At 36.9% G+C, this 72,089-nt stretch overlaps 1 protein-coding gene and 1 pseudogene across 1 annotated transcript; both read right to left on the bottom strand.

Annotated features, from left to right (window-relative positions):
• Positions 1–12,206: 12,206 nt before the first annotated feature.
• LOC120888645 (killer cell lectin-like receptor subfamily I member 1) lies at positions 12,207–29,848 on the bottom strand. Its single transcript, XM_078015863.1, has 7 exons — positions 29,632–29,848; positions 26,938–27,224; positions 23,516–23,608; positions 23,277–23,336; positions 14,604–14,755; positions 14,156–14,259; positions 12,207–12,336 (listed from the first exon to the last, which is right to left on the bottom strand). The coding sequence occupies exons 2-7, from the start codon at positions 27,149–27,151 to the stop codon at positions 12,207–12,209; spliced, it is 753 nt and encodes a 250-aa protein (XP_077871989.1). The 5' UTR covers positions 27,152–27,224; positions 29,632–29,848.
• Positions 29,849–43,268: 13,420 nt separating this feature from the next.
• LOC101978659 (DNA endonuclease RBBP8-like) lies at positions 43,269–46,928 on the bottom strand (annotated as a pseudogene).
• Between the last annotated feature and the right edge of the window lie 25,161 nt (positions 46,929–72,089).

Below are 72,089 nucleotides of genomic sequence, written 5' to 3'. Positions count from 1 at the left end.
GTGGGAGCACTTCCAAACTCATTCTATGAAGCCAATATCAACCTGATTCCAAAATCAGGTGAAGACACATAAAAGAAAGAAAACTTCAGACCAATATCTCTAATGAATATAGATGAAAAAATTCTCAATAGAATTCTGGCAAATTGAATAGAAAAACATATCAAAAAGATAATACACCACAATTAAGTGGGATTCATTCCAGGGATGCAAGTTTGGTTCAACATACAGAAATCAATAAATGTAATTCATCACATCAATAGACTTAAATATAGGAATCATATGCAATATGATAATATCAACAGATGCAGAAAAAGCAGTTGACAACATCCTTTTATGTTCAAAACACTAGAAAAACTAGGGATGACAGGACCATATATCAACATCATAAAGGCTATCTATGCTAAGCCCCAGGCCAACATCATTCTAAATGGAGAAAAATTGAAAGCATTCCCTCTAAAAACTGGAAAAAGACAGGGATGTTCTCTTTCACCACTTCTATTTAACACAGTTTTTGAAACACTGACCAGAGCAATTAGACAGACAAAAGAAATTAAAGCGATACAGATAGGAAAAGAAGAACTCAAATTGGCACTATTTGCTGAAGATGTGATTTAATACCTAGAAGTCCCAAAAAGTTCCACCAGAAAACTTCTAGAACTAGTAAGTGAATTAAGCAAAGTAGCAGGATACAAAATCAACACCCATAAATCAAAGATATTTCTGTATATCAGTGACAAATCCTATGAAAGGGAAATGAGGAAAATACCACATTTACAATAGCCTCAAAAAACCCCAAAAACTTGGGAATCAACTTAATGAAAGAAGTGAAAGACCTCTACAATAAAAACTGCAGAATACTAAAGAAAAAAATCAAAGAAGACCTTAGATAATGGAAAGATAGTTGTTCTTGGATAGGCAGAATTAATATATTCAAAATAACAATACTACCAAAAGCACTATTCAGATTTTATGCAATTTCAACCAAAATTCCAATGACATTATTCATAGAAATAGAAAAAGCAGTCATGAAATTCATCAGGAAAAGTAAGAGACTCAGAATAGCCAAAGCAATCCATAGCAAGAAGAGTGAAGCAGGTGGCATCACTATACCAGATCTTAAATTATACTACAGAGAAATAGTAACAAAAACAGAATGGTATTGGCACCAAAATTGACTAGTAGACCAATGTTATACAATACAGGACACAGAGACTAACCCACACAATTACAGTTATCTTATATTAGACAAAGGCACCAAAAACATGCATTGGAGAAAGATAACCTCTTCAACAAACGGTGCTGAGAAAACTGGAAATCCATATGCAAAAAAAAAAATGAAATTAAACCCCTATATCTCACCATGCACAAAACTCAACTCAAAGTGGATCAAGGACCTAGGAATTAAACCTAGGTCACAGACACTGCATCTATTAGAAGAAAAAGGAAGCCCATATTTTCATCATGTTGCATTAGGCTCCAACTTTCTTAATGAGACTACTTTGGCACAAGAATTAAAATCAAGAATTAATAAATGGGATGGGTTCAAACTAAAAAGCTTCTTCTCAGCAAAAGAAACAATCCATGAGGTGAATAGAAAGCCTACAATTTGGGAACAAATTTTTATCACATATCAGATAGAGCACAAATCTCTAGGATATATATAGAACTCAAAAAACTTAACACCAAAATTTGACTAACCAATGAATAACCAATCAATAAGTGGGCCAAGGACTGAACAGACATTTCTCAGATGATATACAATCAAACAACAAATATATGAAAAAATGTTCAACATCTCTAGCAATTAGAGAAATGCAAATCAAAACTTCTCTAAGATTTCATCTCACTGCAGTCAGAATGGCAGCTATTAAGAATGCAAACAGGAGGAAGAACAGAAAGAAAAGATTAACATTAAACAGAGACATGCGATGAGAGGGAAAGGGAGAGTAAGGGAAATTGCATGGAAATGAAGGGAGACCCTCATTGCTATACAAAATTACATAAAAGAGGTTGTGAGGGGAACGGGAAAATAAACAAGGAGAGAAATGAATTACAGTAGATGGGGTAGAGAGAGAAGATGGGAGGGGAGGGGAGGGGGGATAGTAGAAGATAGGAAAGGTATCAGAATACAACGGTTACTAATAGGGCATTATGTAAAATTGTGGATCTGTAACCGACGTGATTTTGCAATTTGCATTTGGGGTAAAATGGGAGTTCATAACCCACTTCAATCTAATGTATGAAATATGATATGTCAAGAGCTTTGTAATGTTGTGAACAACCAATAAAAAAAAAAGAATGCAAACAACAATAAGTGTTGGTGAGGATGTGGAAAAAAAGGCACACTCATACATTGCTGGAGGGACTGCAATTTAGTGTGGCCAATATGGAAAGCAGTATGGAGATTCCTTGAAAAACTTGGAATGAAAACACCATTTGACCCAGCTGTTGCACTCCTTGGTTTATACCCATAGGACTTAAAAACAGCATACTACAGGGACACAGCCACATCACAATTCATAAAACTAAACTGTGGAATCAACTTAACATGTCCTTCAATAGATGAATGGATAAAGAAAATGTGATATATATATATATATATATATATATACACACACACACACAATGGAATAATATTTAGCAGTAAAAGAGATTAAAATCATGGCATTTGCAGGTAAACAGATAGAGTTAGAGAATACAATGCTAAGTGAAGTTAGCTAATCCCAAAATAACAAATGTTGAATTTTTCCCCTGATTTAAGAATGCTGATTCATAATGTGGTTCAGGGGAGGATTATATGAATTCTAGATAGGGCAAAGAGAAGGGAGGGGAATGGAGGGGACACGATGATAGGAAAGTCGTCGGAATAAGATGTACATCATCACCCCAAGTACAAGTATGAAGACATGAATGATATGGCTCTACTTTGTGAACAACCAGAGATATATGAAAAATTGTGCTCTGTATGTTTATTATGAATTGTAATGCATTCTGCTCTCATATATAAAAAATAAAATAAAATAAGTTAATAGACTAACTGTATCGCAAATGTTTACAGGCATTTTTTTCCCAACAGAACCCTGCATTTTGTGTTCTGCATTTTTTATCCTTCAATCTTTGGAAGACATTGCTATTTCTCACAGAGGGATTTAACTTACAATTTGCACGTTAGCATATCTGTATGAGCTCTTACTTCAGGCATATGGGGAGAATTAATTGTAAAGCTATTCTTATCTTAGTGACGAGTCCCTTGAACTCTAAATGCAAAAACTGGTTGTGGAAACACTTTGAAATAATTATTCGAAAATACATGCCATAAAGGCTGCATACCTCATTTGCAGGTGACCACTTCTCTCTCTGCTGTAGTGAGGAAGGCCCTGTAAAGTCACCATATTGTTTATTCATCTCAGCCACCAAAATCATTAATAAAATAAACCTCATTTCTCTTAACATAACCCAGTGTCAGGTATTGGTTATAGAAACACAAAACGAATTAATGCACTTGTTTTTACAGATAAGATTGGAGGAAAGAAGAAAAATATATTAATGGAAGAACAGTTGTACCTAAACCTTGTCTTCCTCTGAGTGATGTTCACAGAAATTTACTTGGTAACACTTAGGAACTGAAAAGGATCCATTTCTAGATCAATCTATAATCCTGTATCTCTAGTTTGGTCATTAATATTTTCATGACATCATCTTGCACTGTTCTACCTGATTTTAGCAATTACTTGAATTAATAAGTTAACATAGAATTATTGACTGATGTCCAGACAGCTGGTCCAGAAAATGACCCCCCAAATTTGTTATATATATATAAACCCAAGTACCATGGGGAACTTATGGAGGGCAATGAGCTAGGCAACCCAGTATTTATGGAGTTCTCATTCTGTGTCACACATGATTCTATGCACTGGAATCACAGCAATTACTAAAAAGCACAAATTTGAGGTCATTGTAAACACTGTGATTTATGCATGAATATTGTGATAAACTGTTGAAGGGGGTTTTAGCAAGGGAATTAAAAGAGGTAGTTTCCTATTTAAAAGGTCACTCTGAATACTCCATTGACATTAGATTGTGTGTCAGTGGAGGTAGTTTAAATAGGGTTGCTGAGTCTGCCTAAGAGCTCTTTGAGACCGATTTAAGAGCTCTTAGGTACCTTCAGGCAAGAGATAATGGTGGCTTGATCAAGGTTGGTAGAGTTGGTGCTGGCAAAGTGTAGCCAGAATCTGGATATATTTTGAAAACATGTTAAAGAGAAGACAGAGATATTTCCAAAGTTTTGGGTCCAAACAGTTTTACAAAAATATTGTTGTCATTGACTGATATGGAATATCAGTATAGTTTAGTTTCAGATATGTTTTATAAGTTTGTCAAACATTTTTATGTCTATGGGAACAGCATCAACATTTTGATGTATGATTATGAAGTTCAGATGATGGTTTGAATCAAGTGTATTGATATTATTAAGCAATATTATGAGGTATGTGGCCATAGGAATATCTGAGTTCTCACCCTTTGAGCACCCAAATGTGTAAGGTATTGGGATGATGGCAATAAACACAAAAGGTTTCTGAGAAAATTATTAAAAAGATAGGAGGGAAACCATAAAAACACAGCTTAAGATGAGATGCCTCAAAAAGACTGTAATGAATGGTGATGGTTGGTGACTTCACCACTGCAATTTTTTGATGGTTGAAATTATTACTTCTTACTTGCTATCAGTTAAATTTATGTTCATTGGAAGGAAAATAAGAATCATGCAACATTTTCTATCACCTATTATAATTTGAGATCCATGATCTCCATTCTCAAAATGTTAACATTTTGTATCATGTGCAAAACATTAGGCTTAGAGAGAAAAAAGTAACTCATGTTGAAGATGCCAACCACCTCCTTCAATACTGGAGGTGAGACTAGTACTGAAGCCACATGCTCTTTGCACTTTAATGAGTTACAGGAAAACGAAGATATTTTTTATTTCTAGTTACAATGTGTCATATAATAGAGTTTCTGTGTTTAGTCACTTCCTGGGAGTTCCAGAAAACTCAGAAGAAAAAGAATCTAATCTTTATCCATATACCACTTTCAGTACCCTTTCTTCCTAACTTTACTTAATTATCAGCAATAATAAATTAGTTTTAGAAACAATTAATTCTTTTTATTTAATAGCTTATGCATATGTCACAAATTTTTTGTTCACTAAATGATTCCACACATATTTTTTAACTATGCTAATAAATATTTGCTTAAGGAATGACATTCAGCAATAAATACATTATATGATAAAGTGATTTTCAATGAACAACTACAACTGATATGAAAAGTGGATGTCTCAAGCCAACATATTTTAGTAATGCTATGTATTTCCATTACATTTGGAAAGAGATTTACCTGCCTTATTAACTCATACAATTATTAAAATCAAAGTCTTAAGTTTTCATTCTTTAATTACTATTAGAAAACTAACAACTTAGGGTGTTCACTCATCTCAATCAACCATGAATGATTTACAAAAGATTATTGTCTCTCAAAACATGCCTAAGCAAGGATAAAACAAGAAGTTTTCTATAAGTAAAGTCAAATAAATCCTGAAATTAATTTATTTTTTGAAATGTCAAGAATCAACAAATGAGAGTATAAAAAAATTCATCCGGATTGGGTGAAAGAGTTTACATTTATTTTTTCTTAATTATTCAATTAAATTTATTTGAATAGGTAAATAATACATTCACATTATTTACAATGTAAATAGAAATAAAATTATAAAATGTAAAACAATTCTTCATTCCCATTTCATGTCGAATTCATTTAATCACCTCTCTCAAAAGTGAAAAAAAAAATAACTAGATTCTTAAATTATTATTTCAAAGATAATCTTGGAAAGTGCAAACATGCATGCTATCTGTTAAACCAAATGCTACATGACTACACAATAGGACTGTCTGCTTATTTTTTATTTGAAAATATATCTTGTAGATAATTCCCTATTAGTACTTAACAAGCCACTTTTTGTAAGCAATTGCAAATGTTACACTACATGGATGTAACAAAATTTGATTAACCAGTTTTATTTCAAGAAACTTTTTTTTTTGGTTTATTCTGGACTTTTGCAATTATAACAAAATACTGCCATGAATACCACATTATATAATAGCATTTGGAGTAATAATATCTATCTTTGGTTCAGTGGTTAAGTGCCTGGGGTTTAATCCCCCGAACCCAAACAAACAAACAAAAAAACACCCCCCAAAAATTCTTTAATATTCAAGTGTGACATTTTCCTGCATATTTAATAGTTCTTATTTTTAGCTCACCATTAGGATTTCTCTTATGGTTTTATGGGGCCTCCTTTTTTTGTTTTTTGAGGTTTTATTGTTGTTTTGTTTTGTTTTGTTTTGTTTTGTGTACCAGGGATTAAACCCAGGGGTACTTAACCACTGAGCCACATCCTCAGTCCTTTTATTTTTTATTTTGAGGCAGGGTCTTGCTAAGTTCTTAGGGTCTCAGTAAGTTGCTGAGGCTGGCTTTGAACTTGTGATCCTCCTGCCTCAGCATCCCAGGTTGCTGGGATTACAGGTGTGTGCCACCTTGCCCAGCTTCTTTTTTTGTTTGTTTGTTTTTAAAGTTAGTTTCTATGGGAACTGTCATGTAAGGGCCATAGTATTAGTGGTGAAGTCATCTCCACCTGCTAGTTCACAGTTTTCACTTTAAGGTCTTTAAGAACCTCGCTTATTTGAAACCAACTCTGTACATTAGTCTCTAGCTAGGAAGTTTTGCTCTTGTGGCTGCTCTTAAGTTCTTATCAGAAATTGATGAAATAAAAGTTTCAGAGCTCTGAAGATGGTCTGGGTTTACACCAAATAGAGGTATGAAATATTCTCCTACACCACACAATCCAGCTTGTGTAAGATATGCAACAAACACAAAGGTAAGTTTATCTGCCTGACACAAGGAAGAGAAGGATAGTTAAACTCCCACCTAAGAGCAGGCAAATTAATTATGCACAACACCTAAAGCTCCACTCAGAGTGGGACACCACCCAGTCCTTTCCTAACCTACCAAGCACCTAGTGACAATGATCAGCATTCTATTGTGGCGGGTAAGATCACCAGCACCAAGAGAGCAGCCTCCTGGGAAGGTGGCATGGCTGGTAGACCACAGACACCATCTCCTGTGGCAGGCTGAAGGAGAATAAAAACAACTTCAATGCAACTGGAGAACTGTGTTTCTAAATAGCTTTAATTATAATGAATTTAAATTCAAACTTAAATGCCACAGGTGCTCCTAAATCCATTTACCTGGTTGCATTTTATTACTATTTAAATATGGGACAAACTTCAAGCATGTATACAAATTTAAAAGTTGACAATCTATTTAATTTTACAAATTATTCTCTTTTTTCCTAAGTTAGCCTAGCTAAAGGCTTATTAGTCATTTCATTTTTCTTTTTAAAAAGTTGGAGTTATGCTCTTTCTTTCTTTACCTGCTTCTTTCTTTATCATGCTAGGTATTCTCAGACCTTCCTAGATCTGTGGACTGATACATATATTTAATTTGGAAAACAGTCACTATTACCTCAGAAAACAGTTACTATTACCTCTTTGGTTCCTTTCCCTTCTCTTTCAGGAGTCCCCATTATGCACATATCTTTTGTAATTATGTCACAACTTTCAGATATTCTCTTTCAACTTTTTCATTCTTCTCTTCTTTCAACATTTTCTTTTCAGAAGTTTCTGTTTACCCTTATTCCTTCTCACATATTCTGTTCTCAGCCATTTTCAGTCTATTGGACTATTATAGGCATTCTTCTTTTTGGTACAATATTTTTTTATTTCCAGAATTTTTTTCTGATTCTTATGGTTTACATCCTCTGTTTACTTTGCCCAATAATTCTTGTATGTTGCCTCTTCTTCTTCTATTTACATAGGATCAGAATTCCTAATCTCATAATTCCAACATTTCTGCTATTTCTGGTTCCTGAAAGACCAGACAGGCTGAACTTTGATCTTACTCCTTCCCCAGGTTGGTTATGTGCTGTTAAAAACACACCATTAGATTTTGTAAAATAGTTTCTGTTGACAGCAGGACTTGTTACAAAAAAACAGAATGCTCTGAATGCTTCTCAAAATAGTGAATTTTCCCTCTGTGCCAGATGTACCACAAGGTTTATTCTCCAACCTTCACTGTAAGAACAGGAATCCTGGAGGTAAAATACATCAAAATGTGGGCAGCCATTGAGACTGGGTCCCCCTGAGTTTTCAGTCAAATGCTTGTCCACATTGAGTGTGTAACATTACATCAATAACTGTTTTCCTAACCCAGGGACAAAATGCTATAAACCAGGTAGTTCCTCAACAACCAAAATGTCTTTCTCACAGTTGTGAATGCTCTAAGTCTGAGATTATGATGCCATTTTCTGGCTGGCTACTTGCTAATAACGGGCCTCCTCTGGGCTGCAGAGCTGACTTCTTCTATCCTGACATAGCAGGAAAAGGGTCAGAGAGTTTTCTGGGATCTCTCTTACAAAGGGCATTAATTTCATTAATAAGGCTCCACCCTCATGACCTAATTAATTATTACACTGGGATTAGGATTTCAACCTGTGAATTTGAGGGGAACATAAACATTCAATCCTACCACTCAGTGATATTCTTCTAGACTTCTACTCCAATAAGATGTGATTTGCAATGTCCGTGTGTCTTTCTCTCTAATTGTGGTTAGCTCTGTGAGATCAGTTTTCTGGAGAAACTAAGGAAAGTTGTTGATTGACACTCCCTTCAGGTTTTTCTTCTCATCAGAATGGTAATGACAAATTCTAACTACCTTACAGGTTGTGCCACAGTCTGGCTAGGCACAATTCACAGCCACTTGTCAAGCAGGAACAAACTTTATTGTTAGTACGCAGGGCACTACTAACTTTATTGTTAGTACGCAGCTCTCCAGGAATTCCCCGAGAGCTCAACCACGCCACCACTGGCACTCCAGTGAGCACTCTCAACCGGAACCTTTAGGTCATTTTCAATTTTCCCACTCTTGAGGCAGATTGGCTGTGTCGCGTGGGCAATCATTGAAACATATATGGAAAATATGCATTTGGATAGAACTGATATAAGTTTGCCTTTATTATTTATTGTACTACCAACAAAAATATTTCTACAGGAGTATTTTGGCAAGAAGGTCAATTATCATAGATACATTTATCTTATTCTCCTAACACTATTCTTACTAGGTATCCTGAGGCTGTAGGACAATTAATACTCAAAGGAATAAAAGCAGCAAATGGAGTGTTTGGAATTTCTCCCAATAAAATTATTACTCCATATACTATGGATCAAATTGATGAGTTAGCTAAGTATTTAAGTTTGAGTTAAATACTTGGGCAATAGTCATGTGCAAATCTAATGTTTCATTTGATAACCACTTACCATCTAATTCTTTATTGTCTTTTTGGTCTTCGCATCCTGTAATTTTTCCAAAAATGACAAGAAAAACACCTATCATGAGTGCTCCAAATATATTCACTGATGGGTCAAATAATGGTACAGCAGCAGTAACCCTGATCAAACTTTTAGATTTTTAGTACCCAAACAATCAGCTCAAAAGGTAGAGCTTAATGCAGTATTACAAGCTTTTGTGATGTTTAAAGATTCTGTATTTAATTTATTTTATGATAGTCAGTATATAGTTAATGCTATAGTATCCCTTGAAGACACTGGTAGGATTTCTCCTTCCTCTACTGTTTTCTCTTTGATTACCACTATACAAAGTCTATTCTGGGACAGAAAAGATCCATTCTTTATAGGACATATCAGGGCACATACAGGATTGCCTGGAGCCCTTAGTTTGAGCAATGATATAGCAGATAAAACTACACATGACATACATATTTTCTCTACACTAGAAGAAGCTACAAATCTTCATAAATGGTTCCATGTCAATGCTAATACTTTACAAAAGTGTTTTAAAATAACTAAGGAACAAGCTAGACAAATAATAAAACAATGTCAAAATTCTGTGACCTTTTTACCACAATGTTAGAGTCTGTAAACAAGTCAAGATGGCACCTGGCATTTTCAGAGGGAGTGGTTTGTGAAGTAACGCCAGCAAGCCATTAAATGTGGAGATTCCTTATTGGTTGACTGCTGTATCTAGTTTATGTTAATTAAGATAAGCTGTGTGTAATGTATATATACCCCTCCGGTCCTACAGTAAACAGTTCCCACTCCTGCTGTATCAATCTACACAAGTTCCTCGTCACCCCTCGGTTATTCTAGTGCAACCGGACTGCGGCACCACAAGTTAATCTTGGAGTCAATCCTAGAGGACTGATACATAACCATATTTGGCAGATGGATGTCACACACTTGCCAGAATTTGGAAAATTAAAATATTTGCATGTTACAGTTGATACTTCTTCCAGATTTTAGATGGGCTCCTTTCATGCCGGAGAAAAAACTAAAGATATTATATCTCATTGTTTACAAAATTTTGCCACTGTGGGTGTTCCAAAACAGTTAAAAACAGATACTGCCCCTGGTTATACTTCTACCTCTTTTAAACAATTTTGCTCATCATTTGACATTACTCATATAACAGGAATCCCATACAATCCACAGGGACAAGGCATAGTTGAAAGAGCTCATCAAACTATTAAAATGTACTTATTAAAGCAAAAAGAGGGAATTGGGAAGGGGTATATATCCCCCAAAGATAAACTTAAAATAACTCTTTTTACTCTAAACTTTTTAAATTTGGATTCATCAGAGCTTGGTGCTGATAACACCAAGGTCAAGGGTTCGTTCTCCGTATGGGCCACCAAATGCTGCAGTCTGGCTGGGTACAATTCAGGAGCCACTTGTCAAGCAAGAATAAACTTTATTTTTAGCATGCATGCTGCACCAGCTTCCCCAAGAGCTCAACTGCCACTACGGGCACTTCCTGCAAGCACTCTCAACCAGAATCTTTAGGTCATTTTCAATTTTCCCGCTCTTGAGGCAGATTGGCTGGGTCACCGTTGGCGGAGCCAAAAGAGTCCCCCAATGAGCAGCTCCGTGGTCTGAAAGGGCAGGGAAACAGCCCAATGAGCGTCACCCCAGAGGAGCCAATCAGCTGGAAGTTTGCTGGGCTACTTCAGCTGCGGCTCTCAACAAGGTTGGACCAGAAATCAGAAGGCTTGGTAGGTTTTTGAGACTTTGTTTTTACCTTTAGAGATGTTCTAGTGCCTATCCATCTCCACTGTTTCTGATTTTTAAAAAAGTCAATTTCCTATATCATTATTTCATTGAATTTGATTTTTCTATGACAGTATTCAATATATTTTCTTCATTTTTAATTTTTATTACCTTGATGATGATGTCCCTAGTTGTGGTTTTCCATTTTTTAAGTTCCTGAGAATTGCCAAGCATCTTATGTTTCTATGTAAATTATATTCTTTGAACTGCAATTTGAAAAATTTAGCCTCTATTCATTTAAATATGTAAAATATTTAAAATTTTCATTTTATTTACTAATCTCTTAGTTCTAGCATTTTATTTTGGTTTCTCTCATGGTTTTATTTTCTCTGTAAGATTTACTATTTGCTTTTAAATTTTTGAAGTGATTTATAGTAGCTGCTCTTTAGCAATAGTAATAGCTTACCACTTCAGGTCGTTTGAGTTTATTGACTTCTTTAACCTTAAATTGTATTTTTTATTTCTTGTTTTTCAATTATACATGTTCTCAATGCTTTCAGTAGTACCTGATTAAATCTCTTGAACAATCTCAAAAGGTATCCATCTCATGTCAAAAACCTTAAGTTTAGCTGGGCATAGTGGTATGTGCCTATAGTTCTAGCTACTAGGGAAACTGAGCCAAGAGGATGGAATGACGAACATAAAAGACCTTGTCTCTTAAAATTAAAAAAAAAAAAACTAAAAGATACAAAAATATTTCTTCTCATCATATTCCTTGGATTTTCAAAGTTGATTAATGTACAGTTGCTATTTGATAATTAATTAGTATCAACATGAATTGTGATAGGATAATTAACACCAAGATGTTTAAATTCTCCTCAACCCCAGTACAATTTAAAAAGCTAAAAATTTAACTAAAATCTTCAGAGTGCATAAAATTTGTCAGCCATAATTTATTTTAAAAATTATAAAGTCAACAAGTAACCAATGTATTTTGTAAATATTTTATTAAGATTTAATAATATTGTATTAGTAAAGCAGATGTTGCTGTATATTAAACTCACATATGTAAATTTTCCTACATGAACAGTTTTCAGGATAAATATACTTTCCACTGATATAAGCACAATTCTTGTTCTTCTTTTTCATCAATTGAACTCTGTAGAAATAACAACAACAGCTTTTAAAAATCAAGTTGCACAACCACAAGAATGGGAAGTTGTACTCCATGTTTGTATGATTATGTCAAAATTCATTCCACAGTCATGTATAACTAAAAAGAACAAAGTAAAAGAAAAAAATATATACTTTTTTACACTGGGCATGGTGATGCAGTAGCTGATGTAATCTCAGCTACTCTGAAGGATGATCCCAAGTTCAAGGCCAACCTGGGAAATTTTAGTGAGATCCTGTCTCAAAATAAAAAGTAGAATAAGGACTGGGGATGTAGCTCAGTGTGGAAACACCTCTGAGTTTATTCCCCAGTACAAAGAAAGAAAGAAAGGAGGGTCTCCTTTAATTTCGGAAGAACCAATCACACAAACAGGAAGGCCTCAACTCAGGCCAATCCGAGTTGACTGGAGGCTTCAGCAGTCATCTCTTTGTGCCTTGCCTGCTCTGCACCGAGAACTCTGAGTGGGGAAAAGGTGGAACATGCTGAGAATATGGCAGTTTCCCTTGTCCATAGGAGATATTATGAGAAAGGCTGAGTAGACAATGAACAAATGGAACAAATGTGAGTCCAAGTTATCTGCTGCCTCCTTCAGGAACATTCCCAACTCTGGACCCAAAAGACTCTTTCTGTCCCCTGGGCTCCACTAGTGTCCACATACCTGAGACCAAGGCTCTTCACAGTTAGGTCCTTTCCCTAGTTACATTCCTGTTTTGTTGTTGTTGTTGTTGTTTTTGTTTTGTTTGTTTGTTTGTTTTTGGTAGCAAGGATTGATCCTAGGGGAACTTTACCACTGAGCCACATCCCCTGTCCTTTTTATGCTTTATTTTGAAACAGGGTCTTGCTAAGATGCTTAGGGCCTCACTAAATTGCTGAAGCTGGCTTTGAACTCAGGATCCTCCTGCCTCAGGCTCCCAAGTTGCTGGGATTATAGGCATGCAGCACCATGCCAAACTAATTATTTCAGAATAAAAATGTTTAAGAACATAAAAAGTATACATATTTATGAGGTACCATGTGATGTCTTTATACATGTATAACTTGTACACATCAAAACATATAGGATAAATAAATCGGTAAAAAAAATCAAGGTATGATGTATACAAATACTAATTTTATCTCAACAAACTTAGCAAAAATAATTACAAACCTAAAAGAATTTTAAAAAGCAAATAAAACAACAAATAAACTGATGTAAGAAAAAATAATATTAAATTTTAATAAAATGTGATACTGCTTCAAAAAAAAAAAAGAAATCTATTCCAATTGTTTGAGTAAGCTACCAGAATCTCAGTACCAAAGTCTATCAATATAACACTCAAAAATGGAAATAAATGAGTTTCATCCATGCATACCAAATCTTGAATACAATATTAAGCTGAATCCATATGACTAATAAAATAATAATATATCAAAAAAAGAAAAAAACACCCCGCTGATTAATAGTCTTCACAAGTCTTATATAACAGTAAGCCTCATGAAAAATATTAAGCACTATCTAATCCTATCCTGTTTATGTAATTAGAATTATGAATCAAAAACAAATAAAAGAACATGAGATAGGTTTATACATTTCTAAACTTATCTAAAACTATGAACAAATTTTCTAAATCTAGTAGGTTAAAAATGTTCCAAAATGTGACATTACTTAGAAAGGGCTAGCAAATTTTTCCCAATTATCTCCCATATGTTGCAGGTCATATGTAACACACACACACACACACACACACACACACACACAACACACACACACACACACACACACACTACTCTCAAACAGTCCAATTTATCCAAACACTATACTTACTGACTTTCATTCATTTTGGTACAATTTTCCATTAACGGGGACCAATCAGTTGCACACATTTTATGATCTATCCATCCCGACATTCCAAATGTTGATAAGATATCCTATTGGCAAAACATTCCATAATCCATAAAAGTTCATATATTACCATGTATCCCTTCCTAACTCAATGATTAATGGTAAAAGTTCTCCCAAAGGCTTGCACACATTCACATAGTATTAATAGGCCCCACCTCATGATAGTACTACTTGATTAGTTTGGTTTTCTTGCAGTGTTACATATTCTAGTGATAGAGTTTCTCTAATTTTTCCTTGAGAAAACAAATTTGAAATAAAATATAATGCATCCTTGAGAACATTCAATTTGCCAAATTATAGTGTTCATCACTAATGCTTCAAAACCAAATATGGTTTCAATGTGAAAGAAAAGTAAGATTGTCTTTCCTACCAGCAATTCTTGGGTCTGTATCTTCAGAAGATGAGAATTCAGTTCTACACAGGCAGTGTGACTTTCTGGCCAGGTTTTGGTTTCATTAGAAACATGATAGTAACTATTTCCAAACCCAATCCCATTGTGAGATCTAAGATCACAGGAACATTCTAGGAAATATAAACATATTAAATGGGAAATAAGTCTATGAGTAACTTATTATACAGCTATAAAGTTCATGTGTTTGTAATACAGATGAATATTAGACTGTGCTGGTATTGTAGTCAGCTTTTTTGCTGTAGTGACTAAAAGATCTGACCAGAACAATTTTAAAGGAGAGAAAGTTTATTTGAGGGCTCACAGTTCCAGAGGATCTCAGTCCATAAGTTTGGCTCTACCCAGTGGGACTCAAAGTGAGACTGAACATCATGGCAGGAGAGTGTGACAGAAAGCTTCATCTCACATCAAGATCCGGAAGAAGAGACAGAGAAACTACCCTTGCCAGATACAAATATATACCTGAAAGCCATGCCCAATTCCCACTTCCTCCACACCCTACCACTTCAGTTACCACTCAGTTAATCTCTATCAGGGATTTAACTCACTGATTGGATTAAGACTCTCACAACCCAATCATTTCTCCCCTGAACCTTCTTACATTGTCTCACATGTGAGCTTTTGGAAGACACCTCACATCCAAACCATAACAGGTAGAGATAGAACCCATGGCTCCATCATCAAGGCAAGTGCTCTACCAGGGAGCTGCATCCCCACTTTAAGCACTTTTGTACCATTTTTGAGCCATCTTTGCACAATCCATAGCTAACCATGATAAATAAATAAATAATTTTGCTTGTTTTGAAATTTCCATATGAAAATAATATAAGAAAACTACATTTCAAATAATATTATAAGCATATTTTACATGATTAAATATTTAAATGTCTAAACAATATATAATATAAGCTTAAAAACTAACTACTGAATGATTCCAATTCTGGTGGAAATTTTTTTATTAATAGTCATTTTGGATATACAAAAAAATGCTATAATTTTGAAACTAATGTTCCAATCATTTATAAATAAACCTTTTTGCATAGCTTCTTCATTTTGTAATTCTTATAACCATCAAAATACAGTTTAATGCTACTTTTGTCTTTTAGAAAGTTGATTGCATTTTCTTCTCTCTCTGAGGAGAGTTGTTGGTCGGTATTCATCTCATCAAGGTTATTTCAATAACAATAAATATATATATATATATATATATCAAGAGAGAGATACATAAATTGTATTATTTTATATTTTTGTTAATTTATTGAGTTAATACCAACATCTTCATATATATATTGTAGATAATATATATCAGGAAAAGTAGATAAAGTAAATCAACATTAATAAGATTATTATAAGAAAGCCACTGTTAACCATTATATAACGAAAACATTCATAATTGCCTATGAACTTAACATCTATCATATAATAATTTATATTTGTACTTTTTTCTTTTATGGTCCTTTCACTCATATCTTTTACCCATATCTTCTTCTGATGAGTTATTATTTTTCCTATTTCCTTTCTCTATCCCTTGGATTACTCAAATGTGCCAGGTACCCCTGCAGTCTTTCCCAGACTTTTTAGTGTGCTGAATAAAAACACTTGCTAAGCCATTGTTGTGACAGTTTGCTGCTATCGTAAGATAATTGGCACTAGTACATATTGCTTTATTACTGCTTTTTTCATGCTCCTCCTTCACTCCCCTCCTTGACTAGATATTTATCTCCCAACATAAAGCTTACTCATGGTATTTATTGCTTTAGGTTCAATTTCTTTCTTTCTTTCTTTCTTTCTTTCTTTCTTTCTTTTTTTTTTTTGTACCAGGAATTGAACCCAGGGATGCTTAACCACTGAGCCACAAACCCAGGCCTTTTAAATATTTTATTTAGAGACAGAGTCTCACTAAGTTGCTTAGGACCTCACTAGATTCCCAAGGTTGACTTTGAACTTGTGATTCTCCTGCCTCAGCCTCCCAAACCATGGGGATTACAGACACAAGCCATCACAACCAGCTTTATGCTCAATTCTTAAAACACTGAGGCAAACACTAAGTTTATGTTTGGTCCTTTTCTAAAAATAAGAAATTTCTCCTTCAGTCTTTTGTGTGTCTTTAATTACACTGCTAATATTTGAAAGATCCGTGGTTTTATTCCTTGGTTATTACATTAGCTAAAAGTATTAGCACTTAATTATTTTGTTTGTTATTTCAGCTCTTGTTTAGCAGCCTGAAATACTTCTAAAGCCAGAGGGACAAAAGGCAGTCAGTTTATATAATAAATAATTGGGTCTGATAGGGGATATGGGGACTAGTTCAAAAGGAAAAGAAATCAAAGGCTGATATCTCCAAAGCCCTTCCCCCTCCTCCTTCACCTGTTGCAAGGTAACTGCCCCCAGAGAATTGTTCCTCCCTACAAGGAGTTGTTAATTAATGCCTCCTGGACTGTTCCCTTCCTGCCCAGAATCATTCCATCTTTGGCCCACCTTTTGGTCACACATGCAAGATAAAGGGAGAAAGAGGGCATGAGAACAAAGGAGATCTAAAAAGTATAAAAGGGGTGAGACACCCCCACTTCTTTGAATACCCAGATCTGGGACCCCATTTCTGTGGAGAAGTCTGTTTCCGCTCTAATCCATAAATACAAATTGCTTTCTACACTTGCCTCGGTGTTTCTCAGATATTCAAACTTAACATCTGGAGAAGTGGAACTTGACTGTGATTGAATCTTATCATCAGTGGTATCACTACCAATCCAGAATCAGATAGGCAATGTGACTGTAAATTCTAAGACTGCCTAACTGAGAAATGACGGAGAAGTCTTTATTTTCAACTAGAATTTGAACCAATATAGAAAAAAAAGTTCTTGATATTTCCAAGTATTACACAATAATCTAATTTTCAACTCTGTTGCTCAAATTAAAGCCTCATCCTTTGTCTTGCAGCTGTTTAATGTTGGCAACACCATTGTAAAGATTAAAAATACTTCCAGCTAGTGATAGCTTTGATGTCAGTACACCTCACTGATTTCAAGATACAGTTATTTTGGACCTTGATGACCTTTTTAAAAAACTAGAAATCTAGATAAAAAGCCAAAAAGATATTGAATTTTTAAGAAACTTTGTCTATCTAGACCTTCGAAGCTAGGCAAGAGATAAAGAGAAGCTGGGTTTCATTAAATGTAAATATGGATGCCTGAGCTGGTGAACTGCAGCCCTTAGGAAGAGATTGGAACAGGAGCCCTGACTCCTAACCCCTCAAAGCAACCTCCACTCTCTAGGCTCTTAGAGCTTGACTTGTTCTACTATCAAGGTTAGAGTACAACGAGAGCAATAAAGGAAAAAGAAATGAAAAGAAACATAAAGGTGAGGAAGAAAAAAAAATGAAAGTACAGAATGACTGGAAAGAACATTGGCAGAGAGAAAAGACAACAAAATGTTTAAATGAATTTCTACAAGAAATAAAGTAACTAAGAGAGTATTAATTCATGACAGAGATGAAAATACAAAGGGCCAGCTATTAAGAAACAAGATTACTCCAGGCGTAGTGGCACATGCCTGTAATCCTAGCTGCTCAGAGGCTGAGGCAGAAGGATCACAAGTTAGGGAAACCCTGTCTCAAAAAAATATAAAGGGCCAGGTGCGGTGGCTCACGCCTGTAATCCCAGTGGTTTAGGAGGCTGAAACAGGAGAATCGCAAGTTCAAAGCCAGCCTCAGCAAAAGCGAGATGCTAACCAACTCGGTGAGACCCTGTCTTTAAATAAAACACAAAATAGGGTTGGGGATGTGGCTCAGTGGCTGAGTGTCCCTGAATTCAATCCCCAGTAACACTCCCCACGTATATATATAACCTAACCCTAACTCAAACATTTTCTCTAACAACAGCAGATAGAGTTAATAATCTCTAGAGGGAAAAATAAACTAAAACTCCCCTCTGAGTATTACAATTTTTGGAGAGTAACATGGAGCTTCAGGGTAACCTGAGCTCCCTCTTCATCAAACAGAATCTCACTCAGCTTTTTAATGCTTTTTTAATGCTTTGTGTTTCTAAGCAGTAGATGATAAAAAGATGTTTGATGTTAAGTCTCCAACATGGAAAAAATAAATAAAATTGAAAACAGATCCATTTCAAATAAAAATGTAGAAGGCAAAATAAACACCCAGAACAAAACCTCTATAGATAAAATTTTCTCAAATATATACTATTGGATCCTTTAACAAAGAATAGGTTCTGTTTTAAAAAAATATCATATCCATAAAGATCAAAAAGTGAAAATAGGATAATTTAAATACAGGAGAATTAGGAGTTAATCCATGGAGAAAAGCAAAATAAAGCAAAAACAAACACAGAAAATAAAACAAGGAAATAAAACATGGAATAACTGATAACATTTCAGAAAGAGAATCTGAAAATGAAAGTGGAAAAACAAAAAATCCAAATAACAGGGTTTTTAAGAAATACCTGTAATTAACTAGTAAGGTATTTAATAATTACTCCATAAAGTTTTAAAACATACACAAATCAAATTAATATTTCAACTCCAAATATTGAAATAACAATTAGAAGTGATAGAACTCCAAATTTCAAGAATTAATTGAGTGTTCAGTGAATTAAATACAAACAATAAATTAACAAATGAATTCGACAAGAAGGCATATAGTTGTAAAATTTCAAACACCTTTTATGAAAAAGAAAATAAAGTAATTTTAAAAAGCAATATAAAATTTGTCCCAAGGAATCTGAAATCAAATGATATAATATGGGTCAATACTAGCATTGAAGGCAAAAAAATGAAATAATACTTTACAAAATATTTTTTGTCTTGTTTTTGGTACTGGGGATTAAACCCAGCGGTGCTTAAACACTGAGCTGCATCCTGAGTTCTTTTTATTTTTTATTTTGTAGCAGGGCCTGGCTAAATTGATTAGGACCTAACTACATTGCCAAGGCTGGCTTTCAATATTCGATCCTCCTGCCTCAGTCTCAGGAGTTGCTGGGACTACAGGCATGTACCACCATACCCAGCTACAAAACGTAGTTTCATCAAAGAATTCTCATTATTAATTAAGTAGAAAGAAAAATAGAAATCATTTGAATGGTATTCCAAGTCTGAAATATAAGTCTTATGAAACAATTTTAGGGAGTCACTAAGTTTGTCCTCAAGAAGAAAAAAAAAATCTTTCACCAATCCTTTAAGTAAAAAAAATACATAAAAAATTGAATCCATACAGGGTACAAACACAAAGTTATAAGAAAAGAAATCCCCTGTAGTTGTGTGCAGTTAATCCTGATTTGAGATGGAGACAAAAGGGATTTAGGAAGAATGTCATCATATGATTATGATACATGTGGAGGATAAAGTAGAGAGAAGATTGGGGAGCTATGTCCGCTGTCTTCTCTACCCCCCTCCACCCCCCCTCCCGCCTCCCCCCGTGGGGGGAGGTTGTTGGCGATGATTTATTAGCCAGACAAGAATCAACAAACAAGTTCTAACATCTGTTCTCTCCAAACCATTCCTCAGACAACAGCAGCATTGGACTGGGGCCCAGACTCAAAGGCTCAGAGGGCCAAGGAAATTAGACTCCAGGAGGAGAAACCAGGGCCGCAGGAGCCCGAAGGCCCTGGTAGTACACTTCTTTGCTGTCTTAGAGGATCACCAAGCATCAAGCCATTGGATTTCTGGGAACTCTTCAGAGAGCAGCCAGTGTGTGTGTCCCTAAGAGGAGAAGGCAGATTCCACATTTGCTCCTCTGATGTCCATTTTGTTGTTGTTGTTGTTTTTTAATTGTGTATGTGAGAGGGCAGACCTGTCAGGGGGACAGGGCTACGTCAGAACCCAGGAGAGGGACCCAGCTCTCAGGCCTCCCCGTGGCAGAAGCCTGGAAAAGCAGCCAGGTTTCCTATCTGAGGAAATCTCTGATGCTTCCACCTATTGAGGAGGCCCAAGGGGGGGGTCATGCCGGTCCTCTGTCCTGAAGACCTGTCTAGAGAGGTTGTGGGGAAGGGTGTGCCTCCAGGGTTGTGGAGGCTGCTGAGGCAGGGGAGGGCCTTGTCTAGCCCCAGAATTCTCAGAGTACCTCTGTGGACCACCTGGATTCTGGCCTCCTGGGACAGGTCTGGATTGGCACTTGCGGAGGAAGGGGTGTCAAGTGGACGCCGTTGCTGACAGACCTTCCACCTCAGCATAGATGTTGATGGGGGCTTCCCCAAGGCTGCCCCGGCCCATGGCATAGAAGGCAATGGGTTCCTCGGGCTCTTGGTAGATCTCCACTATGTTCTTATTGAGATGGCTCCCTGGCTGCCTATCAGCACAGCCAACCCAATAATCTCCCCAGAGAGGCTTCAGAAAAACTGCAGTGAGGCAGTGGAGAGGCAGCCCAGGAAGGCTGGAATACAGGTGGCAAGAACTGGGCTGCCAGCCCGCTAGAGCCTGCCATGCCCCAGAGGGCCTGAGCGCCTGAGGGCCTGAGACTGGCAAGCCAGAGCTGAGGCAAACCGGGGCGCCCCATTCTGTAGCACCAAGGCTGGCTTTGGCCTGATGCAGAAGCCCCCTCCACACAGGCCGCAGCTCTAGACCCTGAAACATGCACCATCTACTGACCTCAACCTCCTAGAAAGCTGGGGTTGCAGACCTGCAGTAGGAAAGCAGAAGTAGGGCAAGACCCAGTGGGATTGCAGAGCTTTTCTAAATTCTGATTAGCATAAATTTCAATCAATAGTACTGTTCCAAATCCTGATTAGCATAAATTTGTACCAATAGCATTGACCCAAGTACTATATAAACCTTTAAACTAGCACACTCAGCTATCCTGTCCCTTCTCACCCTCCAGGGTTCCATCTCTTCTCCTCACACATGAATAAATGCTTCTCTTATACTCACTTATCCTCATCTAAGGATTTCTGAATTTCATTTTTCAACTATTGAGACAAGAACTCAGAAAGAAGAAACTGGCAGTGAGCTGGGGTTTGCTGCAACTCTGGAAGGCATAATCCGTCATTAAGAGCTGCAACACGGTTCTGCCATAGAGGCCTACAGTTTATGCAGACCCCACCTACCAGGACAAGCTGAAAAAGTTCGGATCATAAGAAAACAATGCTTACCATCTAAAATGCATAACTCAATAGGTAGTAGTAAGAGCACATTATTTTGAAATGTGAAAGTAGTAAGGAAAAGCTTGAAGAGTTAATAGCATTTGCCTATTGGGAGCAAGACTAAAGATTAAGAAAGAAGGAAAAATTGGACAGAAAATCATTGTTATTAATTATTTCTTATTTCTGTGCAGTTTTAAAATTAATATTGTAGAGGTATAATTTACATACAATAAAATGCAGTGATTTAAAGTATGTAGTTTGAAGAGTTTTGACAAATGAATAAGATTTAACAATTTTGAACTATTTAGACCAACTTATTTTACTCGATTTTTTTCAGATTTTCCATGTAGAAATATTTCATTCTGTTTTATTGCTAGGTAGTCATCCATTGAAATTGGTTAAGGCCTAGACAGACCCAAACATAACTCATTTAACTAAAAAAGTTCAGTTATTTTATAATTATGTCAAATGGATTCTACTGTCTTATGTAACTGAAAAGAAGCAAAATATAAAATAAAACTGAAAAGAAGTTCTTACATTATCTACAATAAAAAACCACCAACCTTTCACTTAATGACTCTTAAGAGTTTGAAACTGGCTTTTTGAAAATGGACATGAACAACAACAACAAACAAAAAAACCCTGATCTTGCAGTCAAAAAATGTCACAAGCTCAAAATCCCTTGTGTAGAACATGAATTCCTCCCTCAAAAAGAAACTTTTGACCTGTGAAGAAACATGACCTCCAATATTACAAGCAACTTGTCTTCTCTTCCTTCGTATGAATTTCCCTGACAACCAACTCACCTGAGAGGCCAATCTGAGCTTAAATCTTCTGGTCTCTTTGCTGGTTGGTTGCACAATAAAATTTTTCTTTTTGTAGAAATCTAGTGCCATAATATTGTTTGCTATGTGCTTTGGGCAGTGGGTCCCTGTTTGATAATATCATCATATGACTAAAAACAGTTTGTCTATAATGGATATTTTGAATGTTTAGTTGGAGTTGTTTTGAATAAAATACCTACAAAGACTTGTGTACAACTCTCTTATGTATATAATTTTCATTTTTTTAATTCAAATGTCTAAGAGTAGAATACAGAGTGTGTGAGCTAGAACTTCATCCTGCATCCTACCTGGTATTGCCAATCTTTTCTGTAGTGGTTATACACTGGGATTTAATTTATGTTTCCCTATGATTCATTTCTGTTCAACTGAGTTCTTTTTATTTTCAAACTAGATGAATAAAAATAAAAACATAAGTAATATGAATGGTTCATACTTGTTATTCAATATGTACTTAAATTAACCTTTTCTCCTAATAATAAAATCACAGATAATACTACTCATATTTTATTTATAATACTTTGAGCCTTTCCACATTCTTCTATGTCATTTTCCTTATTTTACCTAGTATTTTGCAAATACAGATGATCATATGATAAATCCAAATTTGTCTATCATGATTCACTGAAGTTAGGTTTTAAGAAGATATAAATTTTGCCCCAATAAACAAAAATATTGGAAGTGGCCTGGCCAGAGTTAATACTCACCATTGTCTTTAGAAGATGTGGTGGAAATTTTTCTGTTTTGTTCTTCTCTTCTAGAAAGTACTGTGACAAAAAATTATGATAGTAATTAATACTATTTAGAATATAATTATTAAGATAATGTAAGATTCATTCTTAATAGCGAATATATTTTTTATGTATGTAGAAACACACACATATACATACATCATATTATTGATATTTTAGTTGCAATGAGAACAAATATTTACTTAATTACTTACAGTTTGAAAGCAAGACACCCACTGTTGTCAGCAAAACCATACACAAGACCACTAGGATGCCAGCTATCACCCGCCATGCTGTAGATTCAGGGTCTAAAAATAAAAGAAAGGAAAATAATCATTGAGTCTTCTCTTTTCCAAGAGCAGCTAATACAAAAAAACAAAGATCATTACTTCTCACTCTTGGAGGGCAGCTTCACATTTCTAATGCTTCCATGCGGTCATCATGAAATCAACAATTTTTCAACTGCACTAAGAACTCCAGCTCCTGGCTCTCCAAATTCCCTCCCTGCTACTGGCTCCTTCTAAAATTCACTTTTCCCTCGTCCAGCCTGAAGTCCAGGGTATTTCACCAATGCCATCCTCACCAGCATCTTTTTTTTTATTGATTTAAAAAAGAAATAAATGACAGCAGAATGCATTAAAATTCTTATTATATGTGTACAGCACAATTTTTCATATATCTGTTTGTATATAAAGTTAGTTGACAACAATTCGTGTCTTCATCTATGTACTTTGGATAATGATGTTCATCACATTCCACATTCCTTGCTAATCACCTGTCCCCTCCCTTTCCCTCCCACCCCTCTGCCCTATCTAGAATCCATCTAATCCTCCCATGCTCCCTATCCCTACCCCACTATGAGAGAAAACATATCAGAGAAAACATTCAGCATTTGTTTTGGGGGGATTGGCTAATTTCACTTCTTATTGGCTAATTTCATCATCTTCTCTAACATTATCCATTTACCTGCAAATGTCATGATTTTATTCTCTTTTATTGCGGAGTAAAATTCCATTGTGTATATATGCCACATTTTTTAATCCATTCATCCACTGAAGGGCATCTAGGTTGGCTCCACAGTTTAGCTAATGTGAATTGTGCTGCTATAAACATTGATGTGGCTGTGTCCTTGTAATATGCTGTTTTTAAATCCTTTGTGTATACACCAAGGAGAGGGATAGCTGGGTCAAATGGTGGTCCCATTCCCAGTTTTCCAAGGAATCTCCATACTGCTTTCCATATTGGCCGTACCATTTTGCAGTCCCACCAGCAATGTATGAATGTAACTTATCTTCTACATCCTAGCCAACAATTATTGTTGTTTGTCTTCATAATAGCAGCCATTCTGACTGGAGTGAGATGATATCTTAGAGTAGTTTTGATTTGCATTTCTCTAATTGCTAGAGATGATGAACATTTTTTCATATATTTGTTGACTGACTGTATATCCTCTTCTGAGAAATGTCTGTTCAGGTCCTTGGCCCATTTGTTGATTGGGTTATTTGTTTTTTGGGGTTTTTTTTGGTGCTTAGCTCTTTAAGTTCTTTATATACTCTAGAGATTAGTGCTCTATCTGATGTGTGAGGGCTAAAAATTGGCTCCAAGGATGTAGGCTCTCTGTTCATCTCACAGATTATTTCTTTTGCTGAGAAAAAACTTATATAGAATATTTCAATCTGCATCAAGCAGATACACTTTCTTCTCAACAGCACATGGATCCTTTTCTAAAATATACCATATAATATGCCACAAAGCAACTTTTAGCAAACATTAAAAAAGTAGAGATACTAGAGCAGCTATTGAGATGAAACCATGCATTTTATCAGATCATAATGGAATGAAATTGGAAATCAATGACAAAATAAAAAATAAAAATTTCTCCATCACCTGGAGACTAAACAATATGCTACTGAATGAACAATGGGTTCAGAAGACATTAAGGAGGAGATTAAAAAATTCTTAGAGGTAAATGAGAACATAGACACAACATATAGAAATCTCTGGGACACTATGAAAGCAGTTCTAAGAGGAAAATTCATTGCATAGAGTTCATTCCTTAAAAGAAGAAAAAGTCAACAAATAAATGACCTCACACTACATCTCAAAGCCCTAGAAAAAGAAGAACAAACCAGCAACTTAAAGCCTCCTTTACCCCTGGTATTCTACAAATTATTAACTCTGGACAATTCCGAAACATGTTTTCTGTGCTAATAAACTCAAAGACAAAGTGCACTTAGAGAAAATACAACTGCCATGCAAATAAAAACGAGCCATGAAAATAAAATGATTTCTAAATCCCATGTGATCTTCAATATTCAACCATTCAACCACTATCTCAGTCAAGGGGAAAAAAAATTTTTAAATTACATCTTTTTTTTTTTTTTGCGGGGAACAACAAATAAATATGGCAAATATGGAAATGTTCATACTAGTTTCACCTAAAAGCAAGAGACCTAGAAATATTCTCTGATAAAGTGACATTACATTGCATTTTGGGGAAACATTTTGCAGCATGAGAGTATTGAGGAATTTCTACCTAGAGAGGCAGTATCTAATGCTCTTGGGCTTTGAGCTTTCATGAAATAAAATACTGTCATTCTGGAATTCAGGAAGCAAAGAGGGCAGTAGAGGAGGAGAACAGGCTAAATTCAAGTAGATAATTTTTTACGTGTGGTTTAATTGATCATTCTTCTTATTTTGGAATACTTTGTTTGTACTTCCCTCTGGTCATGTATTCACATATTTGTCTTGAATTTTCCTATGCTCAAGTCTTACCTATGACATATCAACATCTCTCTGACAGATGTTTCCTTCCTATATTCTCCATCTGCAATCTAACCTACTTACATCCCACTCTTCCACACCTGTCCCAGCCTCTGTCTAGAGATCTAGCCTTTTACATCCAATTTCTTTTTACACATTTTTCTCTGAAATACCAAGAGAAATTAGAATGCCATATATTATCTGACTTTAACTAGATTAGTCACTAGTAATAGCCTGTTTTTCTAATGATACAGAAAATTACTACCAATCACTTAAACTAAGAACCCTGTTAAAATATTTTGAAACAACTTTTAATTTCTCCCCTTTAACTCCGTTATCTCATTAATTATGAAGTCTTTTAAATTTTATTTTCAAAATATTGTTAACATTCACTTTATATAATCTGTCATTCCTGTGACAATAACTTATGTCATTTTTTTTAAAATTCTTATAGTTATCGCTCCTTTATTTTTTTAGGTTGCATGTCCCAGAGCAGGACAATAGTAAAAGTTCAACAAATATTTATGGCACTGAATTTAGGCTGAATTGAATTAAAAACTAGCATCAATGATAATTTTAATATATTATAGGAAGAAACAGAACTTCAAAACTTTCATTCTATTAAGCATATACTTCTTAAAAATACTACAATTATGTTGGAATCTGGGTCAATGTTTTACAGAAATGAACATATACTATTTAAGAAATAATCTATTCCGCGAAGTATCCTGAAAAATCTCAGGAAATTGCTAAAAAGATAGATAATTATTGTACAGAAAATGTGAAAATTTGATAATGGTTTTGAGAGGGGTAATCTTCCAAACCCAAGAATCAAGATATATCTTTTAAACAAAATACTTATATAGCACTTTACCTTTTTTTTCTCTAACAAACAATTTTTTGTGTTTGAGGTGAAAAGCTCTGTTGAATTTCAGTGGCACATAGTTTACAGTCTCTTCATTTGATATTACAGAATCCTGCTTTTCCTTGGGTCTTCTTCTCTTCTGTTGAGATTTGAAAAATTTTATATCTGTGTAATTTATCTCTTCTTTGTTTAGTATACATTCATTTTGTTTATTCCGAGGCATTTTTTAAAAAATCTAAAAATGCCTCGATAACTTCAGTTAATCTTGATAACTTGCTTCTTTTGTTCTTTAAGGTCTATGAAACAAAAATGTAAATAAGAGTAAAGTGCATCATTAAGTCAATGAATAATGTATTCACTATGACATTAAAGCATTTAGGTCCGATATTATAGGGTAATACAAGAGGAAAGGCAAATCTAAATTTCTCTGTGAACTTCCCATCTTCCTTATTCAGAGAAATAATTCTACCTTCATTTAACAAGATCAGGAAAATTAAAAATTTAAATTTGTCATTTTATTTTAAATATTATATATATATATAGTCTATTATTCAACGGATTCTATATTTATTAAGAAAAACAGATTTATCTCAGAAGCTTGACAAATTAACATTTAAATATAACTGTAATTCTGGAGTTGCTTGCCTAATATAGTTTTTTAGCTAAGTATATCTGTTATTTAATACACACAGAGGGAATCACAAACCATCTAAATTAATGAGAAAACCTCAATGAATATCAAAAATGAGGGAATTAGGCAGGTACTCATAAAATACAACATAAACATAAGATTTTCACAGAGAAATATATGAAAATTAAGATAATGGAACAATATTCACCTTTGATAATACTAAATATTTTAATTGACAATTTTTAATTATCAAGTGATTACAAGTAGAAAATTGTCAATATTTATTAAAAGTAACAGTGATGACTTTTAAATTTGAATTATTCATCCTACAGATATGTCAAATATATGTTTGAAGATACACAACCCATGGGTTTTTCAATTATTTATTTCTTCTGATAAATATTTCAGAAAAACAAAACAAAATACAATGATATTCAACAAAAGTGATCATGATTAAGTGTTGTTGAATAAATTATGGTACATCTATCTACTGGAGCAACATTAATAGCTTAGATAAAAGAATAATCTAGCAGGGGAGGGAGAAGGAAAGTGCTGGGGAGTGCTATTGACCAAATTATATTGCCATATGGTATGCATATATGAATATATAGCAACAAATTTCATCATTATGTACAACCATAATGTAACAATTTTTAAAAAGTGTGGAAAAAATTAATAATTAAAATTTAAGGGCTGGGGATGTGGCTCAAGCGGTAGTGCGCTCGCCTGGCATGCGTGCGGCCTGGGTTTGATCCTCAGCACCACATACAAAGATAGTGTGTCCACCGAAAACTAAAAAACTTTTAAAAAAATTTAAAAAGAATATTTTTGAGGCACAAAGCAAGACAAGAGAGTTGCATTATACTGTGTTTATTGGGTTATGTGTAGGTAGAGTTTTGAAAGGTTTGCATTACTTTGTACCTCATTGAAAACTAAAGTGCAAGTTAAAATCTTGTTAAATGTGAAGTCTAAAATATTTTAAAATATCAAATAACCATCTTGTACATAACACTTTTTACATCCATCACTATTTCTTAGGACTATTTTTCCTAAAATAAATATATAAATTAAAAAATTAAGTGTTTTTTTTGTTTGTTTTGTTTTTTACATTATGTCAAATTGCTTTCCTAAAAGTATTTGTTCAGTTCATATACCCACCAGCAGATATAACAGTTAATTTAATAACAGGATGAGAATGTTGCAGTTCAACAATTTGTAATAATTATGTAACTTTTGTATGAGAAGGAATGAATCATTGGTTTGAGGACAGATAATAAGATGGGCATGGGGATAGAATCAGATGGGAAACTGGTTCCAAATGGGAGCATTACATATGTACATTACTAATTTCATATCATATACTCGAACTTCAAAACCAAAATGTTAAAGGTAAGCCAAGACACATAAGAGAATAAAAAGAAAGTACAGATAAATAATTATGACTTTAGTCACACACAGAGAAAGAAGAATTTGAATGTAAATACATTCTTTTTATAATACAATTTCATCATAGGTAAGCATCTGAAAAGATATATTTCACTGCTAATCAAAGAAATGAAAATAAAAATATTAATGATGTATCATTTTCAGCTATAATATCAAATATTTACAAACAAAATACAATTACAAAAGTTGAACAATATGCAGAATAGGAAAGCAGGCATCATTCATATCAGCCTCTAGAAAATGTATATATTGTCAACACCTTTCTGCACAGAAATTTATCAGTAACTAAAAAAGCCAAATAATGTATTCATCTGTTGAACAAGCACTTCAAAATAGTGAGAAAATGATGACTTATGCAGTTAACTAATTTGATAAAGAGGCTATGCAGTTGGCAAAATAAAATAAAAAGGAACTTCCTACATGAAAGAAACACAAGAGATCCAGCTTCACGCCCCACATTATTTTTTTACGAAATGAAGACATGCTATAGTTTTACAGAAATTATTTTCTCCCAAAGCTATCGTTTAACACATTCTCTGTTGAGACCTGAATTAATTAATACCCAAGAATGACAGATACTAGTAACATGAAAGAAGCAAACAAGTAAAAAAAACAATGATACTTACCCACTGGCAGACTCAATCTAAATGTTTTATAAAAGACTTTAAGAATACTTAGTGTAAAATACCTGCAGTCGATTAGTAAAAGTATACAACTGATAATCTGGTGTAAAAATGTCTAGGCAAGAATTTAAATCAAAAGAAACTTAAAATGACATATGATATTTGTGAATCAGGGTCTGTAAAAAAAACAAAGAAAGTTCTTGTAGCTCTTGATCTGTAGCTCACCACCTCCACAAAATGAGGGAGAGAAAATGTTGCTAAATCAGAATGTCCTTATCAAGTCTGAGACCTCAAAGGAAAAGAAAAATCAACCAAATTACAAGTTGCATTAGAGAGTTCGCGGAACAAGTGACCCACAAAATACGTAGCATGTAAATCTGTCAGTTATTTTTCTAGCTTTTCAGTTAACTTATAATTAATAATTCTCAGTGGAAGCTGATGTCAGAATCCATTCCTAAGTGTTTACATTTTCTTTATTATAGCAAAATATGACACTGCACAATCTGTATGGAATAATTAATAATTATATCAATTAAAATTAAATAATTTGAACAAAGATTTAAAACTTTCAAAATTAAAAAATAGCCACACGCATATCTGACATTGTTTATCCAACAAAGTCATGTCAGACTTTTATAGAAGCTACTTTCTTCACAAGATACAATTTAATACATTCTTTGGTCTCAAGTTTGTGAGTATAAAAGAAATTACAAAATACATTTCCAAGTTTGGCTGTCTTTGGCTGTGTCATCAGACTGAGAAACAAGGTACTCACACCACTCTCCTGAAACCTTTCTATTTCCCTTTTCCTGTTGCCTGTGTCTCACAACTCTCTTAATTCCTCACTGCCCGTATGCATGATCCTCCTTCACCTTATCCCTTAGTCTCTTCGCCTTCTCAACTCCAAATATTTTCTCCTCCATGCAGCCTCAGCCAACTACTTTCATGGGAGTGGTATTTAACCTAACTTTCAAATCTTTCATCTCAAAAATGGCTTATTAAAGTCTGGATGGGGGTTGGGCATGTAGCTTAAAGGTAGAGTGCTTGTGTGGCATGCACGAGGCCCTGGTTTAGATCACCAACACCACTAAAAAAAAAAAAAAAAAAAAAAAAAAAAATTAAATTAAATTAAAAAATAAAAAACTTCATTGTGTTTAATTTTTATGCATAGTGTGGTATAACATATTTTGGTATAATACCCTGGTGATATGACCTTTAAATAGCACATTTCAAAAATGGCCTACTAGTGTCTCCCATTTGTACATACAACATCACTTCTTTAACTTACTGGTTTCCAGCTCTTTCCAACATAAAATTAAGCTGTGATTTTATTAGCTCCTCCAGCTTCATTGCCAACTTTATCAATCTGCCCTTCATAACATTTTCCAGAAACAAAGATGTAATGGATAAATATCTTGTAATGAATTGAAACCCCACACTAACCTGGGGAACAGCAACTTTCTTATCAGCACAGACAAGGGCACACGGGACCAGCATTGAGAAAACGATCAACTAGAACACAGTTTGACCAAGACTGCTTGACTCTGGAAATTTATTGTTTTCTTTGTTTATATAATTTGGAAGCTATCAGTATCTCCAAAAACAGGGCTGCAAATGATGGTTTGTTTTGTCTTCCCAATATCACCAAATTGATTAAAATTCCTTTCATGCTTTTCACCATTACTTTTTCTGTTTGTTTTTAAGGTAATTGGCCAGACTCAGTGTGTTGGGATTCCCAGATTTAGCTCTCTGGCCTAGGAATTCAGTATCGATGTAAATTCATTGTCACCAATATGAACATCTTTGGAAACCATTAGAAATCCTATCACTTTTTTTCTGGTCACCACTTTTCATCTCTGAAATTAATTGTATTATACATTCTCCACCTTAATGAATTTCTGACTGTCCCACATCCTCTCTGATTCTGATGACCTATGCTTACTGAGAAATAATATCAGATTATCAGACTAAAAATCTCTGGGTCACCTATTTCTATTTGATGCTTCCTATATATGTCTGTCTTCTTAGAAAGCTGTGCTCTTTTTAATCCATTTATCTATGTTTGGATCCATTCACTACTTCCACCCACACACTATTTTTACATGTCTTTCTTTTCATTGTTCAATGTTTCCTTAGTAGTATCCATCTCAATCATCTTAAAATTATCTGCAACTGTATAGCTCGGTGGTAGCATGTAGCACTGCCATGTAGCATATAGCATGTAGGTAGTAGCACTTCACAAGCATGTGTGAGGCTATAGACTCAATTGTCAGCACTACAAGGGGAAAAAAAAGCAATTTTAACTTCTTCTGATGTTAAAAATTAAACCTGATCAACTTCAGAACAGTTATTGGAAGATAGATGGCACAAAACCATGTGCTTCTTCTGCAAGTAGCAATTTTCTTTTTTTTTCTTTTTCTTTTTTGTAGTTATAGATGGACAGAATGCTTTTATTTGTTTATTTATGTGTGTTGCTTCCACCATCTTGTGATGCAGCAAGAGAAGCCCTTGCAGATATTCTGCCATTTGAACTGTTCATCTACCTTAATCATGAATGAAACCACCTTCATTTCTTTAAACTTACGTAGTGTAGGGTTTTTTGTTATAGTCACACAAAATGGACTAAGACCCTGGTGTTAACATGTGAAGTTGGAGGAAAGAAGAAAAATATAATAATGAAAGAACAACTATATCTAAACTGAGTCACTCTTAATAAGTAAGGATTATAGGTGTTTACATATGACATAATTTAAGAACTGTTAGTCAGCTTTACACTTCACTGTAACCAAAATACATGACAGGAACAATTTAGAAGAGGAAAAGTGTATTTTGGCTCATGGTTTCAGAGACTTCAGTCTGCTGATTCCATTGTTCTGAGCCCTAGGTGAGGCAGAACCTCATGATGGAAGGAAATGGTTAAAGAAAGCTGCTCTGTTGTGGTAGCCAGGAAGGAGAGAAAGAGCACAAGGAGGCAGGAACATAATATATAATCCACAATATATGTCCTGAGTGACCCACTTTCTCCAGCTATGGCCCACTTGCCTCTAGTTACTACCCAATAATCCATTCAAATTATTAATCCATTAATCAGATCAACAGACTCACTGGGTTACACTTTCTTTTTTAACACAGGAGATTTGGGGAGAAACCTCATATCCAGACCATCATAAGAACTAAGCAGATAAACTGGCTTGGATTAGCAAAATGACTAAATACAGGCACCTAGCACTCATCTGCCTTTCCAGAAAGAAAAACAAAAGCAAGAGATGTATAGCTGCATATTGAGGTGAGTGGTCATGGGTAGAACACTGGAATTCAACAGGGGAAAAACTGATACCTTGGAAAATTCAATGACCTAGGACGGTAGCTTAGGAAGACAAAATAACTCAGTGCCTGCTGCCCTGGCTTTGTAGCCAGGGTGCTGCGCCGCCCACATTGGTACAAGTGAGAGAGAGAGAGTACCAGCAAACTCTGTCAGTACAGATTCTTGCAATCCTAGCTATTAGAAAACTTCTCAATCCTTACAGGCTCACCTCCTTCATGGATGAGAAACCTGAATTCTACACAGTTGCCTAGACTTTGGGAAAGAATTCACTTCATCCCCCAGTGAACTCCCACGGTACTGTAGCCAGGAGCCATTCTGAGAAATACCTGATGCCTGATTTTGAACTGCTCCAGAGGTTAGAAACCCCAGCACTTACCCCACAGACACTCCACTGCACTGGTTAAGCAGCAGCCATCTCATGAATCAAACGGGTGTTAGTAGAGTGACTCTGTCACAAATTCCCTGAGAGCACTACACTGAAGGGTTTTGTTAGATGACACAGGAAGGAACAGAGAGCACCTCACTCAAAAATTGGGGAATTGGGGAGCCTTCCCTCTGAGACCAGGGGTACAAGCTCTCATGTGTGGTTTAACATAGGGGCCAGGACTAAGGGTAGTTATTTATGTGGTTCTTGTCACCATTCTTTCAACACTATTCATAGATACCAGTTACTAATGAGGCAGGGAAACTGCTCCCCCACCCAAAAAGAAATGCTGGGGTTGTCTGGAGCAATGCTGCTGCAGTCCCAGCTGTTGCCCAGGCCCCAGGAGTACAGAGACTAAGAAGGATGCAGGGAGACTTTGGGCAAGCTGTGTTCCTCTTTAGCTAACTCCTCAAACACTTAAGCTGAGAGGAATTATTCTTCGCTCCAGCTTCAACTCACTCCTTCTGCTCAATCCCTTAGGGAACTACAACTGAAATAATTGAGAGATTGGGTAGAAGGGGAACCCAGATACTTTTCCATTCCCAGTCATGCACACCTCGGGGGTTTTGAGGTCCTTCTGCCAGGCACAGTGACCACAGAAGCAGCAGAGAGGAACAATAGTTTCTGCTGCCACCATACCTAGGAGGGTCCCCACCATCCATTGCACCTGCACCTTGTCTGATCACTCACTACTAATGAGACTGGCTTTTGAGTGCCACAGAAATAGTGCCATGATTACTTCCCCCACCCTGCCCCACCCATATACACCACAACCCACAACAGAATCTAATCAGGAGACAAAGCTTCAGGTCTTTTACCATGACTAGAACAGCAAATACTACAACCTCTCTCAAGTAAAGAGTCAATATCAAAAGTGCCTCCATCATCCAATAAGGACCACCACTCCCATTGCAAAAGTAGCTACACAGAGTGCATATCATACACTCTCTGTATACAGCCCACCTCCCTGAACTGCCAAAATGCAGAATGTCCACACTGTTTTTTTTTTATTGTTGTTGTTTTGTTTTTTGATACTGGAGATTTAACCCAGTGGCACTCAACCACTTAGCCACATCCCTAAGCCCTTTTTAATTTTTTTTCTTTTTTTTTTTTGTTTTGTTTCTGTTATGTTTTGTTTGAGATAGGATCTTGCTAAGTTGCTTAGGGTCTTGCTAAGTTGCTGAGGCTGGCTTTGAACTTGTGATCCTCCTGCCTCAGCCTCCTGAGCTATTGAGATTATAGGCATGTTCCTCTGTGTTCAACAAACTGTCCACACTTTTGAGTGATTTACAGACAGTGGATCTCTCTGACTCTGATATGATAAGCACTGTGCCCAATTCACTAATCATAACCAAAAAAACTGCAGGGAAGTTACACTATGGTTCCTAACTGGAAATAAACTCAATATTGTATAACAAGCTAATATCCCAAGACACATCTTGAGAAAAAAAAAATCATCTAAAAAGAAAGTCATCCTATAAAAGTGGTAACGATATCCATTCCATCAGGTGCACAAATCTCAACATAGGAACATAAGAAACATAAAGAAACAGAGTAACATAACACATCCTAAAGATCATAACTCTAGTAATGATTTGAAACATACCAACATGAATAAAATAATTGATAAAGAATTCAAATAATTTTTTTTAAATGTTGTCAGTACAGTATAACTATACACAATAGTGGGATTCATTGTTACATATTTGTACATGCTCATAAGATAGTTTGGTCAATTTCACTCCCCAGTACCTCTTCCTTCCCTCAACTCCTCCCTTCTATGGCTCATCTACCTCTACTCTACTGGTCTCCCTTCTATATTCAAGAGATTTCCTCCTCTCCCTTATTCTTTTCTTCTCACCCATCCCTTAGCTCCTTCAGCTTTCATATAAGAGAAAAAGCATACAACCCTTGACTTTTTCAAATTTTGCTTCACATAATGCTCTCAAGTTTTATCCATTTGCAGGCAAATAGTATAATTTTATTATCCTTTGTGACTGAAAAAAAATTATATATATAAATTATATATATATATATATATATATATATATATATATATATATATAAACATTTTCTTTATCCATTCATCCATTAATGGATACTTAGACTGGTTCCAAAATTTGAATATTGTGAATTTTGTGATTATAAACATGGGTATGCATATATAGTTATAGTATGCTAACTTTGATTTTCTAGGATAAATGCCAATGAGTAGTATGGCTGAGTCATATGGTTGTTCCATTCCTAGTCTTTTGAGGGATCTCTACACTAATTTACAGTCCTACCAAAAGTGTTCCTTTTCCCACATCATCACCAGCATTTGTTATTAATTTTATTCTGATGACTGCCATTCTAGCTGGAGTGAGATGAAATCTCAGTGTAATTTTGATTTGCATTTTCCTGGTTGCTAGAGATGTTGAACTTTTTTTAAAATATATTTATTAGATATTTGCTTTTATTCTGTTGAGAAATGTCTGTTTGATTCCTTTGCCAAATTATTATTTTGTTTTCTTTTTAATAGGAAGTCTTTTGAGTCCTTTACATATCCTGGAAATTAATCTTCTATCAGAAGAGTAACAGACAAAAATTTTCTCCCATTCGGGTGTTCTCTCTTCATTTTTTTGTTTCATTTGCAGTGAGAAAGCTTTTTAATTTGATGTCATCTTATTTATTACTTCTTGGTATTGTTTCCTGAACCTTTGGAGTCCTACTGAGGAAGTCATTACCTGTGTGTATATGTTGGAATGACAACCGTACATTTTCTTCTAGAAGTTGCAAGTTTTCTGGTCTAATTCCTAGGTCTTTGATCCATTTTGATTTGATTTTTTTTCATTCTTCTGCATATGGATATATAGTTGTTCCAGCACCAGCTCTTAAAATTGCTGTCTTTTCTCCAATGTATGTTTTTGATATGTTTGTCAAGAATCAGATGACTGTATCTGTGTGGATTTGTCTCTGTGTCTTCTTATTCTGTTCCACTAGTCTATGTGTTTGTTTTTATGCCAATACCATGCAGTTTTTGTTACTATAGTTCTGTCGTACAATTTGATGTTCGATATTATGATTTCTCCAGCATTGCTTTATTTCCTTACAATTGATGTGACTACTTGGGGTATTTTATTCTTCCGTGTGAATTTCAGTACTGTTTTATCTAGTTCTGTAAAGAATGCCATTGGTATTTTGATGGGTATTGCATTGAATATCTTGATCAATTTTGGTAATATAGCCATTTTAACAATATTAATTCTACCTATTCGTATGACTATCTTTATGGGAAGTTTTTTACATCTTCTAGTTTCTTCTTCAATTTCTTTCTTCATTATTCTATAATTTTTATTGTACAGGTCATTTACCTCCTTTATTTATTACCAGCTTTTTTAAAGGCAATTATTAATGGGATTTTTTTCCTGAAATTTTTCCAGTGTATTAATTCATGGTGCATGGAAAGCTATTGGTCTTTGTATATTGATTTTGTATCCTGCTACTTTGTTGAATTCTTCTTCTTAATACTAGAAGTCTTTTGGTGTGTAAAGGTAAAAATTCTAAGCTGATTCCAAGCTGCAAGAGCTTGAGTTAAAGTCTAAGAGACTAGGGCATTGTAAAGCTTCTAGGTTACAAGGCCTGGGCTAAAAAGTAAAAGACAATTGTTACAATTGTAAAAGTCTATTGTTACAATTCCTCTGCTATCCCCGGAACCTATAATCTCTGTAAAGTTGTTAGGACAATGCAGGAACTGCCCAGTAAATATCTCCATTGATTCCCTGGTTGTTTAATAGCTAAGAGCTTTAGGTAGCAAGGCACGTAAGCATCTAGGCCCCAGAACCAATCAGTTTAAATGTGTACCCCACTTAGACATGACCAATCACCTCTGCCCTGATTGTTCCAGCCAATGTATGTACTAATCATGTTTCAGAATTGTTGTTCAGTTTTCCTGCGCCTCATGATGATTTGTTCTGATGTATGCAAAGCCCACCGCCCTCTCCAAAAAGTGTACTTAAGCTCCACCTGACCTCCGCTCTGGGCTCTTGGCCACTCTCCCTTCTTGAGTGAGCACAGAGTCCCACCGCGCTGGAACGGATCCCTAATAAATTTCCCCCCTGTGATTGCATGAAGTGAGTCTCTTGTGTGGTCTCTCCTCCGACGCTTCGCTGCACCCCAACAGGTGGAGCTTTTTAAATCTTCTAGGTCTAAGATCACATCATCTGAAAACAAGATGTGAGACTCTGATGTTTTCTTTTCTATTTGTATCACATTTATTTTATTCTTTTGTCTAGTTATTCTGGCTAAAATTTTAAGTACTATGTTGAGTGGGAGTGGTGAAAGTTGACATTTCTGTCTTGTTCCTGATTTTAGAGGAAATACTTTTCCCCATAAAGTATGATATTGGTTTTGGGCTTGTTTTATATAGCCTTGGTGATGGTAAGTTCCTTCTAATTTCTTGAGTTAGTAGACTAGATAAAGCAAAAGAAAGAGTGTCAGAACTTTAAGACAGGTATTTTGAACAAAAAGAATAAATATGCTGACAGTGATGATTTCTTGCTTCTAAGAAAAAATTTTTTTTAAATCTTGTGTCTATTATTGCCCCTTGCATTAAAAACATAAAACTTCTATATTCCACCATGAATGTCATATCAACACAAGGTTTTCAAATGGTAATGTATTCATTTATGTTGAGAGCCACAGCCGGATGGCACCTAGCATTTTGCCAGAAGGAGTGGTTGAGAGGTGACACCAAAAAGCCATTAAGATAATGATAATTGGTAAAGGAAGGAGACCCTCATTGTTATACAAAATTATGTATAAGAGGAAGTGAGGGGAAAGGGGGAAAAAAACCAAGAGAGAGAAACGAATTACAGTAGATGGGGTAGAGAGAGAAGATGGGAGGGGGAGGGGAGGGGGAATAGGAGAGGATAGGAAAGGCAGCAGAATACAACAGACACTAGTATGGCATTATGTAAAAACGTGGATGTGTAACCGATGTGATTCTGCAATCTGTATATGGGGTAAAAATGGGAGTTCATAATCCGCTTGAATCAAATGTATGAAATATGATATGTCAAGAGCTTTGTAACATTTTGAACAACTAATAATAATAATAATAAAGATGATGATAATTAAGTTAAGCTGTGTATAATTGCTGTGACTGGATGATGCTGGATTGAAGCAGGCTGTGTATTCAGTTGTAAATAGACCCCTGCCAACCGGCAATAGGGTGGCTCCTGCTGCCTGCTACTTTTGAGTTCTCGTGGAGTTCCCGCTGAGTTCCCATTGAGTTCTTGAAGAGTTCCCCTCGGAGTTCTCAGGAGCCCCATTGAGGGCGGAGAGAGTTCCCAGGGAGTGCGCGTGGAGTGCTGGTGGAGTTCGGACAAAAAAAGGAGTTCCTGGAAGGGCCTGGAAGGGCCTCCTGGGTGGCGTTTGCATGAGTTCGGAAATAAAGTTTGTTCCTGCTTGAGTGGCTCGTGATTTGTGCCCAGCCAGACTGCGACACATTTACATTTATTTTTATATAGAGAGAGAAAAAGAAAGAAAGAAAGAAAAATAGACCTGGATCCCATACCAGCTAACCTCAGTGTACCACTGACTAGCAATGGTAGTGGCTTCTCACTGTTGCTTCTCTCTGAGTTTCTTAACTTCTCAACCTTAAATTTTATTTGTTGTTGTTTTCTTCATTAAACTTATCCTCACTGCTCTAAGTGGTAACTTTGTTAAATCTTTGGAACAATCTCAAAAGTTATATGTTTCATGTCAAAATCTTAAATTAAGGCTAGCCTAAAGGCACACACTTATAGACCCAGCTATACAGGAGACTGAAACAGGAGGATCTCTTGAGCCTGGGAGCTTGGGTCCTACTTGGACAACATAGCAAGACCCTGTGTCTTAAGAGGAGGAAAAAAGAAGGGAGATGGGAGAGGGGAGAGGGGAGAAGGGAGAGGGGAGAGAAGAAGAAGGACAAGGGAGAGGGGAGAAAAAAGAAAAATGAACGAAAGAAGGAAAGAAAGAAAGAAAGAAAGAAAGAAAGAAAGAAAGAAAGAAAGAAAGAAAGAAAGAAAGAAAGAAAGAAAGAAAGAACGAACAAACTTTCAGGCTTTTCCAAACTTTTCAGTGTGCTAAACACACAGACATGAAGGGGAGGGGAGGGGAGATTTAACTGAAAGAACGAACGAACTTTCAGGCTTTTCCAAACTTTTCAGTGTGCTAAACACACAGACATGAAGGGGAGGGGAGGGGAGGGGAGATTTAACTGATACAAAAACTTTTCTTACCTGTATATCCCTGGAATTCTCCAAAGCTGTTTAGTTCATAGATAGTGTTTGCTAACTCTGTTTAATGAATTAATGTTATATGAAATATAATATGGAGGATAATTATACCCAAGAAATTTATAGGTGGTAAGTTTTCCTCATCCTGATAAAAATAAAAGTTTCAGAAATTTAACTATAATATTATGAGTGTGGTAAAAATACTCAGAAATAAATTATTAAAAATATCAATCAATCAATTTTATAAAATATAAAACATAACCAAATATTTTATAAATATTTTATTGGTTAGTATAACAAACAGGAGCTGCTGTATATTAAAGTCATAAACTTATATTTTCCCAGATGAGCAGCTGTCATATAGTTTCCTATCATACAATCTAGCCACAACTTATTTAAAAATTATAAAATCAACAAATAATCAATGTAGTTGGTGTCTTGTTAGTTAGGGTTTAATAACAACATGTGTGAGTAAAATAGATGTTGCTATATATTAAACTCACAGATATAAATTTTCCTAGAGGAACAGTTATTAGAATAAATATACTTTTCATTCACATAAGAACAGCTTTGCCTCTTCTTTTCCTGGAGTAGTACTCTGTAGAAATAACAATAACAATGATTTTTAAAAATCAAGGTGTGGTACGTGCAAATACTAATTTTATCTCAAACTAAAAATTATCAGAACCAAATACAAGCCTAAAAGGATAAATAAAAAATAGACTAAAACAAGAACAAAAGAAAATACTATGTTGACTGATAGTCTTTAATTACAAAACAATAAGCTTAATAGAAAATATTAGGCAATGTCTATTCCTATTTTATTTATTTAAATAGAATTATAAATCAAATAGCAAATACAAGAAAATTATATAGGTTTATAGATTTCTAAACTTACATAAAATTATTCACAAAAACCTCCTAGGAGTCCAATAAACTTAAAAATATAAATGTTCTAAAGGTGAAATTATTTTAAGAGAGCTGGAAATTTTTTCCCAATTATTTTGTGCATATTGGTCATCATATAGCATAATTCCCTTTTTCTTTGTTGCTTTTCTGTATCTTACTGAGGTAACACAAATACAACCCCATTACTTTCATAAAAGTATAGTTTATCCAAACGCTGTACTTACAGACTTTTCTCCACATAATTCCCTTTTTCTTTGTTGCTTTTCTGTATCTTACTCAGGTAACACAAATACAACCCCATTACTTTCATAAAAGTATAGTTTACCCAAACACTGTACTTACAGACTTTTCTCCACAGTGGTACCATCTTCCCATAACCAGGACCCATTGGTTTAATTGATTTTGAGACCTATCCATCCTAGCATTCCAAATGTTGATAAGACATCCTGTTGAAAAAAATTCATAAATCATAAATGTGTGTTTATATTATGATCTATTCCTTCCTGATTCAAGAATTGATGGTAAATGGTCTCCCAAGGGCTTGCACATACCTCCTTAATACTACTAGGCCAAATCTCAAAATATTACTTCATTTATTGCTTTGGTTTCTTGAATTATTAAATATTCTAGTGACATAGTATCTCTAATTTATTTCTGAATAAAATAAATCAAATGAGATAATATCATACATCCTTGAGAATATTCAGCTTGTCAAAGCTTGGTGTTCATCACCAATGCTTCCAAAACAAATACAGTTTTGACAGAATAGGAATGTCTAACCTACCAGCTCTTCTTCAGTATCTATCTTCAGAAATGAAAATTCAAATCCAAGCAGGTAGCATGGCTTTCTGGCCAGGTTTTGTTTTCGTTGAAAGAATGATAATAATTATTTCCAAACCCAATCCAGTTGTGAGCTAAGACCAAAGAAACAGTCTAGAAATGTAAATATAATCAATGACTAAACAGTACTATGAGCATTACTGAGGCAACTACTAGATTTCTATGTTTGAATAAAGATAAATATTTGCTGGCTATTCCAAACTTTTCAGTGTACTAAACACACAGACATGCTAAGTGACTTGTGACTTTTTGCTACTCACAGTGAAATAAAGGCCACCATGACACATTGTGTTGTTATTTTAGTTTTAATGCTCCCCCTTCACTTTCCTCCTTGACCTGTTCATCTCCCAAATATAAAGTTTGCTCAGTGTATTGCTTACTTTAGACTTAATTTCTTAAAATTCTGAGACAGAGACAGCCTGCTGTGACATGGAAAATAAAATGAGTAATGCTACAGTCAAAATTTATTCTCCCTAGAAAGTTTGTCTGTAAAGTGTGGAAAATATGTAAAAATTTATTTTATTTTCAACTTGAGTGGGCACCAGCTCTTCACCTTGTCAATCACAGAGAAAATGATTGCCTTTTCATGAACTTATGCTAGGTTGAACTAGAGAATGCCCTCATCATTATTAAGAATTCTATTGTGAAAACAAACAAACAAAAAGCAAGTGGAGAAGTTTGTTATGTCACTTCAAATTTCTTTTAATAAGAGATCTCAGTAACATGTACAGGCAACACTTCTTACCAACACTTGCTCAGGAGGGGAACTGACCTTTTACTCTTACCCGGGTTGGGCTTTGTCATTAGCTTTTAGAGCAGCATCTGAGAATTATTTTTTCTTTCTTCAAAACCAACTCATTTCATGAAAGAGAAGACATTATGACAATTATAAGAAATAAAATGACATTCTTTTAGTGTTTTCGAGGTGACATAGAAATATTCAAATTATAAAAAGACTTGAGAAATCATCCCATTCCAAAGCCCTGAGAATTCATAAGAAAATTTTTTAAATATATATTTTTAGTTGTAGATGGATACAATATCTATATTTTTATTTATTTATTTTTATGTGGTGCTGAGGATTGAACCCAGGGCCTCATGCATGCAAGGCAAGCACTCTACCATTGAGCTACAACCCCAGCCCATAAGGAACTTTTTATGGCAGGGAAAGTAGCAGTATTTTATACTGAGGATGTGGTCTTAAACTTCAAAATGAATTCCTTCTGAGATGCTTTAACTCCACAAAGAGCTTCAGTACATTGGTTAAGTGTAGGTAATCTAAGCCTAAATCAAATGATTTGGTACCTTTTAGCATGAGCCCTACAACGGAATCTTAAGACTGTGAGGAATAGGGTGGATGTTTATGGCACATAAAGCCTATTTGTCATGCTTGTCCAGAGGGATCCATCTGTTTGGGTCCTATGCTTCAGCCTTTTTAACAACATGGGAATAGCTCCTGGGTTTAGAAGCTATCTGAGAGAAAAAGTAAAAGTTGGGGAAGGAATGGGGTGGAGAGAGAAACTAGGCTTATGATCTTTTTATTCTTTTATTTTTAAACATTATGAATACTACCTCCATTAATTCAATGGACAATATAGCTTTCTTAAACATGGTCAATCTCCTACAACCTCTTCCTTACTGCTTAGCCAAAAAATGAGGGAGGTACAATAAGTTATTAGAAAAAGAAAAAAAAACTGCTGATTTCCCAAGAGGCAGATTATCAACGTTATATTTTTAGCATTAGCTTATAGCATTAGCTTATAAGGACTTGGTTTTGTTTCATTGGTCATGTGTTTCAAGAGTTGACAAAGTTTCACATAATAGAAGGAAATATATTAAAATTTAAATTTTAACCTAAAGTAATTGATGTTTAATACCAAATTTAACTATAAATAACTAAAAAGGGAAAAACTTTCCTCCATCCTTTAGTTTTCACTTCAAATATATATATATCTGTCTTCTGCTCCTTGTGTTTTGGAGAAAACATTGTGTTGTAAGGTTGCTGTCTTTTTGAATGGGGACAAATATCAGATCTTCCTTAATGTAACCTATTTCCATACAAGTCTGTGTGGAAGGAAAATCAACTTTCCAGAAATTCTCTGGTGTGCTTGGTGGAATATAGCGAAATTGGTGTGTTGAGCATGAAGCTAACTTCTTTTTTCTTTCTTTTCCTGGCATATCTGCATAATACTACTAACAAAAATATTTCATATTCTTTACATGTGTGCTCAAACAACTTTCTTCTCTCTTCTTTCTTCTAAACTACCTCAATATGAGGAAATTTTTGGAAGTTAGTCTCTCTGATCATCTTTAAAATGTGACTCCAGAAATATTTTCTGCTTGACTTTATATTTTTGTTGATCAACTTGTATGTTTGGTTTCTTTATGGCAGCAAACCATTCCTCCTCTTCATCTGCCATCTGAGGGAAATTATCTGCCAAACGAGATTCACATTCTTCATGTGTTGTGCGATCAAACATATCTTCCAAACTATAGTTCATTTTTTTTCTCCATTTGGGTTTTTCTCTCCTTTTTGCTGTTCTTCATCTTTAGAAGCACAGTTTTAGGGCTGGGGATGTGGCTCAAGCGGTAGCAGGCTCACCTGGCATGCGTGCGGCCCAGGTTCAATCCTCAGCACCACAAACAAACAAAGATGTTGTACAAACAAGGATGTTGTATCTGCCGAAAACTAAGAAATAAATATTAAAATTCTCTCTCTCTCTCTCTCTCTCTCTCTCTCTCTCTCTCTCTCTCAAAAAATAAATAAATAAATAAAATTTAGAAGCACAGTTTCACTGAGCAGTATACCATTCATGTGTGCTGTCTCTCCTCCTGATCTTGACTGACTGCCATCGTTTGTATCAATTACAGTAACATCCATTTTATACTGAGAAAGGTCTGCTCCTGGATCACTGGATATTTTCAAAGAATGCATCTTGGTTGTTTTGCAGAGACTTTGTTCCCGCAATTCTATGGGGATTTAACTGAATGACTGATGCAAGTTCATATGATTTTTGGACTGACTGGGTTTTAATTTTTATTGGCTCATGAGACCCAACGCCCTTTATGTCATCAAAAAAAGATTCTGTCTCCAAACTTTCACGTGGACATAGAGGAATTTTGAAGACAGGATTTTCTTCTTTCATCGTTGGGAGCCACGGCCAGGTCGGGATGGCGCCTGGCATTTTGCCAGAGAAAGTAGCTGAGAGGTGATGCCGGTGAGCCATTGAGATGACGATAATTGAGTTAAGCTATGTATAATTATTAAGATAATGACTGATTGCTGTAACTGGATGATGTTGGATTGAAACAAGCTGTGTATTCAGTTGTGTGTGTAGACCTCTGCTGTCCAGCAATGGGGCAGCTCCTGCTGCCTCAGGTGCTCGCTACTTTTGAGTTCCCGTTGAGTTCTCGCGGAATTCCTGTTGAGTTCCTGTTGGTTCTCGCAGGTTTTCCTTGGAGTTCGAGAGTGTTCCAGTGGGGTTCTGGCAATAAAGTAGTTCTTGTTTGAACCTACAAGTGCCTCGTGGCAGCTTGGTTATTTTGTGCCCAGCCAGACTGCAGCATTTCATCTGTAATGGTGTTTTGTTGTCTGGTGAGTATTTATTAAAGGACTGGAGGATGCAGACCTGTAATCAGGGGCTGCTGAGGAATCTTTGAGTAATATGCCCTCCTGTCCAAGGGCTTATGACCTGAGGAAGAGCCTTCTGGAATAGGCTTAAAAGCCTCATAGAGAGTCACTTGCTTTTTTAATTACTTACAGTTGAAAGCAAGACACCCACTGTTGTCAGCAAAACCATACACAAGACTACTAGGATGCCAGATGTCACATGCCATGCTGTGGGACTAAACTTCACCCAGGGTCTAAAAATAAAAATTAAAAAATAAGAAAGAAATATTTGTGTTTTCTCAATTTCCAGAAATCAGCAAATATAAAAACTGAGGACCATTACATCTCACAATTAAAGGGCTGCTTTCCATTTTCTAATTCTTCAATGAGATTATCATGAAATTAATAATTTTCAACTGCCTTAAGACCCCCAGTATCTTGCTCTCCAAATTTTTCCCCCTACTATTGCCTCCTTCCAAAATTGTCCAGCTTGAAATCCATGGTAGGTCACCAACATCTTAGACCATCTTTTGCCCAGAGATCTACAAATTATCAACTTTGGACAATCCTGAAACATTTCCTCACTGCTAGTAAATTTAGAGACAAAGTACACTTAGAGAAAATACAACTGTTATGCAAGTCACATGCTATGAAAATAAAATGTTGACTTCTAAAACCCACATAATCTTTAACATTAATTTATTAACCATTCCATCAATATATATCAGTCAAGGGGAATTAATAAAATACATTCCTCTTCTGAGATTAAAAAAATGCCATTAATTTTTTCCAAGAAACATTGAATGTTCACAGTGGCTTCAGCTAGACCCATGAAACCTGGAAATATTTCTCTAAAAATGTGATATTGCATTGATGTTTGGGTGAAAAGTAGGAATTACTTCTTGAAGCATGAAAGTGTTGGGAAACTTCACCCAGTCAGCATTTATAAATGATTTGGAGTTCCATTAAGTTTTGTGTTTTAATGAAACATATTATGGTGAGACTTGAATTCACAAAGTAAAGTAGGGAGTTGGAAGTGTTGTGTACTAAGAAAGACAAGCACCTTTAGGGGCAAATTCCTATATTTAATCACCTTCAAAGTGTCCTTCCCTTTAGTTTCAGCCAAAACTATTTGGAGAAACGTATGAAGAACCAGCCAAGATAACTAAGGTCACAGAGCCACTCCCACTTTTTCTGTTAGGCACATAGAGTAAACCTAACTCACTATAATATCAAATTGAGCATGTCCAAGAAGCATTTGTGTCCATGATATTTATGACCTGGAACTGGCCATACCTAGATGTGGTGAGCCGTTCCTGCGGACTGTGGTCGCCATTACATGATGGTGCTGGCTCCGTTGCGGTCTGTGAAGGACAACTCCATATCAAAGAGAGTTGGCGTGTTCCCAGCTCCTTATCAGAGAAAGTTGGCGTGTCATTTTCTAGCACCCTGTGAGAAGGGTACACGTGGCAGCTTTGCATTGGGGTTCGCGATGCTTTATTAAGGCTGGGAGGGGCATCCGAAGTTTAGTAGAAGTAGAGTAGAAGAATTATTAAAAGAATATCAAGGGCCTGAATAAACTACTGAAAGAAGATTCCTGAGTCGCGTCTTCCTTGCGGGCAAGGGGGGTCGCGACAAGTGGTGCCGAGACCCGGGAGAAAAGAAACAAAGAAACACCCAGGAACCAGAACTTTCAGCAGTCAGGGAGGCGCGCCGGTAAGTCCCAGGTAAGGTGGGACCCACTGTTAAAAAGCGGAGGCTCCTCTATACATAAAGAGGGAGCGCTAAAAGGTACCTGCTCCTCTGTAAAAAGAGAGGGCGTTACATCTCATAGCAATTGCACTCTGTATTTTCGTTTTTGTTTTCTGTGTATGTTCGTTTTGTTTTGTGTACTTTCACTTTCGATTTCTGTGTTTTCTTGTGTTGCATCATGGGTGCTGTGACTTCAAGTCCACTCCTTCTAGCCCTCGATGGCCTTTTACGTTCCAAGGGACTGGAGGTGAAGCATCGCACCTTGGAAAAATTTTTACAGAGGGTAGATACAGCTGCACCGTGGTTTGCATTTTCAGGCAGCCTCACTACACCCAGCTGGCAAAGACCTTGACTTTGCTCGTGAGCAGGGCATGCTAGAGGGCGGGGTGATACCCCTCTGGAAGATGGTCCGTAGTTGCCTTACAGATGACAGATGCCCAGAAGCGCTTGTTAAAGGGCAGGAGGTTTTAGAACAATTGCATGAGAAAAAATCAGAAACAACAGAGAGTGAAGTGTCTCAGGAAGAGGGGAGTGTGCAGGGCGTGGAGAACGGGAGGAGACTGTATCCAGATCTCAGTGTGCTGCGCACGCCCCCATGCGAAAGTGGGTCAGAGGCAGAAGACGCTGAGGAGGAGGAGATAAGAACGCTGTCCCGGCAGTTAGGGAGTTTAGGTACAGGGAACAGAGATAAGCAAGGGCTCAAGAACGGGCGGCCTCCCGATCCGCCTCCGTATGGCGGGGGGTGTTTCAGGCTGCCACTGCTTTCCTCTGTTCCTCAGGGCTGGCATATTATTGCTATTGACATTAAAGACTGTTTCTTTTCTATTCCTTTGCATCCTAAAGACTCACAGCGTTTTGCCTTCACCCTTCCCTCGTGTAATCACGAGGAACCAGATCAAAGGTTTGAGTGGGTTGTTTTACCACAGGGAATGTCTAACAGTCCTACGATTTGCCAGATGTATGTAGGGAAGGCACTCACACCTCTCAGGCAACAATATCCTTCCATCAAGATTATTCATTATATGGATGATGTATTATTGGCAGCCAAATTACAACAGTCAGTTTATGAGGCCTATAAAGACTTGGTGAAGTTGTTAGCTCAGTATGGATTACATATTGCACCTGAAAAGGTTCAAACAGGGGATTCTATTAAGTATTTGGGAGCGACGATTGGATATGACGTGTTACAACCACAAAGGTTACTATAAGAACTCAAGATCTCCAAACTTTAAATGATTTTCAAAAACTGTTGGGAGATATTAATTGGATAAGAGGTTATTTACATATTCCTAATATCGTGCTCCAGCCTTTGTATGCTATTCTTAAGGGTGATCCAGATCTTACTTCCCCTCGTACCCTCACTAAAGAGGCCAGAGCGGCCCTTATAAAAGTAGAAGAAGCTATACAACATGCCACTCTATGCAGGCTCCAGAGTGATAAACCTTTCCAGTTATGTGTGCTTGCCACTATGCGGCAGCCTACTGGAGTACTGTGGCAAGATGGGCCTTTACTATGGATCCACCCACATGTATCCCCAGGAAAATCTTTAGAATACTATCCTGATGCTGTTGCAGCGTTAGCACTTAGAGGGATTCAACAGAGCATTCAATTTTTTGGACAAGCACCTTCTTCTCTTATCATACCCTATTCTAAAGCTCAAATTAATGTTTTGTGTGCTACTCTAAACAACTGGGCCATTCTATGTTGCTCGTTTCAAGGGGATATTGATAATCATTACCCTTCTCATCCATTACTCCATTTTGTTAAAGAGCATCCTATCATTTTCCCTAAAGTGACTTCACCCACTCCAATTCCGGGGGCTGTTAATATTTTTACTGATGGCTCTAAGTCTGGAATGGGAGCTTATGTGATTAATGACTCTCCCCCTGTCCAGCATCAATTTGCTCCTGGAAATCCACAATGGGTAGAACTGCAAATTGTCATTGAAGTTTTTAAACAGTGTTCTTTTCCTTTCAATCTCATTTCGGACTCCATCTATGTGGTGCAGGCGCTCAAAATTTTGGAGGCTGTAGGAGCTATTACTGACACCCATGCTGTGTCTGCTTACTTTAATCAGCTTCAACAGCTTATCCGTAGCCGTACTGCCCCCTTCTATCCAATGCACATTCGGGCTCACACCTCTCTTCCTGGCCCGTTATCACAGGGTAATGCCTGTGCTGACTCGGCAACTAGAAGCCAGTTGGTATGCTTGGCCTCCTCCTTAGAAGAAGCTAAATTGTTTCATCACAACTTTCATGTCAATGCTATGACGCTGCGTAGACGTTTTTCCATCTCCAGAGCAGATGCTCGTCAGATAGTGTTACAATGTCCCCATTGTGTCACATTTCTTCATCCTCCTACTTATGGTGTAAACCCACGAGGATTGAAGCCATTGGTCGTCTGGCAAATGGACGTAACTCACGTGCCTGACTTTGGTAACCTCAAATATGTACATGTTTCTATTGACACATACTCTGGAATTATTCATGCTTCTGCTTTATCGGGAGAAAAGGCACGTAATGTTATTACTCATTGCTTAGAGGCATGGGCAGCATGGGGTGCACCTGCATCCCTTAAGACTGATAATGGACCTGCTTATAGGGGCAGACAGTTTACATCTTTTTGTTCTACTATGGGAGTACAACTTGCTCATGGGTTGCCTTACAATCCTCAAGGGCAAGGCATTGTTGAACGTGCCCACCGCACCTTAAAAGAAACCTTAGAAAAACAAAAAGGGGGAATAGGAGTTGACCACACTCCTAAAGAACGCCTGTCCTTAGCTCTTTTTACCATTAATTTTTTGAATTTGGATATTCATGGCCGCTCTGCGGCCGATAGACATGTGTCCCCTCAGCCCTCTGTGACTGGCTATGTTAAGTGGAAGGATGTTCTTACGGGCCAATGGAACGGCCCTGACCCCGTGCTGACATGGGCACGAGGATCTGTATGTGTTTTCCCCCAGGATCGCACGGAGCCGCTGTGGATCCCTGAACGCCTGACAAGAAGAGTCTCGAGATCTACTAACCAGCAGCAGGAGGTGCCACAACAGTCCCATGATGAGGAGCTTCATTCTGATGAGTGCTCTGGCTCTGATGCTGGTGCCAACGGTACAGATGGCACCAATGCAGTGGTGGGCAGTGGCACGGGCATGGCCAATGACAATGCCAGTTCATAGTAATTCTAGTGTCCTCCCCACTCTTTTTCTACCTCATGTGAGATGTCTGCTCCTTGTACCTCTCCTAGAGGGGACATGGAAAATATTTTTAATCAGTCTCAAGTTAATCTCACAGGAGTTTTTTGTTTCAGCCTTGGGAACACTAATTGTATTAGCCTTAAGACCAAAAATTTGACTAACTGGGAGGACCCATTGCGGTCCAGTCGAGTCTCAGGGAGTATTCTCAGTGCTGTATTGAGCCAAGTAGTTTCAGGGAAGCAATCAGGCTCAGGGACCCCCGCAACTAGCTCTGTTTTAAACATAACTACTTTAGCTATTATCTCCGAGGTATTAATCCCAATGCCTCCTTCTTCTAATAGTACTTGCTATGCCACTCATTTCAAGGCCTCTCCCTACTGTACCCCTAATTTTGGTTTTCCCCCGACATTTACGCCTTGTCAGGATCATTCTTGGGAGAAACATCAAGTTGCTAAAGGTTTCTCCTTTCCCCCCCCTCTGAAGAGATATGTTTATAACTTTAACAACAATGCCAACTCCTCTACAGGAACAGGTTGGTCCTGGTTTCAATGGCTCATTTCCAATGAGAAGGGGGCTTCAGCCGATATTTCCGCATTGGCTCAATTACTAGGAGCCAAAAGTTGGCTGGCTAATGTTTCTGGCACTACTAAGGAGAGTGAACGAGGTAATAGGCTTACATCTGTTTCGTTCAACTCTCTGTTACATTATGCCACATTGCCTCCTGCAATGGTCTGTATCCAATCCCCGTTCCTGTTCCTTTTAGCTAATCACACCTCATCAGGGATGCTGGATTGTTTTATTATTACCTGTTTCTTATCTGAGTGTTGGAATGGTTCTTGGACTGTAGCAGTAATTATAAAAATTCCAACTTTTGTCCCAATCCCAGTCACTGCGGATCCAGATAAATTTCCTATTGTAGAGCTACTTAGAGTCCGCAGAGATTTTGGAATCACAGCAGCTATAGTGACAGCCGTGGCGGCATCTGCTGCTGCAGCAGTTACGGCCGGAGTAGCCATGGCCAGTCAAGTACAAACTGCTGCCACTATTAATCAAGTTGTTCAACAAACGTCCACTATACTTAAATCACAAAATGCGATTAATCAACATATTTTGTCGGGGATTTTAGCTACCAACCAAAGAATAGATTTTCTTCAAGCTCAGGTAGAAGAATTGGCTGACCTAGTACTTTTAGGCTGCATTGACCAATGTGCACATTTATGTATAACCTCTGTCAGATTTAATTATTCCAGGAATGCTTCCCACATCATTGGTGGATATCTGGCCGGAAATTGGTCCATGGAAGCGGAAGACATGATCCAGTCTCAACTAACCCAGATAGCTGTCTTGAATAGTACCCGTGTCGATCCCGTGACTCTGGGTCAATTCACCAATTGGATATCTTCTGCTTTTTCCTTTTTTAAAGAGTGGGTGGGAGTAAGCATTTTTGGTGCACTGTGTTGTTTTGGTATGTTCCTCTGCTTGTGGTTTCTCTGTCGCCTTAAGGCTCGTAGTGCTCAAGATAAGGCTATGATCATACAAGCTCTTGCTGCTTTAGAAACTGGCAACTCGCCACAGGTCTGGCTTGCGCATCTTAAGCACTAAACTTTTGACATGGTCATTACACCCCAAGTTATTATAACATTTCACTGGGATTGACATGTCTTTCCTCGTTATTCTCTTAGTGTCAGAAAGCCCTTGCACTCTGCCGGTCTTGCTACCATTGCACGCAGATGGGTTCCTACACTAGTGCCTTTGACATGGTCGTTGCACCCCAAGTTATTATAACATTGCACTGGGTTCGACATGTCCTTCTTTTGTCTTTCTCTTAGTGCTGGAAAGCCCTTGCACTCTGCGGGTCTTGTTGCCATTGCACGCAGAAGGGTTTCCACACTGGTCTTTATCTATCACTTTAAAGTCCGTGCCTTTCTTTCAGGGTGCTGCCAACTTGTTTGTAGTTGTACTTCTGCATGGCCACAGTTCAACCTCAGCTATTCCCTCTTACTCACCATCGTCACGATACAGGATGCGAGGCAAGGCACTGCACTTGAGTGATCCATTGAGAAGAGGGACCTCAAGGGGAGCATGTCCTATTGCATGCGGGCTTGACGTGTCTCCGCCCCGCCCCACGAAAAAAGGCGTCGGCTGATATGGTGTCAGGTCTGGGGAAGGCGCCCCCTGGGGCTGGCCCATACTATGCAGCCACTTTTGCACAGTGGGATAGGACCTCTACTCTCGCCTGTATTGTCTTAGTGAAACAAAAAGGGGGAGCTGTGGTGAGCCGTTCCTGTGGACTGTGGTCGCCATTACATGATGGCGCTGGCTCCGTTGTGGTCTGTGAAGGACAACTCCATATCAAAGAGAGTTGGTGTGTTCCCAGCTCCTTATCAGAGAAAGTTGGCGTGTCATTTTCTAGCACCCTGTGAGAAGGGTACACGTGGCAGCTTTGCATTGGGGTTCGCGGTTCTTTATTAAGGCTGGGAGGGGCATCCGAAGTTTAGTAGAAGTAGAGTAGAAGAATTATTAAAAGAATATCAAGGGCCTGAATAAACTGCTGAAAGAAGATTCCTGAGTCGCGTCTTCCTTGCGGGCAAGGGGGGTCGCGACACCTAGAAACATTTTTGTCCACCATATTAACCCTTTTATTGTGCTATACAAACTTGAGCTGCATGAACTAAAGTCTATGAACTAAATACACACAAAAATGTGTCCACTATTTTTTTCTTCCTGCATTATGATCCTGTAGTGAACATGCTCAGAAATGTGCTGCCCCTGAAGATGATCCTAAAAGACAATGTATACGCTCCTTGGAAAAAAACTTTATGGCTTCCCTTCTTTGGTGAGAACATCACTTTGGAGATAATTTCAGGGCTCTCCTTACTCACTACAGGTAATAAACCTTTCTCCATTAACTTATCTTCTGGTTGTACTCATTGGCTTTGCATTCATCCAAAAGAGAACCCAGTGCATTCAGTTACAGAAGGGGAGAAATTAAGGAGATAATTTTTTCCTTTTCACATTACTTGACGATCCTTCTATCGTGGCCTTATATTATTTTCTACTTTTCTATGGTCATGTATTCACATTCATTTGTCTTGAGTCTTCCTCTGCCCAAGTCATATATATTTGCTTCCCTATGATAGATGTTTCCCTCCCACGTCTCTGCAATCTTACCTGCTTATCAGTATTTTTCACTTGTCCCAGCCTCTGCCTACAGTCCAGTCTCTTGAATCATATTTCTTTATGAAAATTTTCTTATAAATAACCAAGAGATATCCAAATTCCAGATATCATTTGACTTTTATCAGATTAATAATTAGAGATAGGCTATTGTTCTAATGGTGAGGAAAATTATTAACTGCTACTAACTACTCAATCATTTAAAGTAAAAACTTCATTCAAATATTTTGTAAAAAATATTTACTGTCTTAATTTTACCTTCACTATCTCATCAATTATGTAATTATGAAGTCTTATAAGTTTTACTTCCAAATATTCTTATAACGTTTTTTCCTATAATCTATCTTATACATATGTGGGACTCAATTAGACTGAACAGAATTGAAAGCTAGCATCAATAATGATTAAAAAGCATTGAAAGAAACAGAATTTATACAACCTCCATACACTTAAGTGTTATTGTTCTTATAAGTAGTACAATTCTGTTGAAATCTGGGACAATAATAATATACAAGAAATGAACAGACTATTTTAAGAGATAAACTATTCCATGTTAGTATCCTGAGAGAACTAAGGAAGGTGATAAAAAGAGAGTGTGAGAGAAATTATTATAATGGTTTTGAGATGGGTAATCTTCTAAACCTAAATTCAAGGATCAAGATGTATCTTTTATCAAATAATTTATAGCACTATACCTTTTCTTTTTTCTCTAACACAGCATTTTCCTTGGTGGAATCAGATGTTCTGTTAAATTTCAATTCTCTGAGCTGTAAATGCTGTTCTCTCAATATGACAGCATTCTGGTCTGTATTGGGCATTTGCTTCTGTTGAGATTTGGAAAATTTCAGTCTTGTACTAATACCCTCTTGTTTATTTATTATGCATTCATTTTGCTTATTCTTGGGTATTTTCTCTTTGAAAAGGCTCAAACAGCTTCAGCTCAATCTTGATAACTTGCCTCTTTTGTTTTTTAATGTCTGCAACAGAACGTTAAAAAGAGTTAAGTATTCATTGTACACTAAATCAGTGAACAATACTTAGTTTTGAGGCATAAGTGTTTAAGTAAAAGGGTTGAAATAAGGAAAAATGCTAATCTAAATCTTTCTCCGAACTTCCTCCATCTTCCTTAGTCAAAAGAATTATATTACTCTCCATTAGTAAAGCTATAAGATTTCTTTTCCTCTTTGAATTAGTTACAAGGTATGAAGAAGCATCCAATTTTTTCCTCCCTAGTAATCTATACAGAATTAATAAAGATGATGATATCTAGGAATAGAAAAATAAATTATTTTAATGAAAACTACAATTAAATAATTCACTTTATTTAAAATCAAGTAGGTAGGAAGGTTATCCTGAAATAATGTATTATTCAGAGGAGTCTTCTATTAAAAGAATGACAACTCAGAAACTTGGGAAATTCTGTTTGTAATTCTGTTTGTAACAACTTTTCTGCTGAAACAGGCCATATCTATTTACACACACTTGCACACACACACACCCCAGAGGCACACACACAGACTATTGAAATTAATAGTATCATTAATACCATTAATTTTCCCAAGAAACATGGGAAAAATTCATGCAATAAAAAACATGGAAAAATAATACAAGTAATAGGTCCTATACCTATGAGGAAAAGAGTTAGACTCCATACCTATGAGGCAAAGTATAAATACATCACTTTTGTTGTTAATGGAAAGAATAGCCTCACAGATAACAAACAATAAAAAAAAAAGAAAGAAAGAGGAATTCACAAAATCCAATACAAAATGGAAATGTTCCTTTAGAAATACATAAATGCAAATTAAAATAATAGAACAATATTCACCTATAAAACACTATTTTAACAATGAACAATTTTTTGAATTAGCAAATGATTGTGTCTAGAAAATTATTTATTACTATAATTAAAACAAAATATTCTGACTTTTCACTTTCCACTTTAAATAATTTTCTGACACAAATAGTAAACACATGTTTGAAGTTGTGTACACATGGCTTTGGTCACTATTGCTTTTTTCTAACTAATACATTGGAAAACAAAAAATGTATAAAGACTATCAACAAAAATGATGATCTATAAGGGAGTCATTGAATAAGTTATGGTTCATCTATATCTTAGAAGAAAATCAATTACTTAACATAGCATATGTCCTTGAAATGCAAAGCAGAACAAGATTTGTAATACACTATGTTTATTGAGTGATATGTAGGTTGAGTTTTAAAGTTTTGCATTATTTTTTATTTCATTAAAAGTTCAGATTCATGTTAAAAGCTGTTTAAAGGTAAAATTTTGAAAATTTTAAAATATTGAACAAGCAAACAACTTTATATATAACACTTTTCCACACTCATGGTTATTTTTTTTTCCTAAAATAAAAACCAAACTGAAATTTAAAAAGAAAAAAACTAAGGAATTTTTACATTTTTGTCAAATTGCTTTCTTCAAAGAGGTTTAAGGAGATTTCACCAACAAATATGGTAGCTAATTTAAGGGCAGGGAAGATAAGAATGTTTCAGTTTAAGTATTTGAGATAGCTAAATAAATTTTGTGTGGGGAGAAATGAAAAATCCATTATTGTAAGAATAGATTAAAAAGTAAACATAGTAATAGGATCAGATGAAAAATTTGTTCAAAACTGGAGCATTACATAGACTTACAGCACTAATTTCACATTGTATACTTGAATAACCTTTGCAGAAAGCAAAATGTTAAATCCAAACCAAAACACAATAAAAAGAATGGAAAGATAGTACAAGTAATAGGCTACATGCCTGTGAGGTAAAGAGTTAAGGCAAAGTATAAATACAATACATCACTTTTATTGGTAATGCAAAGAAGTACCTCACAGATAAGTATTGGAAAAGACATATTTCATAGCTAATGAAAGAAATCCAAACAAAAATATCAATGATATGACATTTATCCATAAAATCAGTAAATATTTTAAACCAAATACAATTGTGTAAGTTATACAATGTGCAGGAAAAGAAACCAGCCATCATTTGCACGTGGGTCTGTATAATATGCAAATTATATTATTCGCCATTCTGGAAAGAAACTTGTAAGTTTCAAAGTCTAATAATATATGCATCTGTTGATCAAACACTTCAACATAGTGAGAAAGTGATGGGTTATTCAAAAATTTAATTTGAGAAAAGAGGCTAGATACGTGGTTAAAAACTAAAAAAAAAAAAAAAAATTCCAGGACAAAAGAAACAAAGAAAAGTATAGCTTGATTCAGACCTTACACTATTGTTTGCACAATGAAAAACTGCTATTATTTTTAAAGAAACTATTTTCTCTCCAATCTATCATTTAACACATTCTGTATTGTAGTCTGAATTATTATTGAAGGATGACAGATATCTATATTTTAAAAGAAGCAAATAAGTGAAAGCACTTATACTCACCTATTGCAGAATCAATCTGAGTGCTTTGTAAGAGAATCTTATGTATGAAGCAATGTAAAATAGTCACGCTGAATTTGTAAAATTCTATGACTAATAATCTGATGTAAAAATATCCAGGAAAGATCTTAGATTAAAAAAAAAAAAACTAAAAATGACAGAGTAATTGTGAATCATGGTCTGTGAGAAAAAACAAAGGAAGTTCTTATAGCTTCAGATTTGTAGGTCACCTCCCCCACAATGTACATGTTAGAGAACAAAAATTTGACTGCAGTAGGTTACCAACTTTGATATTTTACAAAATATTTCAAAAATCATATACCTTCCCTATTAATAAAAATGAATGAGAAAATATAAAAATTCACAGCTGTTAAATAAGAAATACTCTTTTTAAGTCTGAGGTCTTAGAAAGAAAATTCAACCAATCTGCATGCTCTATTATGGGTGACATAACAAGAATCCCCACAGAATATGCACAATAGTGTGTAGATTTGTCCAAGTAGAAGTGATTTTTTTAACATTTCACTGAACTTATGATTAATAATTCTCAGTGAAAGCTATCCAGAATCCATTTCATAAAGTTTGCATTTTCTATATTAGAGCATAATATAGTACAATCTGGTATAGTATAGTACAATCTGATATAAGAATAATCAATAATTATATCATTTAAAATTTAAAAATTTGAAGGAAAATAATTTAAATAAAAAGTTCAAGTTATCAAAATTAAAAAGCTGTAGTCACATAATTATCTCACATTGCTGCTTATCAAAAATGTATAATAGTTTTTTACTTCTTTAAATTTTTTTAACTATACATAACAGTAGGCTCTTTTTTGACATAATTATAAAAGCATAGAATATACCTTGTTCTAACTCAGTCACTAGTTCCTCTTCTTCCCCTCCTCTCTCCCTCTCCTACTTCCTCCCCTCTATTGATCTTTCTACCATTTACACATAGCATATCATACTTTTATAGAAACTATTTTCTCCCCCAGATGTAATTTAATAAATTCAGTGGTCACAAGCTTGTGAATATGAAAAAAAACTATCTTATTCTACATTTCCAATTTGGCTTTCCTTGTATCTAATGACTCAGAACCATGGTACTCATATAAATCTTCCTAAACCTCTACCCTTATTTATGAGCACCATAAAAGTTCAACTTTTTCTTTTTCATGTTGCCTGTATCCCCCAAGAATTTTCTCATTTCATCCATGATGACTCACAACCTCTTATTTTTCAGTGCCCCTGTGCACGATCCTTCTTGACCTGGCCCTTAGTCTTTTTGCCCTCCCAGCTTCAAATGTCTTCTCTTCCATGCCACCCAGTCAACTAATCCTGTGGGAGGGATTTTATCTTAATCTTTAAATCTTTCATCTCTATTAAAGTCTTCATAGTATTGGTATTTTAGATATTATAGCATAATGTAGTATAATATGATTATTATGCCTTAGCCTTTGTCATAACTTTTTAAATGTTAAAACCTCAAAAATGACCTCTTAAAGTATCCCACTGGTACACACATCACCTCTTTAGTGTATTAATTCATTTCATTCCAACAGAAAAGTGTTATGATTTAACTTCTCCAGCTTCTCTCCACATCTACTGTTTTAATCAACCAGTCTGTGGTTGATTAAAACAGACTTTCTTCACAGATTGAAGCATGTCCAAATTGAGTCTATGGTATTATTTCAAAACACTTCTACTGATACATGAAACTCCCCTGAACTTCTCTTGGTCCTACTTGTTCAGCAAAATTATATTCTTATATGAAGTCATCTTTTCTGTCAGTGCCTGAGGAGCCAAATCCTTGCAGAATAAGTCAGATTTACTGTGACATAAATTCACTGTCAACAACACAAAATTGTGTTGACACTGAAAGGAATCCTATTACATTTCTCTGGTCATCACTCTTCCACATTCTCTGAAATTAATTTTATTTCATTCTTCACTCCTATCAGATCTATGAGGGTTCCACATCCCCCCTTATTCTCAAAAGATGATCTATAACACAAAGAATTCAGAGTCACCAGGTTATCAGACTAAAACTGTCATAGCTACTTCCTTACATGTACGTTCTTCCTAAATCCATTCTGTCCTGTTAGAAAGCTCCTTTCTTCTTACTGTTTGATAAAGTTCATTTCATCTCTGATTCATTTTGTCCTGCCACCCAAGAATCATGTACTACTTGACACATTTGTTCCCTTTGAATATTTTTTCATAATAGCATTATCCCCATTAACTAAAAATTGCATGGGATTTCTAACCTCATCTGATCTCAAATATCAATATATCTCCTATCCTCATACTCTAACACTCTGAAACAGAGAAAATTTCCCAAAATGTCATCTGCATTTGAGCTTACACTCACTTTCCATTCATTCCATTGTAATCTGGCTCCTCTCACTATAACTATGTGGCACCTGTACTGTTTTTTTGGTCCACTTAATGAAACCTCAAACTTCTCTTTTATCTGAGCTCTCAATAGTATTCAATGTTATTCATCACTTCCTTCTTAAGAATCTTCCTTATTCTATACTTGTTTAGTATCTTCCTTCATTCTCAATGCTTCCATTAACCCATGTGAGCAGATGTTTATAAATGTATCTATGCTAAAAATATTTCTCCTTTAGTTTTCAGCTCATAAAATTCCTTGTCAGTTAACACCTCTTAATGCCACAAATATGCACTATTTAAGCTCAATAATTCTGAAATAAAATAGAGGGTTAGAGTGTAGCTTATCTGTAGAGCTTGTATAGCATACTAAGGTTCAATTTCCAGCACTGGAAAAAAAACAAGAAGGGGGAGTGAGAGAAAGAGGGAGGGAAACAGGGAGGGGAAAAAACAGAGAAAAAATGATATTAACCTTTACATATGTCCCCATATAGGTAACGTCACCACTTTACTTGTTAATAAAGAAACCTAGAGGTGATCAATTGGACCTAACATGTCTCTGTGTCTACACCTAAACACAATCTCCCCCATTTCTTTTTCTAAATGTCCAAATTCACTCTTTACTAAAATATAATTTTGTCTTTTTTTAATTTGTTATATATGACAACAGAATGCATTACATTTTAGTAGCTTCTGTTTAGTAGCTTCACATTACACATATAGAGCACAATTGTTCATATCGTCAGTTGTACACAAAGTAGAGTCACACCATTTGTGTCTTCATATATGACTTAGGGTAATGATGACCACCACATTCCACCGTCTTTTCTGCCTCTATGCCCCCTCTCTTCCCTTCCCTCCCCTTTTCTCCTTTGTGCTATCTAGAGTTTGCTTATCCTTCCATCCTCCTACTTACACAGTATATTTTGAATCATCATACTTAAATCAGAGAGATCATTTGGCATTTGGTTTTGGGGGATTAGCTAATTTCACTTAGCATTATATTCTCCATCTCCATCCATTTACCTGCAAATGCCATGATTTTATTTTCTTTTAATGCTGAATAATATTCCATTGTGTATATATACCACATTTTCTTTATCCACTCATCTACTGAAGGGCATTTAGGTTGGTTCTGCAGTTTATCTATTGTGAATTGTGCTGCTATAAACACTGATGTGGCTGTGTCCCTGTAGTATGCTGTTTTTAAGTCCTTTGGGTACACATCAAGGAGTGGGATGGCTGGGTCAGATATTGGTTCCATTCCCAGTTTTCAAAGGATTCTCCATACTGCTTTCCATATTGGCTGCACCAATTTGCAGTTCCACCAGAAATGTATGAGTGTGCCTTTTTCCCCATATCCTCGCCAACACTTATTGTTGTTTGTATTCTTAGTAACTGCCATTCTGACTGGAGTGAGATGAAATCTTAGTTTTTGTTTGCATTTCTCTAATTGCTAGAGATGTTGAACATTTTTTTAGATTGTATATTTTATATTTTTAGATTGTATATTTTATTCTGAGAAGTGTCTCTTCAGTTCCTTGGCCCATTTATTGATTGGGTTATTTGGGTTTTTTGGTGTTAACATTTTTGAGTTCTTTATGTATTCTAGACATTAGTGCTCTATCTGATGCATGTGGTAAGGATTTGTTCCAAATTAGTAGGCTCTCTATTCACCTCACAGATTGTTTCCTCTGTTAAGAAGAAGCTTTTTATTTTGAATCCATCCCATTTATTTATTCTTGATATTAATTCTTGTGCTATAAGAGTCTTATTAAGGAAGTTGGGGCCTGACCAAACATGATAGAGATTTGGGCCTTCATTTTTTATAATAGATGCAGTGTCTCTGGTTTAATTCCTAGGTCTTAATCCATGTTGAGTTGAGTTTTGTGCATGGTGAGAGATAGGGGTTTAATTTCATTTTGTTGCATATGGATTTCCAATTATATCAGCACCGTTTGTTCAAGAGTCTATCTTTTCTCCAAGGTATGTTTTTGGCACCTTTGTCTAATTTAAATGACTGTGATTTTGTGGGTTAGTCTCTGTGTCCTCTATTCTGTACCATTGGTCTACCAGTCTGTTTTGGTGCCAATACCATGCTGTTTTTGTTACTATTGCTCTGTAGTATAGTTTAAGATCTGGTATAGTGATGCTACCTGCTTCACTCTTCTTGCTATGGATTGCTTTGGCTATTCTGAGTCTCTCATTTTTTCAGATAAATTTCATGACTGCTTTTTCTGTTTCTATGAGGAATGTCATTGGGATTTTTGATTGGAATTGTATTAAATCTGAATAGTGCTTTTGGTAGTATGGTCATTTTGACAATATTAATTCTGCCTCTCCAAGAGCAAGGTAGATCTTTACATCTTCTAAGGTCTTCTTTAATTTCTTTCTTTAGTGTTCTTTAGTTTTCATTATAGAGGTCTTTCACCTCTTTCATTAAGTTGATTCCCAAGTATTTTATATATTCTGTTGCTATTGTAAGTAGGGTAGTTTTCCTCATTTTCCTTTCAGAGGATTTGTCACTGATATACAGAAATGCCTTTGATTTATGGGTCTTGATTTTATATCCTGCTACTTTGCTTAATTCATTTACTAGTTCTAGAAGTTCTCTGGTGGAACTTTTTGGGTCTTCTAGGTATAGAATCATATTGTTGGCAAATAGTGCTAATTTAAGTTCTTTACCTATCCATGTCCCTTTAATTTCTTTTGTCTGTCTAATTGTTCTGGCCAGTCTTTCAAGAACTATGTTAAATAGAAGTGGTGAAAGAGGGCATCCATGTCTTGTTCCAGTTTTTAGAGAGAATACTTTCAATTTTTCCCCATTTATAATGATGTTGACCTGAGGGTTAGCATAGATAGCTTTTACAATGTTGAGATATGTTCCTGTTATCCCTAGTTTTTCTAGCGTTTTGAACATGAAAGGGTGCTGTATTTTGTCAAATGCTTTTACTGCATCTATTGAGATGATCCTATTGTTCTTACCTTTAAGTCTATTGATGTAATGAATTATATTCATTGATTTCCATATGTTGAATCAACTTTGTGTCCCTGGGATAAATCCCACATGATCATGGTGCATGATGATGGTGCAAGTGGTGTGTTAAAGTCACCCAAAATTATTGTCTTGTGGTCTATTTGACTCTTGAACTTGAGAACAGTTTGTTTGATGAATGTAGATGCTCCATGGCTTGGAGCATATATATTTATTATTTTTAAGGCTTGTTGGTGTATGGTTCCCTTGAGCAGTATGTAGTGTTCTTCTTTATCCCTTTGATTTACTTTAGTTTGAAGTCTATTTTATTTGATATGAGGACAGAAACCCCTGCTTGCTTCCACAGTCCAAGTGAGTGGTATGATTTTTCCCAACTCTTCACGTTTGGTCTATGGATATTTTTTCCTATGAGATGAGTCTCTTGGAGGCAGCATGTTATTGTTGTTTTTGTTTGTTTGTTTGTTTTTTGATACAACCTGCTAGTGTTTATATTTTGATTGGTGAGTTTAGAATTTAGGTTATTAACATTTGGGGTTATTATTGAGGCATGATTTTTATTCCTAGAAATTTTTGTTTATTTTTAATATTTAATGTGACTTGGTTTCTCCTCTGATTAGTTTTTCCTTTAGTGTAATGCCTCTCTCCACTGATTTTTATTATTATTTTTCATTTCCTCTTCATGGAATATTTTGCTGAGAATGTTCCATAGTGCAGGCTTTCTAGTTGTAAATTCTTTACATGGAAGGTTTTTATTTCATCATTAAATATAAAGCTTAATTTCTTGGTTGGCATCCATTTTCTTTTAGAGCTTGGTATATGTTGTTCCATATATTCTATTATCTCCTGGTTTTGAGGGTCTGGGTTGAAAAATCTGCTGAGATATAAATTTGTCTCCCCCTATATGTGACCTGATTCCTCTCTTGCAGCTTCTAAGATTCTATCATTATTCTGTATGCTAGGTATTTTCATTATAATGTTCCTTGGTGTAGATCTGTTGTAATTTTGTACATTTGGTGTCCTGTAAGCCTCTTGTATTTGGTTTTCCAATTCATTCTTCATGCTTGGGAAATTTTCTGCTATTATCTCATTGAAGAGACTGTGCATTCCTTTGGTTTGAAACTCTGTGCCTTTCTGTATCCCTTATAACTCTGAATTTTTGTCTTTTGATGCTGCCCATAATTCTTGGATATTCTGCTCATGGTTTCTTACCATCTTCACTGTGTGATCAACTTTATTTTCCAGGTTGTTTACTTTGTCTTCATTATCTGACACTCTTTCTTTCAAGTGATCTAGTCTATTGAGTTGTCACGACCCCCTTGCCCGCAAGGAAGACGCGACTCAGGAATCTTCTTTCAGCAGTTTATTCAGGCCCTTGACATTTTTCTAATAATTCTTCTAATCCCCGGAATAATAATTGGATGCCCCTCCCAGCCTTAATAAAGCACCTCGAACCCCAATGCGAAGCTGCCACGTGGACCCTTCTCACAGGGTGCTAGAGAACGACACGCCAACTTTCTCTGATAAGGAGTTGACAATACGCCAACTCTCTCTGATATGGAGTTGTCCTTCACAGACCACAACGGAGCCAGCGCCATCATGTAATGGCGACCACAGTCCACAGGAACGGCTCACCACAGCTCCCCCTTTTTGTTTCACTAAGACAATACAGGCGAGAGTAGAGGTCCTATCCCACTGTGCAGAAGTGGCTGCATAGTATGGGCCAGCCCTAGGGGGCGCCTTCCCCAGATCTGACACCATATCAGCCGACGCCTTTTTTCGTGGGGCGGGGCGGAGACACGTCAAGCCCGCATGCAATAGGACATGCTCCCCTTGAGGTCCCTCTTCTCAATGGATCACTCAAGTGCAGTGCCTTGCCTCGCATCCTGTATCATGACGATGGTGAGTAAGAGGGAATAGCTGAGGTTGAACTGTGGCTGTCTAGAAGTACAACTACAAATAAGTTGGCAGCACCCTGAAAGAAAGGCACGGACTTTAAAGTGATAGATAAAGACCAGTGTGGAAACCCTTCTGCGTGCAATGGCAACAAGACCTGCAGAGTGCAAGGGCTTTCCAGCACTAAAAGAAAGACAAAAGAAGGACATGTCGAACCCAGTGCAATGTTATAAGAACTTGGGGTGCAACAACCATGTCAAAGGCACTAGTGTAGGAACCCATCTGCGTGCAATGGTAGCAAGACCAGCAGAGTGCAAGGGCTTTCTGACACTAAGAGAATAACGAGGAAAGACATGTCAATCCCAGTGAAATGTTATAATAACTTGGGGTGCAATGACCATGCCAAAGATTTACTGTTTAAGATGCGCAAGCCAGACTTGAGGTGAGTTACCATTTTCTAAAGCAGCAAGAGCTTGTATGATCATAGCCTTATCTTGAGCACTACGAGCTTTAAGGCGACAGAGAAACCACAAACAGAGGAACATACCAAAACAACACAGTGCATCAAAAATGCCTACTCCCAACCACTCCTTAAAAAAGGAAAAGGCAGAAGATATCCAATTGGTGAATTGACCCAGTCACGGGATCAACACGGGTACTATTCAAGACAGCTATCTGGGTTAGTTGAGACTGGATCATGTCTTCCGCTTCCATGGACCAATTCCCGGCCAAATATCCACCAATGATGTGGGAAGCATTCCTGGAATCATTAAATCTGACAGAGGTTATACATAAATGTGCATGTTGGTCAATGCAGCCCAAAAGTACTAGGTCAGCCAATTTCTCTACCTGAGCTTGAAGAAAATCTATTCTTTGGTTGGCAGCTAAAATCCCTGACAAAATATGTTGATTAATCGCATTTTGCGATTCAAGTATAGTGGACGTTTGTTGAACAACTTGATTAATAGTGGCAGCAGTTTGTACTTGACTGGCCATGGCTACTCCGGCCGTAACTGCTGCAGCAGCAGATGCTGCCACGGCTGTCACTATAGCTGCTGTGATTCCAAAATCTCTGCGGACTCTAAGTAGCTCTACAATAGGAAATTTATCTGGATCCGCAGTGACTGGGATTGGGACAAAAGTTGGAATTTTCATAATCACTGCTACAGTCCAAGAACCATTCCAACACTCAGATAAGAAACAGGTAATAATAGAACAATCCAGCATCCCCGATGAGGTGTCATTAGCTAAAAGGAACAAGAACGGGGATTGGATACAGACCATTGCAGGAGGCAATGTGGCACTATGTAACAGAGAGTTGAATGAAACAGATGTAAGCCTATTACCTCGTTCACTCTCCTTAGTAGTGCCAGAAACATTAGCCAGCCAACTTTTGGCTCCTGGTAATTGAGCCAATGCAGAAATATCAGCTGAAGCCCCCTTCTCATTGGAAATGAGCCATTGAAACCAGGACCAACCTGTTTCTGTAGAGGAGTTGGCATTGTTGTTAAAGTTATAAACATATCTCTTCAGAGGGGGGGGAAAGGAGAAACCTTTAGCAACTTGATGTTTCTCCCAAGAATGATCCTGACAAGGCATAAATGTCAGGGGAAAACCAAAATTAGGGGTACAGTAGGGAGAGGCCTTGAAATGAGTGGCATAGCAAGTACTATTAGAAGAAGGAGGCATTGGGATTAGTACCTCAGAGATAATAGCTAAAGTAGTTATGTTTAAAACAGAGCTAGTTGCGGGGGTCCCTGAGCCTGATTGCTTCCCTGAAACTACTTGGCTCAATACAGCACTGAGAATATTTCCTGAGACTCGACTGGACCGCAATGGGTCCTCCCAGTTAGTCAAATTTTTGGTCTTAAGGCTAATACAATTAGTGTTCCCAAGGCTGAAACAAAAAACTCCTGTGAGATTAACTTGAGACTGATTAAAAATATTTTCCATGTCCCCTCTAGGAGAGGCACAAGGAGCAGACATCTCACATGAGGTAGAAAAAAGAGTGGGGAGGACACTAGAATTACTATGAACTGGCATTGGCATTGGCCATGCCCGTGCCACTGCCCACCACTGCATTGGTGTCATCTGTACCGTTGGCACCAGCATCAGAGCCAGAGCACTCATCAGAATAAAGCTCCTCATCATGGGACTATTGTGGCACCTCCTGCTGCTGGTTAGTAGATCTCGAGACTCTTCTTGTCAGGCGTTCAGGGATCCACAGCGGCTCCGTGCGATCCTGGGGGAAAACACATACAGATCCTTGTGCCCATGTCAGCACGGGGTCAGGGCCGTTCCATTGGCCCGTAAGAACATCCTTCCACTTAACATAGCCAGTCACAGAGGGCTGAGGGGACACATGTCTATCGGCCGCAGAGCGGCCATGAATATCCAAATTCAAAAAATTAATGGTAAAAAGAGCTAAGGACAGGCGTTCTTTAGGAGTGTGGTCAACTCCTATTCCCCCTTTTTGTTTTTCTAAGGTTTCTTTTAAGGTGCGGTGGGCACGTTCAACAATGCCTTGCCCTTGAGGATTGTAAGGCAACCCATGAGCAAGTTGTACTCCCATAGTAGAACAAAAAGATGTAAACTGTCTGCCAGTATAAGCAGGTCCATTATCAGTCTTAAGGGATGCAGGTGCACCCCATGTTGCCCATGTCTCTAAGCAATGAGTAATAACGTTACGTGCCTTTTTTCCCGATAAAGCAGAATCATGAATAATTCCAGAGTATGTGTCAATAGAAACATGTACATATTTGAGGTTACCAAAGTCAGGCACGTGAGTTATGTCCATTTGCCATACAACCAATGGCTTTAATCCTCGTGGGTTTACACCATAAGTAGGAGGATGAAGAAATGTGACACAATGGGGACATTGTAATACTATCTGACGAGCTTCTGCTCTGGAGATGGAAAAACGTCTGCGCAGTGTCATAGCATTGACATGAAAGTTGTGATGAAACAATTTAGCTTCTTCTAAGGAGGAGGCCAAGCATACCAACTGGCTTCTAGTTGCCGAGTCAGCACAGGCATTACCCTGTGATAACGGGCCAGGAAGAGAGGTGTGAGCCCGAATGTGCATTGGATAGAAAGGGGCAGTACGGCCACGGATAAGCCGTTGAAGCTGATTAAAATAAGCAGATACATTATGGGTGTCACTAATAGCTCCTACAGCCTCCAGAATTTTGAGCGCCTGCACCACATAGATGGAGTCCGAAATGAGATTGAAAGGAAAAGAACACAGTTTAAAAACTTTAATGACAATTTGTAGTTTTACCCATTGTGGATTTCCAGGAGCAAATTGATGCTGGACAGGGGGAGAGTCATTAATCACATAAGCTCCCATTCCAGACTTAGAGCCATCAGTAAAAATGTTAACAGCCCCCGGAATTGGAGTGGGTGAAGTCACTTTAGGGAAAATGATAGGATGTTCTTTAACAAAATGGAGTAATGGATGAGAAGGGTAATGATTATCAATATCCCCTTGAAACGAGCAACATAGAATGGCCCAGTTGTCTAGAGTTGCACACAAAACATTAATTTGAGCTTTAGAATAGGGTATGATAAGAGAAGAAGGTGTTTGTCCAAAAAATTGAATGCTCTGTTGAATCCCTCTAAGTCCTAACGCTGCAACAGCATCAGGATAGTATTCTAAAGATTTTTTTTGGGATACATGTGGGTGGATCCATAGTAAAGGCCCATCTTGCCACAGTACTCCAGTAGGCTGCCGCATAGTGGCAAGCACACATAACTGGAAAGGTTTATCACTCTGGAGCCTGCATAGAGTAGCATGTTGTATAGCTTCTTTTACTTTTATAAGGGCTGCTCTGGCCTCTTTAGTGAGGGTACGAGGGGAAGTAAGATCTGGATCACCCTTAAGAATAGCATACAAAGGCTGGAGCACGATATTAGGAATATGTAAATAACCTCTTATCCAATTAATATCTCCCAACAGTTTTTGAAAATCATTTAGAGTCTGGAGATCTTGAGTTCTTATAGTAACCTTTTGTGGTTTTAACATGTCATATCCAATCGTCGCTCCCAAATACTTAATAGAATCCCCTGTTTGAACCTTTTCAGGTGCAATATGTAATCCATACTGAGCTAACAACTTTACCAAGTCTTTATAGGCCTCATTAACTGACTGTTCTAATTTGGCTGCCAATAATACATCATCCATATAATGAATAATCTTGATGGAAGGATATTTTTGTCTGAGAGGTGCGAGTGCCTTCTCTACATACATCTGACAAATCGTGGGACTGTTAGACATTCCCTGTGGTAAAACAACCCACTCAAACCTTTGATCTGGTTCCTCGTGATTACACGAGGGAAGGGTGAAGGCAAAACGCTGTGAGTCTTTAGGATGCAAAGGAATAGAAAAGAAACAGTAGCAAATCTCCCTTGTCCCAAAAGCATTTTTTTTGTCCCAATGGGGGTGTCCTGCTGCATGATTTTGGGTGGCCTGCTCTGCTGCGCCCTCTAGCACAAATGCTCTCCAGTCCAAATATTTGCCTGGGGAGACGCAAGCCCGAACGAGGCTAGCCCAATCAGAGGGAGTCATGCAATATCTAGACAGGTTCTCTACCTGAGTTAGTGTAAAGGCGGCATCGACCCCATAAGTGCGCACAGACTCCGCCAGGGTCTTTACCATTTTGAAATCCAAAGGCTCATGAAATCTTCCCCTATTATCATCCTGAAAAACTGGATAAGCAAGACCCATCTCAACGTTAACAGCCCTCCATGTTTGGGCGTGGAAACTTCGTCCTGAAACACCCCCGCCATACGGAGGCGGATCGGGAGGCCGCCCGTTCTTGAGCCCTTGCTTATCTCTGTTCCCTGTACCTAAACTCCCTAGCTGCTGAGACAGCGTCTCCAGCTCCTCCTCTTCATTATCTTCTACCTCTGACCCACTTTCGCATGGGGGCGTGCGCAGCACACTGAGATCTGGATACAGTCTCCTCCCGTTCTCCACGCCCCACACACTCCCCTCTTCCTGAGACACTTCACTCTCTGTTGTTTCTGATTTTTCCTCATGTAATTGTTCTAAAACTTCTTGCCCTTTAACAAGCGCTTCTTGGCATCTGCCATCCGTAAGGCAACTACGGACCATCTTCCAGAGGGGTATCACCCCGCCCTCTAGCATGTCTTGCTCACGAGCAAAATCAAGGTCTTTGCCTAATTTATCCCAGCTGGGTGTAGTGAGGCTGCCTGAAAATGCAAACCACGGTGCAGCTGTATCTACCCTCTGTAAAAATTTCTCTAAGGTGCGATGTTTCACCTCCAGTCCCTTGGAACGTAAAAGGCCATCTAGGGCCAGAAGAAGTGGACTTGAAGTCACGGCACCCATGACGCAACACAAGAAAACACAGAAAAATACACAAAAACAAAAGAAAAATACACAGAAAACAAAACGAAAATTCAGAGTGCAATTGCTATAAGATGTAACGCCCTCTCTTTACAGAGGAACTTCCTGCTTTTTAACAGCGGGTCCCACGTTACCTGGGACTTACCGGTGCACCTCCCTGACCGCTGAAAGTTCTGGTTCCTGGGTTTTTCTTTGTTTCTTTTTTCCCGGGTCTCGGCACCACTTGTCACGACCCCCTTGCCCGCAAGGAAGACGCGACTCAGGAATCTTCTTTCAGCAGTTTATTCAGGCCCTTGACATTCTTCTAATAATTCTTCTAATCCCCGGAATAATAATTGGATGCCCCTCCCAGCCTTAATAAAGCACCTCGAACCCCAATGCGAAGCTGCCACGTGGACCCTTCTCACAGGGTGCTAGAGAACGACACGCCAACTTTCTCTGATAAGGAGTTGACAATACGCCAACTCTCTCTGATATGGAGTTGTCCTTCACAGACCACAGCGGAGCCAGCGCCATCATGTAATGGCGACCACAGTCCACAGGAACGGCTCACCACATTGAGTTTTCTTTTTTATTTGGTTTATTGTTTCCTTTATTTCAAGGATTTCTGACTGTTTTTTTTTTCTCCATAGTTTCTGTTTTTTTGAAGTAATCTTTTGCTACCTGTATTTGCTCTCTTATCTCTTTGTTGGAGTGATCAATTTTTGCCTATCTTTGCTCATTTAGGTCATTCTTTAGTGTACAGATTATTTTAATTATAAACCTTCTGAACTCCTCTGACATTTTATCAATTGCGCTGTCCATGGGGTCTGTTATTGTAGTGTCCTTGTTTGTTTGGGACACTTTCCTCCCTTTTTTTTATGTTGTCTATGTGTCTTCTTTTCTTATAGTGTGAATCTGAGATATGACAGTTTCTTCCATGTATTCTTGTAGTACACATGGAGATTTTCTGTACCTCACCTTAATATTGGGCTTCCAGATCCTGCTGGTGTCCCTCAATATATGCCACTGCAACTAAAGATGGTAGCAGCAAAAGCTGAGAAAACTCGAGATAACAGTGGAGGTGCCACAAGATGGATACAATGTCTTACAGAGATGGGCTAAAAGAGTGGGCCTTACATTGTCTTTGAAATGCCTGTTCTGAGATGCAGCTGCTTCTAGGCCCTGTCTATTATCAAAAAGAAGGGGCTTCTGCATGGGGAAAGCTAGGGCAATGTCTGCAGTTTTCCAAGATGAAAGTGGGTTAGGCTTGGGCTCCCAGGTGGTGGGGGGGGGTTGTGCAAATTCAGACTTACCCTGGGCCTGGGTCTCATGTATGTCAGGGTGTGCAGATCTGGGATGGACCTGAGTGATCTTCTGGTTGAAAGAGATGTTCCTGGGCTAAAGCCTGAGCTCCAGTGGGTGTCTGCAGGTGGCAGGATAGACTCAAGTCTCCTGTAAGCCTGGGTCTCATACTCGTTAGTGTGGGTGGATCTGGGTGGGGCCTGAGCTCCCCTGGTGGTCTGCTCTTTCCCTGTTTTCTTTACCTAATAAAGGACTCTAACACTTTAACGTCTATCTCAATCTGTATTCCTTTAGGAAGCCCTCAGGGAACTCTTAAACTAGGTCAATTTCCCCTATTATAATTCTCATAGCACCATATTTATAATTTTTCTTTTTCTGGAATGATCAAAATTATAATTTTAATATAAGTATATACATATTTAAGGTAATTTCTGTAGTTATAATATGAGATACACTTTAATAAACTAAAGTTCACTCTATTTATTAACTAGTAATTGCTTTCTCCAGCCATTCTAAGTTCCACAAAATTGACTGAAGTGAGTCAATCTGACAATAAATTGTAGAATATTCAACAAATCATGTGTGAACAACTGGATATTCTTTGGAAAAAAATTTCTATGTGTAAAAATTTACAAGTAAATGAAAAAATGAACATGAATAATACATATAATAGAAGAAAACAGTGAATTTTAATCCTTTTGAGGGGGGATACTATTGAACTTAGGGGTGTCTAACTATTGAGTCACATCACAAGCTCTTTTTATTTTTTTATTTTAAAACAGGGTCTCACTAAGTTGCTTAGGGCATTGCAAAAAAGTTGCTGAGGCTGGCTTTGAACTTGTGATACTCCTGTCTCAGCCTCCGAGCTGCTTGGATTATAAGCATGTGCCAATGTAAACACCTGAATTTTCAATATTTGATAAAGACAGGAAAATACAAATGAAGACCAACATTGAAAATAATTGATTTACCCTTACAGAAGAAAAGAAATGTATTTATAATTTATGTAAAAAAAATCCTGATGTATAGTTCTGTATATTAAGACTATAATAGATCAGTTGTAGATGTTCTGTGTTAGGAATTGGGCTCTCTGATAAATCATGACTGTGGCATGCTTGGTGACTAGGAAGTTTCTATGCAAAGGCACAGAATGCCTGGCTGCTAGGAAGTTCCTGTGCAAAGACGCACAATGGCTTGCTGCTGGGAAAATTCTATGTAAAGACACAGGATGCCTGGCCACTGTATCAATGTCCTTCACAAGAAAGCTCTGTGTTAGAGTCTTATCAGCTTCAACCTTCATCTCAGGCACACAGCTTGGGATTAAAGGGACTCTCCCCTCAATGTTACACAAAATTACATATAAGAGGTTGGGAGGGGAAAAGGAGGGGGGGAACAAGGGAGAGAATTAAACAACAGCAGATGGGGTAGAGAGGGAAGATGGGAGGGAAGGGGAGGGGGGATAGTAGGGGATAGGAAAGATAGCAGAATACAACAGTCACTAATATGGCATTATGTAAAAATGTGAGTGTGTAACCAATGTTATTCTGCAATTTGTATTTGGGGTAAAAATGGGAGTTCATAACCCACTTGAATCAAATGTATGAAAGATGATATATCATGA

This window comes from Ictidomys tridecemlineatus, chromosome 6, assembly GCF_052094955.1.
Source record: "Ictidomys tridecemlineatus isolate mIctTri1 chromosome 6, mIctTri1.hap1, whole genome shotgun sequence".
Classification (NCBI taxonomy): domain Eukaryota; kingdom Metazoa; phylum Chordata; class Mammalia; order Rodentia; family Sciuridae; genus Ictidomys; species Ictidomys tridecemlineatus.
Note: the sequence above shows the minus strand (reverse complement) of the source record. Positions and strands in the feature narration are given on the sequence as shown.

What these genes read in the sequence shown, in the direction of transcription:
- LOC120888645 (XM_078015863.1), bottom strand. Translation starts at nt 27,151, where the DNA reads ATGCCTCGGAATAAACAAAATGAATGTATACTAAACAAAGAAGAGATA. An exon ending in GTTTGTTAGAGAAAAAAAAG is followed by an intron (nt 23,609 to 26,937) that starts GTAAAGTGCTAT and finishes TTTTATTTTTAG; the next exon opens with ACCCTGAATCTACAGCATGG. An exon ending in TACAGACCCAAGAATTGCTG is followed by an intron (nt 14,260 to 14,603) that starts GTAGGAAAGACA and finishes TTTTGCCAATAG; the next exon opens with GATATCTTATCAACATTTGG.